At 37.6% G+C, this 72,089-nt stretch overlaps 3 protein-coding genes across 3 annotated transcripts; all 3 read left to right on the forward strand.

Annotated features, from left to right (window-relative positions):
- Positions 1 to 4,084: 4,084 nt before the first annotated feature.
- On the forward strand, positions 4,085 to 4,720 carry LOC113304975 (trichohyalin-like). Its single transcript, XM_026554094.1, has one exon. It carries the CDS (start codon positions 4,085 to 4,087, stop codon positions 4,718 to 4,720), a length of 636 nt encoding a protein of 211 aa, XP_026409879.1.
- Positions 4,721 to 14,241: 9,521 nt separating this feature from the next.
- Positions 14,242 to 16,091, forward strand: LOC113301414 (probable long-chain-alcohol O-fatty-acyltransferase 5). The gene has a single exon (XM_026550198.1). The coding sequence runs from the start codon at positions 14,330 to 14,332 to the stop codon at positions 15,335 to 15,337; it is 1,008 nt and encodes a 335-aa protein (XP_026405983.1). The 5' UTR covers positions 14,242 to 14,329; the 3' UTR covers positions 15,338 to 16,091.
- Positions 16,092 to 44,705: 28,614 nt separating this feature from the next.
- LOC113304977 lies at positions 44,706 to 45,491 on the forward strand. Its single transcript, XM_026554097.1, has one exon. The coding sequence runs from the start codon at positions 44,706 to 44,708 to the stop codon at positions 45,489 to 45,491; it is 786 nt and encodes a 261-aa protein (XP_026409882.1).
- The last annotated feature ends 26,598 nt before the right edge of the window (positions 45,492 to 72,089 follow it).

Raw genomic sequence — 72,089 nt, forward strand, 5'->3', positions numbered from 1 at the left:
ATCTGCCATATGCACCTAAGATTGAGTAGGGTCGAAGTTTGGATTTATAATCCATCTTCTGTGGATATGCTATATGAAGAGCCAATAGATCGATAGTGGTGAAGGTTGTCCTCCATTTACACAATACTTTTTTTTTTTGACAAATTTTGAGCATACACATCCTCCGCAAAATGCAGTACAATCTAGGATGCTATCATTCTTTTTTCTTTTTCTTTTTTTTTTTCAGAAAAGAGGATAGAATCCTCGTATAATAGATTGACGAGTATGGTTCTCATTAACACGAGAGCCCATAGCAATTACAAGGTTACGATAGTTTTCAATGTACAGATAATACAACATTGCACTAAGTCCTTCACCTGTTCAAATATTTTGAATGACAATTAAGTTACAGAAAGTTGCTATGTTTGCTGCCTTTCTAATACTGAATCTAGAAATTAAAATAAAAACAGTAGCCTTGAAGTTAATACAGAAATTTATGTTTGCTTCAAAGTCTTCACTAATCATATAACGTTGTTGTCTAGCTTTAGCATATCTTCCCATTAGCAGCTTTAGAGTAGATTCTGAATCACCTTGGAAAGTGATATTGTAGCCACTCCATTCAGTTGCCCACCGGAAGGCTGCTTCAGCATCTTTCTCTTCTAATTGTTCTCTATTTTTGAAGTCCTCAAAGTACCCTCTTGCCTCGATTGTGTTAGCTGAAAAATCCATCAAAGTTATGCCAATTCCAGATTGACTTATTGGGTTATGCATAGTTAGGGCTATGAACATTCTCATACTCAGATAGGTTACATGTTTTTCAGATTTTCTATCCAGAATTTTTAGATCTTCATCATGCATAGGATCATAGAAAAGAGTTTGCATTATATTATAGCCAGGCCTGTTAACATTCATTGTGTTATTGATAAACTGAACTATCTTTCTTGCCGTGTAAGCACTATTTTGAGTCTTTTTTTTGGAAAGTGATATCACACCGCGCTTTCCATATATGCCAGATTACTATACTACAGAATTCAGGCCATTTTATTACCCCTTCTCCTTTGTTTTTTCATGAAACCAATCATTTAACCATTCATGAAAGCAGTTTTTTCCATCTGTCACCAAATTTGTATCAAAGTTTAAATGCATCCATACCTGAATTGAAAAATTGCACTTGAGAAAGAGATGAGATAGGGATTCTTCATTCTCACCAAATAAATTTCATTTAGTATTAATGTTAGGCAGAATTGCAGCTACTCTCATACCTGTAGGTAATATTGCCTGAGCCACTTTCCAGATGAAAAGCTTTATAGATGGAGTCACTTTTAATCTCCATATTCTACCCTAATCACTTCCAGTATTATTACTACTTTCATTTATTGTATTATACAAGGATTTTACAGTGAAATTACCTTTTTTTTCTAAGTTCCAGCGGGCAACATCTTCAATATCAGTTGTAGGAATGGATATATTCAAAATTTTATTAACCGTATTTTCATCAAAACAGATTTTTAGTTTATGAACATCCCAATTTTTGTTAGCTGTGAATAGATGACATACCTTTTTGAAATTTGCAGTGCATGTAGATGGTTTTTGAAGTGAAGCAATAGTATTTGGAATCCACTGGTCCTCCCAAATGTCAATAAATTTTCCATGTCCTATTTTCCAAGCACAGTGTTTCTTAACTTGGTCAACTCCATTTAGAATCCCTTTCCACACTCAACTATCCCCATCTTTAGGATTGGTATGAAGAATATCACATTTCGTATAGCATTTTGCCTTTAGAATTTTTGCCCCTAAAGAGTTTGGTTTTTCTTTCAACCTCCACCCCATCTTAGAGATCATTGCTAAATTAAACTTTTCTATGTTTTGTATACCTAGACATCCATCTTCTACAGAATTGCTAAAAGACTCCAAGCTTTTAAATAAACACCATTTTTACCATTTTTATTCTTTCAATTTTCATCATTTCCCCACCAATAATCTTTTTGGAGATTTTTGAGTTTTTTACAGATTTTATTTGGGATTTTAAAACAATTCATTTGATACACAACAAGTGAAGATGTTACATTCTTAACCAAAACAGTTCTTCCAATACTGTTTACACTATTCCAACCTTTTAACCGTTTAGTCATGACTTTGATCAAAGGTTCAAAACTGTTAACTTTTGATCTGTTAGTGAAAAGTGGAGATCCTAAATATCTATCATGCTTGTTAATTATTGAGGGTAAGAGATTTTGTAAGACGAAATTTTCCTTACTCGCTGAGAATCTTCAATGGGAAATGAGAAGAGTGGTGTTAGTTTCTTATTAACGCTGAATTTGGGTGGTTTTGAAATCGGAAAATGGATCATTTGTCCAAATATTCTTAAAACATGGTTCTAATGGACGAGTAAAAGTTAGTATGGGTGAAAATGACACCAAAAAAATAGCAAGAATGATACTGGATTCATCCTATCTTAAACTTAAAAAATAGCGAGGATGAAACTGGATGCATCCTAATGTAAATTGAATATAAGAAAAAGTATTTGAAAATGGGTAAGATGAAACTGTTTACATCCTGGCTATTTTTACATTCTCGTCCATTTAAACAGTATCAAATTTTGCATGTCTTTTTCACCCAGGAATTGTCGTTATTGGATTAATTGTTCAATTTTGTGTTTTGAAAAGGAAGGAAGAGTTTTCTGTTTTACCCAGTTGGTTACAGAATAGAGGTAGGAATTCAATAATCCCATGCTTTCCGGTAACTTTTCATGAATTGAGAAGAAAATACGTCATTGATTAAGTGATGTAGGTTGTAAAAACGTGGTAGAAGAAAAAGATGACACCTCGAATCTCATGCATCAACTCTCTTTAAGCTCAAACATGAATATTTCAAGTCATTAATGGAGAGGTTATTAAAGTAAAACCTTTCAAGAAAACGAAAAACATAAAATTAGATATGTTCGTAATACATTTATAAGGTTTTTTTTTCTTCATTTTCACATGAGATTTAAAATAAGTTCAGTTAAGAAACGTAATAATGTACAAACTAGTGAAAAAGTGTATAGGGAACACAAAATTGTATTAGTAATGTAGGTACACGAAATAGGCTCGCCACGTGTCGGACATATAGGGATAGAAAATCTCACCTAAAGATCTCAGTCAGGAACTTGTAAATTCGAGTGAAAGTGTTGCTTCGTCGCTGATCAAATCTCGCGAAGTGCAAATAAGATGTGAACATGAATAAGGAGACTCGCGAGAAGGATCTAAGATACAAAAGACCAAAATGAAGTGTCAAACAAGATATCAAGGGCGAAGTAAGGTTACTTGGATGAAAACACAAAGCCGCGAAGTAAGTGAATTAGGGAGCAAGAAAATAGACAGGTGTCCCGACAAGCCCATGTGAAGTTAGCGAAAGAAGGGGAAAAACTTTATGGAAAACGTCTGGGCGAAGTGTAAAGCGCCACTGCGAGAACGTGACGAGATAAAATGAGTTGTGTTCCATTAGGGTTAGATGGCCTATAAATAGAGGTCCTTGGGAAATATATGGGGGATCGGATTTTGGGGAGAGTGGAGAGCTAAGCCTAGAGTGAGATTAGGGTTTCCTTGTATTCAAGAACTTGTATCTCTGTCACTTTGAGTGATTCATCAATAAAGATTTCTGAGTTTATATTACTTAGTATGTCTTAGATCTTGGTTATTATCAGTTTGGGTGTGCTAGTGGGTTTCCAGTAGTTAAATTTTGGCGTACAGAAACATGGAACTTAGATGGGGGATTCATCCTCATTTAAGGAGTGGAGAGAAGCTAAAGTTTTAGGAGTAATAGATCTTAGCGAGACATCTTAGCTAAAGTGGTAGGAGTAAGAGATTTTAGCGAAACATCCCTTTTAAGATTAGGTTTTAGAAAAAAACCAATATTGAAATTAGGATAAATCGATGACTAGAACACCATATCGGGCGGCACACATGGTAGCAACGAGGAGAAGCAAGCGACTGGAGGACAAAAGAGGAGGAAGAATGGAAAAAGGAGAAACATCAGCTGCAGGAAAGAGACAACGCGTGAACCAGCGGCAGACTGAGGAGGCCAACGAAGATCATTTTCGAGAGGTTCTGTACACACTTCTGACATGGACACCATCGTAGAAGAAGAAACGACTCGTGAGGAATTGGAGGATAATATCGGTGAAGAAGACATGACGTTGGATCAGCTGAGGGAAACGCTCCGTCTTGAAAGGGAACGATATAGGGATCTAACGGAGCAGCATGCCCGATTGACGAAGAAAAATGCCAGGTTAATGTTGCAGAATCGTCAATTGAACGAAGAAGCGGCAACTGACGCCACAGATTCGGAGATTAACGTGATATCATCAGGAGAAGAAAAGTTACGAAGAAGGAGATACACCCGCGAGGACGACGGAGGAGAGCGGAGAAGGAAGCGACGAAGAGAAAACAGTGAAGAGATAAGACTAAGAAGAGCATTGGAAATATCAAGTTGGGAAGATCAAAGGCGAAGATATGAAGAAGAGAAGAAGCATGCTGAAAATGGGAGGAGAAGAGAAGATGAAAGACAGCTCGAATTCAACCGGAAGGATGAGGAAGAAAGGATACATGGTGAAGGAAGGCTCAGTGTGATGAGAGGAAACCGTTGGGAGAGAAATGGAGGGAACCTGAACCAGGAAGTCTTGGATGAGCCGCGAGATATGAGAACACTGATAAAAAATTACCGAAGAGGCAGCAGAGTGCAGATGGCGGAGGAAATATAAGAGGACGATAAATCTCCATTTACATATGAGATAATGTACGCGGACATCCCAGAGAAATGCGTGCTACCAACGCTACCACGCATATTCAGCGGATCTGAAAGTGTTGTGCAACACTTGAAACAATACACCCTTTCGTTGATGAAACGGGGACGAAATGATGCAGTACTTTGTCGATACTTCCCCGCGAGCTTGGACGGGGAAGCGTTGGCCTGGTTTGACGGGCTACCAGAAAGATCGATTTCGTCATTCAGATACTTACAGAGGATATTCCTGACCACTTATATAACTAACAACATGTTGAGGCCAGGAATTGAGACTCTATTAAATTTGAGAAGGAGACCCACAGAAAGCCTACGAGGATTGGTGACGAGGTGGAGAACGGTATACAGCGAGCTTGCAGGGAGAGTTGATGAGAAAAATTTCATCTTAGCTTTCGTGAACGCTTTAATCCCAACTGACCTAATGTACACTCAAATATTCATTATTTGAAACTCTTTGACGATGAATGAATTGAGAGAGTACCAAGAGGAGTACATAGCCTTGGAAGAAAAGCAGAGGAAAGTTAGCGAAGTGGCACCGATTCCAGCGAAAGAAGGAAATTCAAGGCTATTACCAAGGACAGTGCATGTCGTGGAGAATGATTCGAAACATGAAAAGGGAGATCCTTCAACTTCAGTCCCAGTGAAGATTGTAGCTGTATCAAGTGGAGATCAAGAATGGATCGATCAACAAAGGTATGAGAAGTCAAGACGAAGGAATTACGAGCCGCGAAGTTACAATACAGGGTATCAACAAAGGAATAATCAAGAACCTAGATTTTGAGAGCGGAGACCAAATACACCAGATTTCGAAGATTTGAAGCTCCCAAGGCTTAACACGACTGTGGAAAGGGTATGGGAGGAAATAGTATTAACAGAGGAGATCCCACCACCCCCAAATCTGGGAAGAGAGCACACCAGGGACCAGGAGTCATGAGTTCTACAGATGCCGTCGTTTTCATGGGCACCACACAAAGGACTGTCGAAATATTCGACGAATTACACTTCGTCTGATAAGAAAAGGGAAAAATCGCACATTTTCTGGAAGGCTATGTGCCACCCCACCCCCACCATTTCGTGACAATCAGCAGATATACCGAATTGAAATATATCGGGGAGCAAAAAAGCCGAATTGTAATACGATAAATAAATGCAGCGAAGAGCATCCAAAATTTCCATGACAACATACTTAAAAGAGTACATAAGAGGGACTTCGAAGGCAACGAGATATTCATCGTTACAACAAGAGAACCATTAGAGGAATGGAAGAAAAGAGAAATAACGTTCTCAGCAAAGGATGCACCCAAAGGAGGAAATTCTCACACAGACACCTTGGTTGTAACCCTGAATTTTGGAAAATACTCAAAGTGGGAAGAAGATCAAGCTGAAAAGAAGAAAATCTGGGAAATTGACAGGATCTTGGTGGATACGGGGAGCTCGGTCGATATACTCTTTTATCATACCTTTAGAACCATGGGGTACAAGGACTCAGATCTCGTGCCATCTACGTACAACATATATGGGTTTAATGGAGTAGCATCTAAGCCGAAAGGAGAACTAGTTGTAAAATTTTCGCTGGCGAGGTGGAAACAAAAGTCACAGTCTACGTGATAGACATACACTCACCTTACAATGCTTTCATAGGGAGACCATGGATACACGGGATAAAAGGGATTGAATCTATATATCATCAGACAATACAATTTCCCATGCCAAGTGCGATTGACGAGATAAGAGGAGACCTCCGGGACACGCAAGATTGCATCGAGAAGTATGTCCATAACTATGAGGAGAAACAAAGAAAGAAAATCGAGCAAATAAAGAAGGCTTGCGAAGAAAGAAGAGCGGAGCAACTGATGTTATTAACAATCGGGACATGTGAAGAGTTGGACGCAACACAGAGGGACTTAGACGAGGAGGAAAAAATGATGAGTGATGGTGAGAAGGAACACGAGATGACTCCAGAAAAGGGAGGTCAAGCTGAGGTAGAGCAAAGCGGAAAGGCAAAGAAAGGAAAAACGGCTTAAGGAAGCGAGGCATCGATAAGTGATAAATAAACCCCTACCGTTAAAGAAAAACGAGCCCCGCGAGGAGGAGCAAAGATAAACACTTCTAAGCGTAAAAAAGCGTTGAAACAAGAGGCTGATGAAAGCGTTGAATTGCATTATCCTCTAGGTAAGGGGCAAAGGGCTTACGAGGAAGAAGAAATGAAGCGATTGAATGAGGAATTCTATCAAGAAAGACGAAAGAAAGAAGACTTAGTGAGGGAACGCATAAGGTTGGAAAGACAAAATGAGAAGCTTATAATTAAGAACAATCATTTAAAAAGGAAGCAAGAGGGGAGTAGTGCGCAAAAAGGAGAATGTGCTCCGAAAAGGATAACTGAAGGATGTTGCGTCTATCAGAGAGATAAAAAGGGGCGAGAGGAACAAAACGAACGAGAAGACTTCAAGAGAGACATAGAGAATAGTAGGAGGGAATTCAGAGAAAAAGAGTATCTAATGCAGCAATCGATGGTGGCCGTCAGGAGAGGAAACAATACTCAAATAATAAAAAAGGAAACCGGGATGCAACCCAAACTAATAAATAAATGTGCAAGAAGCGAACCATGCAAACCAGAAATAGCAGCACTATTTTCGTTAAGGCAAAGAGAAAATGAAAATCTGCAAAGTCTAGTGGCGAGATGGGAAGCGATCTGCAGAGAACTAAAAGGAAGGATTTCAGAGGAAGATTTAGTGCGCTCATTCATCTGTGCGTTGTCAACTAGGCAGCCATTATTCACGGCGTTGTTTAATGTCAGAAACGAAGTAAAGATGAAGGAATTGAAAAGATATCAGTCTGAGCACATTTGCATGGAAGAAGAATACTGATAATCGAGGAAGAGTGATAGAAACCAGATGAATGTACTTAATTCAATCTATCAATTGATAATGTATCAAATTTCAAAAGGATAGTAATGAAATTTTTATGAATTTTAATAAATCGTATCACGAATATGAATTTCACAAGAGCAAGGTAAGACCTCACATTAGGAGGCAAATAAGATTCATGAAATAAGCAGTTTCTAGGGAAACTTAAAACCTTCGCCTAGGAAGGCTGAGATCCACGGCATCCACCCTGGTTCGCATGAAAGTGCAATTTGCAAGACCTAACGCAGTCGTGAACAACTCTCATAGAGATAAGCTAAGGGAAATGATAAAAACTATTCGCTGAGGGTCCCTTTTATGATGGCCTTCAGTAAGGGGTGCAGAAATATGACCAAGGCGCCGACGTATTCGGTTGAGCTGCGGGTGCCTGGGATGTCTGGAGCGTTACCGGCCATGTCCGTATGGCAAGTCTTGGCTACGATGCACTCGATCCCAAAAAAACCTCACTTAGGGTGTGACTTTGTAACCCCAAGCCATATCGACGAAGGTGATAAGAACTCGTGAAAATAACCGTCTGTCGTAATAACTGGATGGGAGGAGACCAACATGCATGTTAGGGTTAACCTCCTTGAAGGGGAAATCAGGGGAAATATAAAGGGATGACACCCTCCAGATTAGGGAGCTGTGTGACCAAAAAAGACGAAAATGTCATGGGACTAACATTCATAGGAATGGCTAGACCTGTCGCATTGTCCCGAGATGGGGCCAAAACAAATGTTCAGACGAGGTTGATGGATTATTAGTTGAAAGAGTAATAAGCGCCTGAGACTTCGTCGAATAAAATCCTTCAAAAAGGATGAGGAAAAATAAGACCTTAACTAGGAGGCGCACTAAGACCTTCTATAAAGTAACACATAACAGTCAGAAAGTGAATAAGAACTAAATACGGCGAGATGCTTCATGGATTCCAAAAGAAAATAAGGTAAATGAAAAATTTGGCAAGATTCAAAGCTTGTGAGGTCACAATGAAGTGATAAAGAAAAATCTATAGTCCAACTTGTGTGACCTCATCTTGATCAGCTAATGCTCAACAAGAACAAGAGCGAAGGGAAGGACAAGAGGCAAAGGCAATAGCAAACGAAATAAGAAAGCTTATGATGAAGACAACATGAGAGATGCAGAAGAAATACAAGATAAGATGTGGCGAGATACTTCGTGAAGGATTTAGCAAGGTCGAGGCACCGCTATGGAGGTATCGATTAACTACACACCCTACCTCGGAAACACACAAAAGAATAAGAGACAAGTATATACTTTAAATTTCATTATTCTTTTGAGTATTCCCTCGGTAAGTATATACTTGAAAAAATAGAAAATCATGGTGATAACATAAAATTCAATCAAAGTGTTATCAGAAAAAGTTAAGATATTTTCCCACCAAGCTTGGGAGGGCCCAGAAAGATAAATTGTTTCCAAAGTAATCATGCATAAAACCAAAATATGAAAGAAGGAAACTAAGACTGTTGCTGAAGAAGGAAGTCGTCAATAACTGCTGTCTCAGGGATTTCATCACCCGTTCCAGCAAGACCAGCACCAGTACTAGCGGAGGAACCCTTGGAATCTTCCTCCCCAACCTTAGTATCATCGATCTTCTGCTCCTCGCCATCTTCAGTGAGCTTATCTTCTTCACTCGATATGACCCTGTCATCCTTTGCTTGCTCGTCATCAGAGAACACCTCCAGAGGAAAAGTAGGATGAGGAAGACCCTTCTCGTCGCAGAAGTTGCCGAAAAGAGAGACCAGATAGTTCTGAGTATTCTTGCGAGCAAACTTCGCTACCTTCGCAGAAGTCTCAATCATCTCGTCCATATCAACGTTCAAATAGTTGACCTCTTTCTTGAGAAGAGAAACCTCTGTGCGAAATTCATCCCTTTCATAAGAAAGGCGAAGGACTTGGTTCTTATGGTGCTCTTCGGATTCCGCAAAAATAAAAAACAAACAAAGCTTCATCAGAAACTGGAAGTTTGACATCATTAATAATATTTCGCACTGCACCTAAAGCTACCTTCCATCTGCAAAATAGTAGTATTCAAGGTTCATTGGACGTCGGTATACAAATGATCCAGCTTGGAGATCGCTAGATACGACTCTTGGAGTTGGACACACATCTCATAATATGCATTGTCCCAATCTTTACCATGTCCATATTTCGAAGTATTTTTATCAAATTGAATGATAAGAGCACCCTTGTTTTGGCGAGAATATGCGGACTTGGCTTGAGAGGAGGATTTGATGGAATTCGAGGAGAGGAGTTATCTAGTTGAGACTGAAGGAGTTCCACTTTCTTTTTCAGACAGTCAATCTCTTCGTTTAGACCAGCTACCTTATTACGAGACTTGCGAAGATCAATCACAACCTTATTTTTGTTAGTGATCACGCGCTCGTTATCTTCTTCCAATCTCTTGTAGGCAGTTAATGACGAAGAATGAAGATTCCGCGAAGTGAGGAGGGAATTGTTGACTCGTTGAAGTTACAGCTTGAGGCGCTCATTGTCATCATGAATATGGCGATTCATCTTCTCATTACAAGAACAGTCAATGGATAGACGATCTACTTGCAAAAAAAAGAGTTTCGACCTTCTCATTTAAAATTGTGTTCTCAGACATATAACAGTTATTCTGGGTCATGAGGATCATGTTCTCGGAAAGAAGATCTTCTAACGAGGCAGATGATTCGGAGGCACTTGTTTGGCGTTCCATGCACCGAGCTTGACGAAATAGGAAATAAGAAAATAACAGAAGTAAAGATAAAGGTAAAAAATGAATCTGCGAGGGGAGGGAACTTACTTAGAATCTTATCTATCTTCTTACTTTTCCTGTTGGAGTGCTCATTCTCCTCTTTGATCTCTTTTGCCAAAGTTTTGATTTGGGCTTCATCCTTCTTGGCTTTCTCGCGGACCAGTCTATTCTCCACGAGACTGGACATATGACGATTGACCTCCTGTAAATCAAAGAATCAAAAGTTAGAAGTAAGCCTCGGAGCGAGGGGGAGGTCGAACTTAGGAGATACAAAGGATTGACCTGTCAAATTAAGGTGGAATGTTGCTGGAGAGACAAGTTGATAGAGGAGTTCAGCATCACAGAAGAATCTTGGGAAAGAAAATCGTCAGAGCTAAAGGTCACCAAGGATTCTAAGGCACGAGACCTCAGAGCTGGATTTTCGCGAGCTTTGTCATAAACCTCCCGAAGAAACTTCATGTCAGGATCATAAATCAGGTTAGACATCGCTGACGATGCCGCTTGCTTCTTCTTCTCGCCGGCAGAAGGAACCTCAGTGGGCTTCTTGGGGCGCTTAACCTTGGGAAGAACAGGAGGATCAAATACTTTGTGAGATGCGGTCGCGCGAGACTGAGAAGGTTGAGGCTTGGGAGAAGTAGAGAGGCTTGTGAGTATGGAATATTTTGGAACTACAGTCAAAGAATCCAGATCCAGGATCTTCCATTGCCTCTTATACTAGCCTGAAGGAGAGGCACTAGCCTGCGGAATAACAAGATTAGCAAGAAGATGGCTAAGAGTTTGAAACAAAATACCTGAGAAGAAGGAGGAGGCGGAGTAGGGTGGTCACGCCTTTTTCGCCCCTTTGTCGACCCTGAGGTAGGATGCTTAACAAGAGGAATATCGTCCTACAAGGAAAAAGGATTAGAGTTTAAGGATATCACAGGAAGAAAATTATAGGCGAGATGGATACCTGTTTCGGAGTTGAGGACTTGGTAGTTACAACCATTTCCTTGCCTGTCCTAAGAAAGCCAGTGGCAGGCATTACGAACTGAAAGAAGGGAGAAACATGAGAACTAGTAGAATACCGAAACAAGGTAGATTGTAAGGAAGGAAGTCATACGTTGGCTGGCACAGACCACCGAAGTCTCCAGGGATTACAACCAGCGAGATAACAATGTTTAGGAAGACGGCCTTGGCGAGGAACCCCTTTCTCGTCAAAACCCCAAACAAAAAGGCCACCCACCACCATAGGAAACATCTCCCAATCATCATCATAAGAAAGGCGAAGTTGGGAATCCACATATAACAAGAGATCCTTGGTCGGAGCCACGACAGTATTTCGAACAAGCACAATGCCCCACTCCTGGTGCTCTACCATGTTCGTGAACTTCTCCGAATACTTGTCCACGGAGGAATCCACGTTGAAGTCGCGAGAATCAAATTCTTCATCCGCTAATGGAACCTGAGAAATACCATTACCATAACGAATTTTAAACTCATTGGAGATGCGGATTGCGTTACCAGAAAGTTGAAAAGCCCTGCACTGCATCTTTCCCAGAATCTCAAGGAAGATGGGGTTGGAAGGATCGTAAAGTGGGAAAGTTAATCCATCCCTCAACTGACCAACCGTGACGATCATCTTGTCAGCCTCCCAAGTATCCGACTGAATCCACCTGTAGTTAAGTTCCATATTTTGAGTAGAAATAACTGGATAACTCATAGAAGAGTCAACAACAGGGGTTAGGGTTAAACCCCTTTCTCGTCAAAACCCCAAACAAAAAGGCCACCCACCACCATAGGAAACATCTCCCAATCATCATCATAAGAAAGGCGAAGTTGGGAATCCACATATAACAAGAGATCCTTGGTCGGAGCCACGACAGTATTTCGAACAAGCACAATGCCCCACTCCTGGTGCTCTACCATGTTCGTGAACTTCGCCGAATACTTGTCCACGGAGGAATCCACGTTGAAGTCGCGAGAATCAAATTCTTCATCCGCTAATGGAACCTGAGAAATACCATTACCATAACGAATTTTAAACTCATTGGAGATGCGGATTGCGTTACCAGAAAGTTGAAAAGCCCTGCACTGCATCTTTCCCAGAATCTCAAGGAAGATGGGGTTGGAAGGATCGTAAAGTGGGAAAGTTAATCCAGCCCTCAACTGACCAACCGTGACGATCATCTTGTCAGCCTCCCAAGTATCCGACTGAATCCACCTGTAGTTAAGTTCCATATTTTGAGTAGAAATAACTGGATAACTCATAGAAGAGTCAACAACAGGGGTTAGGGTTAAACCCATCTTTTGAAAATCTGCTTGAAAATCCTCAAATGATTTAAGAGCGGTAGCTTGTGGATACACTCTTGGAAGCCATGATAATAAGAGGAGAATAGAGGGATAAAAAGCGGAGCGACAATGGCAGAAGAAAGAGAAAACGAAAAACCAGATAAACGCAGAAAGAAAGAAGAGGAAAGGAAACCCCAGAATTAGGTCGAGTGGGATATAAATAGCACATGAAGGACGACTGGCTTAGTGGGTTGACGACACATTCGAGGTATACTAACCGGCAATAAGCGATTACCCAAAGAACGTGGTCACGTGGAGGTAGGAAAGTGAAGAACGTGGTAGTTAGGGAATCTGAAGCGAGAATAAGAAAAGGCAAAATGTAGGTACACGGAATAGGCTCGCCACGTGTCGGACATATAGGAATAAAAAATCTCACCTAAAGATCTCAGTCAGGGACTTGTCAATTCGAGTGAAAGAGTTGCTTCGTCGCCGACCAAATCTCGCGAAGTGCAAAGAAGATGCGAACAGGAATAAGGAGACTCACAAGAAGGATCTAAGATACGAAAGACCGAAATGGAGTGTCAAACAAGATATCAAGGGCGAAGTCATAAAGGGAGAAGTAAGGTTACTTGGATGAAAAGACAAAGCATCGAAATAAGTGAATTAGGGAGAAAGAAAAGAGACAGGTTTCCCGACAAGCCCATGTGAAGTTAGCGAAAGAAGGAGAAAAACTTTATGGAAAACGGTCTGGACGAAGTGTAAAGCGCCACTGCGAGAACGTGACGAGATAAAATGAGCTGTGTTCCATTAGCGTTAGATGGCTTATAAATAGAGGTCCTTGGGCAATGTATGGGGGATCGGATTTTGGGGAGAGTGGAGATCTAAGCCTCGAGTGAGATTAGGGTTTCCTTGTATTCAAGAACTTGTATCTCTGTCACTTTGAATAATTCATCAATAAAGATTTCCGAGTTTATATTACTTAGTATATCTTAGATCTTGGTTACTATCATTTTGGATGTGCTAGTGGATTTCCGGTAGTTACAAGTAAAAAACTAGTGAAAAGGAGCATAAATTAAACTAGCTTTTCTTCATTTCATAACACGAGGTAGTTATGAAAGAATTTGTTTACGAAGTAATTTGAGTTCACATATATATTCTGCATGTTTGTGTCTTCAGATGACTTTAAAACCCTCGAGCCAAGATCTTTACTTGCTTTAGAAGAGTATGTGATTTGAGAAAGAGAACAAGTGTTTCAGTAACGTTAGTAATCTTCAACTTAGCATCAAATTATACTGTGCAGTAAATTTCACCTGGTTGGTTGATCTCCAATTTTGATGAGAACGAGCGGTCAAGATGGTCGAAGTAAACAACCAAAGTCAAGAGGTGGTAGCTGGCCGGTACCTATCAACAATATCCTATTTAATTGGGTGCAGTGACTGATTAAATGGTTGTAGACCCAACTCTTGTGTCTTCATTGGTTACGTTGTATTTATTTTTTTAAAAAGAAAACAGTAGATAGAAGAAAAAAAAGTCGTTAGGAGCCAAGCCAAGTATACTTCTGTTTGATCGAAATTTAACTAAAAGTCTAAAACTATGAAACTAGAGGAAGCAAGTCACCAAGATTGAAGATAGACTAACAATGGAGGAGATATGGAAGTTCATTAAGGTATGGTCTTTAGTTTTCATAGCCTTGAGTTATTGTTACTTCATTCCTTCAAGAATTCCAGAAGGAAAATTAAGATTGATTTGTGTCATCCCAATACTATACTTGTTCATAATTCTCCCTTGGAATCTCGACACCAACCTTCTTAGAGGTCCTACTACTCTGTATCTTGTTTGGTTAGGTAATTTCAATCTTCTTCTATTTTCATTTGGTAAAGGCCCTCTATCTCCTAAAGATCGACCAGTTTCGTTCTCAAATTTCTTGGCCCTTGCTTGTCTACCAATCAAGATCAAGCAAACAGGCAAGAATAGCAGTAATTCATCGCTCGAGTCATCCGAAAGACCTCCTTTACATTTGGCGATCAAAGTGTTGGTTTTGGCGATATTGACCATTGGTTGTGCACATAAAGAACACATCCATCCAAAACTTCTGTTGTTTTGTTACTGTGGTTATTTATATATTGGGTTAGAATTCACACTGCTTGCAGTTGGAGTCACAACTGCAAAAATTCTAAATTTAAAAACGGAACCAGTTTTCAACGAACCTTACTTTTCAGCATCACTGCAAGATTTTTGGGGTCGGAGATGGAATTTAATGATAACAAATATTCTGCGAGTAACTGTATATGAACCCATAAGGAAATGGGGTCAATTACCCGCTGTGACCGCGACATTCGTTGTTTCAGGAATTATGCACGAGATTATATTCTTTTACTTAATGGGGATGAATCCTACATGGGAAGTCACTTTGTTTTTTATTCTTCATGGGTTTTGTATTGGTTTAGAGATTAAGGTGAAAAAACGGGTTAAGGGAAGGTGGACACTGCCTCTAATGGTGTCAAGGCCATTGACAATTGGATTTGTGATGCCAACTAGTTTCTGGTTGTTCTTCCCACCACTCATAAAGGGTGGCTTTGATGAGAAGACAAGCAGAGAGATTGTCGCATGTCTTGATTACTTTTCCATGCAAACAACACACCAGTGATGCATGTAATTAACAACCTGAAATGATATTGATTAATATTGTTTTAAGATGACATTAATTTTCAGTAAAGATTAATGGAAGAAATATTTTAAATGAAACGATAGAAGTGTATGGAGGGTACTTATAAGTTATTCAATTCCGTAATCTACACTGCTGGCATAAAAACAGAACCTCTAGCTTCCTGGAGTTTCACTCGTTAACATGGTAGTCCAAGCTCAACAACGGCTTGCGACTTCGATCTACAGTCCATTGACTGACTAATCATTTTGTAGGTGCAAAATATCGCTCGATCAATAAAAACGCACGACAAACACTTAGCAATGTGGGAGAATCACAACAAGGGAGAAAGAATAACTGTACTACATCAATAGAGCGCTCCTATATTAGGAGAGCGCTCCAACATCAACAGAGCGCTCCAACATCGGCATTTATACATTTCAAGGGCGGCATTTATATATTTCAAGGGAGGCATTTATACATTTCAAGAGAGCGAGGCAACCTCCCTACCAGATCCGAAAATAAGTGTTTTATTAGCTGTACTCCAATGTCCATATTAGTTGTCATCTACTATGTAAACACATATATAAAGAAAAAGTCAGGAGAGAAAAAGGGGAGGTCAATTTTATCTTTAGTGTTCTCTTCTTTTTCCACCACCACCACTTAGATCTAGATCTCCAAGCTTCATTAACGGAGTCTTATGTAAACATCAAATAATTATAATGACGAAACGTAGATGTAGATCACATTGATCGAACCATGTAAAAAATCTCGAGTCTCCATTTACATTTTAATACTTTCATCTTAATTATTATGATAAACGTGTTTAGATCTATATAAATTATTAAAGGGGTGTTAGTTGTGTGATTTCCTCCTACTGCACATTTTTCCTATTTTCTCCTATTCATCAAAAAATCATAACACCTAGTGAAGAGTCTCTTTGTGAATGGGCATAGTTTAGTGGTCCTTAATAACTGCTGCATGCTATTATTTCCTTTTACGACCAATAATTCCACAAAAAAATCTTCTTCTCATTTGTTCATCCATGCCCACTTGCATAATTTGTAGGTTTCAAGTAAGTTCATCTCGGCTTTCCCTCTCTTGTCTTGGTTGTCCAGGATATCAATTGGTATGCAATTACACCCAAAGGCTAATGATGTCCCGCACGACAGTGCGTGGAGGAGTTATAAGCTAGCGGGTTTAAATCTCTTGGATGATAATATTATTTGCAAACCTAGCCATTGATGATGATTGTACAATTGTCAGAAGATATTATTGTAAATAAGCCCTTTACCTTAATTTAATAAATCTATTACGGTCTTGTAGATTTGTATTATTTTTCATTTATAAGGACGTCTTCCTCTTCCCCTTTTAACCCAATATAGTTCTGTGAGGAGGTTAAATCCAATCACAAATTAACGAAGATTGTGTTGGAAACTGCACAAAAATCAAATCTAAATCACAAACAGCTGAGTCGCGGACTAGGTCGCTGTCTTTAAGGTGTTTCGTGACTTTTCCTCTTAATTGTGCTAACAGTTAAAAATTTGTCGAAAACCCTATGGAATAAAACAGCTGATATTCTTTTGCTCGATTTTTCTGCACTTTGAAAAATCGAACCAACTATCACTCTTTCTAACACTTGCTCAAAATCACCCGAAAACAGATAATCTTCTCTTTTCAGAAAACCATCCTTTTTAATGGCTTAAGAGAATCAATTAAGTTTTAATGGAAATAAATTCTGATTAATTACCCAAAATTAATCTTCCGTAACAGTCAGAAAACGGTCAGAGTATAATACCAAAATTAATGAAAATTAATTAGAGAATAATTTTCTTAAAACGTTTTTGAAAACCAAAAGTCAAACTTGCAAAAAGTTATTTTTCAAATCACCAGACCCCCCAAGGCCCCGCTCTCCCGGACTTTTGATAAACAATATATATATAATATACCTACACAAATGTATGGGGTGAGACTTGAACCCAAGTCTATAGTGCAGGAGCCCAAAATAATACCACCACACTATTTTTCTAAGTTTGATATAATAATAAAAAACTATGTTTTTAAATATATATATATCTCCCAACAATCTCTCACTTATATTTTAAAAACATTGAGCAAGTATTGTATAGTTATGCATCTGCAAAGGTGCCTTTCGACTTGAACCTCTGCATAGTGTTAAACTTTCTAAGTACCAGGTGACTAGAGTGACTTGCGCCTTGAACTCTAACTGATATTAGATTATATAACACACACAACTATATCTAGAGTAAAGTCCTTAAGTTCGCACATTTAGGCCATGTGTTTATCCTCCTTTTCACAAATGATCTAGAGAAATGCCCAATTTCTCATAGAAGGCGGCCACACCTTCACATTCGTATAGGTGATTCTATCAAGAATACTCATGTGTATGCCACTCTAACTTAAGATCTATAGACATTATTAAGAGTTAAAAAACTCAACCTGTTTCCCATTTCAGGATATCATGCTATGGGAATGCATGACTCTATCATATCATTTATAACTTCGTCTAGTCCCTTTGAACCTATTTCTAGGTTAGGTATTCCATTAAAAATGACTCAACTTCTAACGGGCAATAGTCCCATGCTTTTAGAGGTATTCCATACCTTTTCTCTTGCTAGTCCTTTCGTCAAAGGATCAACTAAGTTTCCTTCAGATCTTACATGATATACTCTAACAACACCAGTTGTGAGAAATTCTCTAACTGTGTCGTGCTTTCGACGTATCTGTCGATTTTTATTATTATTATCTCTACTACTCCGATAGCCGCAGTACTATCGTAGTGGATCAAAGTGGCTGGTATCGGTTTTTCCCATACTGGAATGTCTGACAACAGACTCTTCAGCCATCCTGCATCTTCACTAGCTGCTGTTAGTGCCATCAATTCATCCTCCATCGTACATTAGGATATAATTATCTGTTTCTTTGATCTCCAAGATACAGCGCCCCCAGCAATAGTAAAAACATATCCACTGGTGGCATCGGAATCATCTGAAAGAGTGTTCCAATTAGCATCGCTAAATCCTTCAAGGACTGCTGGATACCTCTTATAGTGTAATCCTAGGTTTTTGGTTCTTTTCAGATACCGCATAACCCTCTCAATAGCATCACAGTGTTCCAAACTAGGATTACTGGTAAACCTGCACAGAACTCCCACTACATATGCAATGTCTGATCTAGTATAATCAGTTGCATAACACAGACTTCCAATTATACTAGCATATTCAGATTGTCTAACACTTTCTCCAGTATTCTTAACCAATTTCACCTTAGGATCAAACGGAGTACAACACAGGTTTAGAATCAAAATATTCATACTTCCTCAGAATTTTTTCAACGTAGTGAGATTGATCTAAACAAATACCACTACTAATTCTAGTTATTTTGATTCCCAAGATTACCTAGCCTCACCCAAATCTATCATGTCAAAATTCGGACTAAGCATGCTTTTAGTTTCATTGACAACAGATAAATTGGAACCAAATATCAGCAAATCATCCACATACAAGCAAAGAATCACACACACATCATTCTCAGATTTATAGTACATGCATTTGTCACCCTCATTTATTCTGAAGTTATTTGAAATCATTAAATTATCAAATTTCTTATGCCATTGTTTAGGAGATTGTTTCAAACCGTAAAGAGATTTTTCTAGCTTACATACTTTATGTTCTTGTCCAGGAATTACAAAACCTTCAGGTTGTTCCATGTAAATTTCCACTTCTAGTTCACCATTCAAAGAGGCAGTGTTAACATCCATTTGGTGAATAACAATATTATGAGCAGCAACAACAACAATCAAAACACGTATAGATATTAATCTAGTAACAGGAGAATAAGTATCAAAAAAGTCTACGTTCTCTGTTTCCTAAATCCTTTGGCAACCAGTATAGCCTTGTGCTTATCTACTGTCCCATCAGGTTTGAGTTTCCTTTTCAAAACCCATTTATAACCTATAGGATTACAACCAGGAGGTAAATCTACTATACGCCAAGTTCCATTAGACGTATGAAAATCCCATTCATTATCTACAGCTTCTTTCCAGAAGCTAGACTCTGCATAAATAAACGACTCTTGTAAATTAGAAGGTTCTTCTTCTACGGCATAAAATTCAAAATCAGGATCTCTTGTGTCAGTCCTAGCCCTTTTACTTCGTGTAGGTTCAACTTCAGTGATCCTAGTTTCTGCACTTCTAGGTTCTTCTAATCTAGGTTCAGAATCAGCACTAGGTAAAACACTAGGTAAATAATCCCCACTATTACCCCAACTATTTATAGATTCAAAAGGAAATATTTCTTCAAAGGAATCAACATCAATAGATTCAATAATAACCTTATTATTAATATCAAAGAACCTATAAGCTTTACTGTTTTGAGCATAACCAATAAAAACACATTCATAAGCTCTAGTTTCTAACTTATGTCTTTTAGGATCAGGTTTTCTAACAAAATATAAACAACCCCAAACTCTAAAATAAGAGACATTAGGTTTTCTATTTCTCCAAAGTTCATAAGGAGATATCATGGTTTATTATTGGAAATGCGGTTCAAAACATGACAAACAGTTAACAAACATTCACCCCGCCAATGAGAAGCAGTACCAAAGCTAAGAAAACAAGCAACAGTAAATATAGTAAGTGTAAGGTTGTTTCTTTCAACTTTCCCGTTCATTTGAGGATTATATGGAGCAGTTTTTCATGTATAATGCCATTAGTTTGATAAATCTCAGTAAAGGAGCAGAATCATATTCAGTGCCTCTATCACTACGAAACCTCTTAATTTTTTTTACCAAATTGATTTTCAGTTTCAGCAATAAAATCTTAAACTTTTCAATAGCTTCATTCTTATGGATCAACAAATAAACATAAGTATAATTAGAACAATCATCAATGAACTCATGATATACCTCTTGCCATTTCTAGTTAGGATACCTTCATATTCACACAAATTAGAATGTATTTACTCTAGTGGTTTGGATTTTCTTACAACAGATTTATGTGAACTCTTGGTTATTTTTGCTTGACTACAACATTCCCATTTCTCAAATTCATTTTCAAAAAATTCAGGGAGGACACCTAACTTGCTCATGTTATTTACTAACTTTTTACCCACATGACAAAGCCTAGCATGCCAAACATTAAAATTGCAAACCATATAAGCAGAAGAATCAATTTTACTCAAAGCATCAACATTAATCTTAAACATTCCATCAGTATCATAACCTTTTCCTACAAAACTCTTATTCTTAGTTATAGTGTAAATATCAGACCCAATAGTTTGGTACAAACCAGCCTTGTTGAGAAGATAGCCCGAAACAAGGTTCTTTATCATTTCTGGAGTGTGAAGGACATCTTTCAGCATGAGTGCCTTCCCATAAGTAAAATTGAACTCTACCGTACCAGAACCTTTCACCATAGTGTTGTGAGAGTCTCCCAACAACACTTAATTTCTCATCCTTGGTTTCAGCATAAGTCTTAAAATGTACCTATCAAAACAACAATGGCGCGAAGCACCACTGTCTATCCACCACCCATCAGTTCCACCAACCATGTAGAACTATGGATAAGAGACCATGTATAATGTCACCCACAACATTAGCTTATGCGTTATTCTTTTCCTTGTTAAACCTGCAATTCCTAGCCATGTGGTTTGGTTTACCACAGATATAACAAAGAAACACAGAATTGGAATTATTTCCATTTTCGATGGGTGTTGGTTCTTGTTTTGATCAGGCCTTCCTCCTTTTTTCTGGTTCGGGTTAGGTTTCATATCCTTTTTCTTAGGTTTCAAACTCGGATGAGTTTTATTGTTAAAAACAATGAGAATCTCTTCCTTCTTATCTTGTTTTCGAGCTTCTTCCTCAACCCTGAGCTTAACAATCAAACTTTCAAGAGAAAATTCTTTAGTCTTATGACGCAATGAATTACAAAAATCTATCCACCTAGGTGGTAACTTGTCAATCATTACAGAAACTTGAAATTGTTCATCAGTTTTCATACCTTCGGTCAGAATTTCATTGGCAATTTTTTTAAGTTCATGAGCATGTGCAACAACTGATCTATCATCCACCATTTGGTATCTCAAATACCGGCTCAGAGCATACTTCTTTGAACCAGCTTCCTCGGTGTCATATTTTTTTTGTAATGCACCCCATACATATTTCGCAGTTTCAAAAGTTGAATAATACTTATATAAATCATCAGATAATGCATTAAGAATGTAGTTTTTGCAATCAAAGTCATCATCGACCCATTTTTCAATGTCCTTCTATTTCTCCACAAGAGTTTGAGAAACAACATCTTTGGAACCACCGGTAGGAGGTGAATCAGAAGCACCATCATCAGTAGAAGCAGTCTTATCAGCAGCAGGTTCCAGGGTTTCAGGATGAACACTCGACACAATCATATGCAGCTCCATTAGTTTGAGATAAAAGAACATCTTCAGCTTCCATCTTCTGAAATGCAGCCCTTCAAATTTGAAAGGCTTGTTGGTATCGTCAACGCGCTTCTTTTCAAACTCCATGGCCAATCAGATCACCTTAAAATTGTTGGAAAGTGCAAAAAAATCAAAACGAATCACAAACAGCCGAGTCGCGGACTAGGTCGCTATCTTTTAGGTTTTTCGCGACTCTGCCTCTTGATTGTGCTACTAGTTAAAAATTTGTAAAAAACCCTATGGGATAAAACGGCTGATACTCTCTTGCTCGATTTCTCAGCACCTTGAGAAATCGAACCAACTATCACTCTTTCTAACACTTGCTCAGAACCACCCGAAAACAAATAATCTTCTCTTTTCAGAAAACCAGCCTTTTTAATGGCTTAAGAGAATCAATTAAGTTTTAATGGAAATAAATTCTGACTAATTACCCAAAATTAATCTTCCCTAACAGTCAGAAAACGGTTAGAATATAATACCAAGATTAATGAAAATTAATTAGAGAAATTTCCTTAAAACGTTTTTGAAAACTAAAAATCAAATTTGCAAAAAGTTATTTTTCAAATCACCAGACCTCCCAAGACCCCCAGGCCCCGCTCTCCTGGACTTTTGATAAAATATATATATAATATACCTACACAAATGTATGGGATGAGACTTGAACCGAAGTCTATAGTGTGGGAGCCCAAAATAATACCACCACACTATTTATCTAAGTTTGATATAATATTACAAAACAATGTTTTTAATTAAATATATATATTTCCCAACAGATTGGCATGTTAATGTGAAAATAAAGTGCATAAGAAAATTAAACCCATACATGTCGAAGTACATACGACTATTGTTGATGTTATATATATGAACACTTCAGATCAGTTATTTCAATTTTGCACTTAATTTTAATTTGTTTTGATTTTCCATTGATTGTAGTGAGTTTAATAGGATGTTGATACCTTTGATTAAGATTAACGTTGATGTTCAAATATAATAGTAAGTGAACAAATTTTAATTCTTTGTAATTGAACCTAATTAAACCTATATTTTTAGTGCTTTTCAATTTTTGGTCGGTAATAGTGGTGATATCGGAAGAGGGTAGTAATGCAGATGGTGGTGGTGGTGGAGGCAAAGAGAATACAGAGGATCTGGTTAACCCGAACTTAATTAGTGGGTTTGCAGGTGGTTAAGATCAAAACTAGTGTTGTAGTAAACTAAGGGTTTATTTGATCTAAATAAATGGTAATGTCTGAATCTCATTAACCAACACAGAAGAGATAAATCTCTTCTTATAGGCAAAAGTCAACAATACAGGCTGTCATAACAACACTCAACCTGTACGGACATATAAAGCTAAAGGCACACTCATACATGACTACAGGCAGACACAATTACAGATAAGCAATAAAACATAGCCAAAAGTATAACTGTTAACTGATTTTTACATTTACTAGCCCTCCTCAAGCTGATGGGGATTCATCACCTTCAGCTTGTGCTTGAGAAACTCAAATCTGGGAGTACTGAGACCCTTAGTGAAGATATCAACTGCCTACTGTAATGTTGAAACATAAACCACCTGCAAAGTTTTAGATTGCACCAACTCTCTGACAAAATCGAAATCCGGAGCTAAGTGTTTTATCCTACTGTAAAAAACTGGATTTGAGTTCAATGCAATAGAACTCTTGTTGTCACAAGCAATGGAAGGAGGAACTGGTATGAAGATTTAAAGGTCTTTGAGAATGTGAAAAATCCATAGAACTTCTGTAGAAGTAGAGTCTAGAGATCTATATTCTATTTCAGTACCACTTCTGGAGACTGTAGGCTGTTTCTTAGAATACCAAGAAACAGGATTGCCACCAAAAAAGATGCAATATCCACTAACTGATCTTTTATCATCAGGATTACCATCCCAATCAGCATCAGTAAACCCTTGTAAATCATTGAAGCCTTTTTAAAACACAAGACCATGTCCTAGAGTACCTTTGATAAATCTGAGAATTCTCTTAGCAACCTGTAGATGTGCAGTAGTTGGAGCATGCATGAACTGACAAACTTGATTGACTGCATAACTGATATCAGGTCTTCTCCATGTGAGATACTGCAAAGAGCCAATTAAAGATTTGTACTTTGTAGAAAGAGGTTCTCCATCTTAAGCAGAAAGCTTGAAATTGGCTGGACAAGGAGATGAGAAAGGATTAATACCAACAAGATTGTATTTCTGGAGAAGCTCAATAACATACTTGGTCTGACATATAAAAAGACCTTTAGGCTTCCTGGTTACTTGCAAGCCCAAGAAAAAATGTAGTTCACCAAGATCCTTTACTGGGAAAAGAGTGTTCAGATATGTGATAATCTTATTGCAATGAGATATATAATTTCCAGTGACAATAATATCATCCACATAGATCAACATAATAGTAAGTTTGGAACCCAGTTTCTGAAAAAATATTGAAGAATCATCTAATGATGGTTTGAAGTCAAGTGAGATCAAAGATTGAGAAAGTTTTTCATACCAAGCCCTTGGGGCTTGCTTCAACCTATATAAAGACTTGTTAAGCTTACACACATACTCAGGATGATGAGGATCTTCATAGCCTGGAGGTTGAACCATATACACATCTTCTTTAAGATCTCCATGAAGAAAAGCATTGCTAATATCAAACTGTTTAATGTGTCAATTAAAATTCACAGCAAGAGAAAGTACAATTCTGATGGTTGTTGGACTTACCACAGGGATGAAGGTATCAGTGTAATGAAGACCTTCAAGTTGATGATATCCCTTAGCCACAAGTCTGGCTTTGCATCTCTCAATAGATCCATCTGCATTGTGTTTCACTTTATATACCCATTTTCATCCCAACTAGATTTTATGATGGATGAGGTGGAACTTTTGTCCAAGTATCACCCTCTAGAAGAGCATTATGTTCTCTATCCATTGCAGTGCACCAAACATGTATTTTCTTTTCCTGAGAATAACAAGTTGGTATTGGGGGTTCAATTGTGGAAATGTAGGAAGCTGGTAGAACATGTTTAGTTCAGAAAAGAACCTTTGGCCTATAAATGTTATTCTTTGCTCTAGTAGTCATAGTGTGTGTATTAGTTGTCATGGTTCCAGCAGATGGCATGGAAGCAATGGATGGAGAAGATGGAACATCTGAAGAAAGTATAGAAGTGGAATTAAGAATATACAATGAGGAATATGGTAAAGTAGTTGGTATGTCATAAGAGACTAAAGGAGGAGAAGCATCATCTAATAGAGTAAGAGGCAGATCAAACTGAGAAAAAACATCACTAAGAGTAGTAGTGGAAGTAATAAATGAGTAAGGAAAGACATTTTCATGGAAAACAACATGCCTAGAAATGTAAACTTTGTGAGAAATTTGGTCCAAGCATATGTAACCCTTACTCTGAGAACTATAACCAAGAAAAATGCATTTGGTGCTTCTAGGCTGAAGTTTATTAGAAGTATAAGGTTTCAACGATGGGAAGCACAGACAGCTAAAACTCTTGAGAAAATGATAATCTGGAAATTTATTGTTTAATTTTTCAAATGGAGAAAGAGATTGTAAAGATTTAGCGCAGGTAATCTATTGTTAGTGTAATTAGAAGTAGCAAGAGCATCAAACCAATAAGAAAGAGGAAGAGAAGCTTGAATGAGGAATGTTCTTGTGATATCAATGAGATGTCTATGTTTAGACTCAGCTACACCATTTTGTTCCGGTGTATGAGGGCAGGTGAGTTCATAAATGATGCCATAATTGGACAGAAAAGAATCAAGTTCATGGTTTACAAACTCACCACCACCACCAGTTCTCACAATTTTGATAGTAGTAGATAGTTGGTTTTCAATAGTAGTTTTAAATGTAGAATTTTTTTAGTAAAGTCAGATTTGAGAGTAAGAGGAAATACCCAGCAGAACTTGGTGAAATCATCAATAATATTGACATAGAATCTGTATCAATTTACAGAAGAAACTGGGGAAGGACCCCAAACATCAAGATGAAGTAGTTGTAAAGGAGATAAGGACACAAAAGTTGACATTTGAAAAGGTTGCTTATGAAATCTCCCTAATTGACATTCACTACATAACAGTGGCTTTGACATAACATTGTCAAGCTTTATTGTTCTACAAACTTTACTAAAAGACACAAAAGATGGATGAGCTAATCTTCTGTGCCAAATTACAGAAGAAGCATCAACACAGGACAAGGCAGATTTGCACTGAATATTTTTGTGAAGAGGATATAGTCCATTTTCACTGGGCCCTATGAAGAGATTCCTCCCTGATCTCAGATCCTTTATGCAAAAATCATTTGGAGTGAAAGTTAGAGCACAAGAATTGTCTCTAGTAAATTTATGAACAGAAATAAGATTGTGAGAGGCTTGAGGAACATGAAGAATTTTGTTTAAATGGAAGTTCTTGGAAGGAAAAGAAAAAGTACTAGAACCATGACCTAGGATACAGATACCTGCACCATTTTCTGTAATAACCAGATCATTGCCATGATAATATGTTGAAGCAGAAGTATCAAGATTGCTTGCATCATCAGTCAAATGATCTGTTGCACCAGAATCCATGGATTTTCCCCAAAGATATTAGCATAAGCAAGCATTGCTTGAATGTTTCTTGGCGGACCATTCCCTTGATAAGCAAAGTTAAGATGGTTCCAACATTCTCTAGCATCATGACCATACTTGCGGCAGATTTGACAAGTAGGTCTTTCTCCAGAGGACAAATCAGAAATAAGAGATTTAGCCGATTGAGTAGTATGAGAAGGTAACAAACCTTGAGAAGAATTTTTTGCTGTAGAAAAAGAACTTCTACCACGACCTCTAAAGTTGGAATTTTGATAACCAGGACCAAAACTTCTACCACCACGACGAAATTTTTTGTGTTGAGTTGCAAAAGCACGATTGACTGATTCTTCATGTAAATCTTTGATCTTGTTGTAATAACAATTTCTTGACTGAGAAGTAAGTTGTGAAGTTAGATAATAGTAACCGGAGGATATCTAATCCGAATTCAAATAGCAAATGAGGCATAGTCATAACTGAGAGCTCCAAGAGTAACAATCACTAATTCATCATATGAGACATGAGATCCAGTAGATGCAAGTTGATCTGATAGAAGCTTGATATCATTGAGAAGATAAGGAATAGAACGATCCCATTGTTTGATAGAGATAAGTTTTGTCCTCAATTGAATTGAGTGTGTTGATGAAACTCGAGCAAATCTTTCATTAATTTATTTCCACAATTCATATGAAGTATAGATAGAAGAAAAGTAAGCAATTACCGAGTCAGATATTGTTGAATTCAACCATGGAATAATTGTAGCATCCTCATCCATCCAATCTGAGTACAGAGGATTTTCAATTCCATTCATTTCATTTCTTGGAGAAGTAAAATGAGGAGGACATGAAAATGAACCATCAAGAAATTTCATGATCTTGAACTTACTAATTACAGGAAGAACAAGAAATTTTCATGTTAGGAAAATATCATCTTTGAGTTTGAGATAAACAATACTTGTTAATTGGTGTAAAGGAACCCTAGAAATGGAGAATGAAGTTGGATTTTCCATTGAAGAAGAAGGGAATTGATGAATCATTCAATAAATACAAAGTAAATCTGAGAGAAGAATATTCAAGAACAAGAATGAAGAAGATGAGCGGATACAGTGACCAAGAATCTACCAGAGTGATACCATAGTTGATTGAAAGAAATGGTAATGGCTGAATCTCATTAACCAACACAGAAGAGATGAATCTCTTCTTATAGACAAAAGCCAACAATACAGGCTGTCATAACAACAGTCAACATGTACGGACATATAAAGCTAAAGGCACACTCATACAGGACTACGAGCAGACACAATTATAGACAAGCAATAAAACAGTTAGCCAAAAGTATAATTGTTAACTTATTTTTACATTTACTAGGGTTTAGGTGAGGTGAAGTACTAATAATAGATTAAGCAGGAGGATCTGTTAAAAATTATTCACACTTCCAAAGCAGGCCCCAATTATCACTTTTTAAAGCAAAGTAAAATAAATATATCTTCTCCATCCATTTCACAACCAATGGCTGGCTACCTGCTATCTTAAAACTCTTCCCGCACGACAGTGTTGAATAGCACGACCAGAAATACAAACATTCAAACCGACAGCAAACTTGAATGAGCAAACAATTAACAAACATCAACTATAAAGATCGTATGACCAGAAATCGAGACTTAAAATTACACAGTTCATGAATTGAAAAATGAAAAAAATACAAAGTTTTAGCTTAAATTTGTGCAACCCATAAATCCAGGGTGCACGTTCCCTTCCGTCTTTGATTGGACATCCATTTTCGCATATGCATCGGAAACACAGGAGATAATAATAAAAAATGCTAGATAACCCCACTCCCTACGACTACTCCCTTCCCCGCCTATGTGTCATGTAGTATTGGTCAAACCAAAAATAATGGACCCCCTGCTTTTTCGTTGGGATTAAATTTGATGAAATCAAAAATCTGGATGGAGCCACCTAATGATCGAAGGGAATGGGGAATGGGGTGGGGAAGTGTAGCATCTTCGGATAATAATAAGCAAAAACTCTTCACGGACCGCATGAAAAATCATCCGGAAACCATCTTCACATATATTTTCAATGATGGGCCCTAAAGTGGGCCCCTACTAATTTCCAAATGGGTTGGTACTCTTTTTCTGCATAATGAAGGGCTCACAGGCGGAGCCAGAAAACCAACTAAGGGAAAGCAAAAAATTTCTAAGGGGTGCAACCATAATAAATTGGGCTTACAAACCCAACATGTTAAGAATTTTGTGTTTTGGAGCCAGTTGGGTAGAGTGTGCAATTGTTTGGTATATGCTGGCTCTCGCCCATGACCGCCACCGGGCTCATGACTACTCATTTGAATTATTGATGGCTTAAATTCACATATTTTGCGTGTTGGCGTCTTCAAATTACATGCAAGTAAGCCAACTATTCCATGAAGCATAAATAAATTTCAGACATTAGAAAGAAAAGGAATTGTTTTGAGAAAAGCTAATCTTTTATTTCTGGAAATCATTGTCAAATTGTAAACTAATTTCTGACTTTTTTCTTCCAAAAATAAGAAAAGTGACTTTTTTATTTAGTGTTACCCAGACTAGCTATCAGTCAAATTATATGAGATTTTGGCTGCTATTTGATATATGATGTATTCCATACTGGTTTGGTTAATTGTTAATATGTTCTTTGTTTTACAAATCACAGGAAGACAAAACCATGGAAATTTTCAAAAATTCAGATGTAGGAGGAAACTGAATTGAAAATCAAATTGGTAAAAAGCCAGAACTATGAAATCACTCGAGCTTTTAACAGAGCCTACAAAATCGTACTGGATTTATCTCAATCTTTGAGTTGTTTGTCAAGAAGCTCCATTCTCAAACCGTATCGGGAGATAAATAAAATTAAGGGTTACTCTTCTAGCCTTAGCAGGTACATTGGATTTTAATAGATGTACTAGTAAATCCGAGTGGATCCTGTTTCTTGTGTTTTTTTTAATCATTAATATTCTTTAAAAGATCGATCTATAAACGAAGACTTTCCAACCTCTTCCTTTAACCGAATTCAGCACACTCGTTCTCTCTTCTTAGGCAAAATCAATGGTGATAAAGGTTTCTCAAACTCCTGTGGTTACAAATCCCTCAATGCCCTTGCAGAAATTCGGACAATGGGATTTTAGTTGTTATCTCCTGTACATACATTAGTCTTTTATCTAAAATTATCTTGTGACACAAAATTTTGCCTCATGGGCTCACTTTCCTAGTACAAAATATTCCATTGTAAATCATCTTCTGTCACTGAATAAAAATTATGCATTAATCAAGCATCAAAAAATGTTCATTGCGACTAAAGCTGGGTTACATGATCCAAAATCTACCTTCCTTGTTTGCAAGTTTAAGTTATTAATTCTTGGTACTCAATGATGATTATTCTCTTGTGTACTTTGAACTTCTACTTCTTTAGTTTTCAATTTCTACTCTGGTTTTTATTTCAGGGCTTTGTCGCTCTTTTGAAGTTGTATTCGGCCGCATATGGCTTGTATGCATTTTAATCTATTTCTTATCGATCGATCATAAAAAAAAAAAGATCTGAAATCTACTATTATAATCCAATGTCTGCGCACATAGTGTGCATTTTTAGTGGCCCAAAATCTATGTCATTGCCTTAAATCTGTCTCTATGAATTTGTACCCTGCTATGTTTTACAATCGCAATCTTCCAAAACAACCCAAAATTTGACATATGATAAAACAAGAAACTTGAATACTCCAACCAGTTATTTCAAAGAAAAAAACTCCAATCAGTGGAACTCGAGCACATAAATGAACAAGTTCGACATAACCCCAAATTAACCATAAAATATTGGTGGCATTATTGGACAAATATTGTCTTTCACGTTCATTTATGTGAACAAAGAAGATTAGCGAAGAATGGTTAAGATTTCTCACCATTATCATGCACGGATATTCTTCTTAGGGACATAGATTCTAGCCCACAGGTGACGGCCATGCACTACGAATTTCACCCTCTTCTGGCCTTTTAGAATGTGGGCGATCACTGCTGGATCTCTAAACACAACCCTCCCGTACTGAGGATTTTCGTTCTTGTTTTCTGGTTGATCAATCACCACTTCCTCGACCACGGGTCCCCAATTCCTTTGTACCCAAAGTAATGACAGCGGAGTATTAATATCAGAATCATATAATCAGCGCATAATAAATTCATTAGTTTTGATACCACATTTAGTTAGCTAAACATTAGTGTTACTCATTTAAGTCTTTTGATACGATAGATTGGTTAACGTCTCGTCTAAGTAAAATCGAATGTGTCTTTAAATTTCTCTACTGACAATTTTAACGAAATCGTTATACATATGTAGAAACTAGAATCAATTGTATGAAGTACTTACTGTGTGAAGAAAGTGATGATTTGCCGCTCAGTGAGAGGAAAACCATTGGAGAACGTTATGAACATTGATCTTCTATCTCTAGGCGTTTCATCAACATTCTCCACCTCAAAGGGTCTAGCATATGGATTTAGAGGAATAATAACGCTACAATTTCTTGGCGCATTTCTACTCTGAGAACGAAACACTTCTGCTCTTTGACGAGAACTTTCACCAACTTCTTGTCTAGAATATGGATTTAGAGGTGTTGCAGGCGGAGGGATAGTGGCGTTAAAATTCCTTGGGGCATTATTATTACTCTGAGAACCAAGCGCTGCTGCTCCTTGGAGAGAAATTTCACCATTTCTTGCTTCAGAATATGCAATTGTTAGAGGTGCCGCAGGTGGAGGAATAGGGATGTTAAAATTCCTTGGGGCATTACTATTCTGAGAACCAAATGCTGCTGCTCCTTGACGAGAAGTTTCACCAATCGTTGGTTGAGGATATGCATCTAGAGGTGCCGCAGGTGGAGGAACAAAATTCCTCGGGGCATTACTAATACTCTGAGAACCAAACCTTGTTGCTCCTTGACGAGATCTTTCACCAACTCTTTGCCTAGAATATAGATTTAGAGGTTCTACGAGTGGAGGGGCATTATTAATCCGAGAACCAAGCGCTCCTGCTCCTTGACGAGAGTTGGAACTTTCACCAACTATTTCAACTATCTCAGGCCGACCACCTTCAGATTCTCTTGCAGCGAATATATTAGCAATATCAAGTACAATAGTGCACACGGTGTTGAGGAAATGACCCAGACGATCGAACATGTAATCACGGTGATAATAAAAGAACCTTAGGCTCATTGGTTCATCAATGAGGGATGCAAGAAAAGGTATATCATTAGAACTTGGTGGTTCCTTACCAATGTAATTAGGGTTAACGATTTCTAAACATAAGATTGTTTCATCATAGATTGCTTGGACATCTGAATCATTATTGTTACATATATTTTTAACGAGTTCGTAAAATCCCATTTCTTCAAGTAATAGCCAAATGGCCAACACCATTTTTGTTGTTGCTACATTTCTATGTTTCATAAGAGTTACTAACCTTAAGAAGAACCCTCTTTCAAGAGAATAAAATAGCTTGAGACTTTCCATATCTGCCATGTTATTTGCCATCGTCGCGATTGTTTTGGAACAAAAGTATGTTATTGGCTAGGATTTGTTAGCATTTTTTTCATCACTGATTTTTCATGACTAAGGTTGATACAGGGAATAGAACATTTCAGGTACATTGAATGATTTGTTGTGGAGCAATTTTGGCAAGTTAATTAAACCCCAAAATCTAACAAGTTTGAACGGTGTAATCTGAAATTTAATTCGATTCAAATGTGGAAGATTTTCTCCCTCCAAAATGCGTTTTGTATTAATTATTCATTTAATTTAGATGAGTCAACAGTTTACATCGGTAATATCTCCCACGAAGAAATTTCTTATCCCCTTATCTTTTCTTAATTTGCATAGAGGTCCTTTCAAGATTCCTTGAAAAAGCAACTACAGAAAATAAAATCTCTCGGCTTCAGATAAATACACACTTTTCTACCGTATCCCATCTCTTCTTCGCCGATGATTATTTTCTTTTCTCCAAAGAGGATTAGGGAGCAGCAAAAAACCTATTGGATATATTATCTGAATTCGGGGGAGTTACAGGACAGATGGTTAATCTTCAAAAATCGGGAATCTATTTTAGCCCCAATATTCATCCCAAACATGGAAAAATAATAGCTAAAATCCTTAAAGTCCAGCTGATGACTAAAACAGACAGGTGTCTAGGAACTCCTCTATTCTTTGATAACATGAAGGAGAATTTCGAACCGCTACTTCAAAAATACTATAACACCTTACAAGGATGGAAACCAAAGTTTCTTTCTAAAGCGGGCAGAACAGTCTTAATTCAATCCATTCTTCAAGCGTACCCAACATACCAGATGCAGATGCTAGGTTTTCCCAAAGAAACCTAAGATAATTAGATAAAATCCAGAGAGATTTTTGGTAGAAGAAAGATCAAAAGGTAAAGGTGGTTATATAAAGGCGTGGAAAGGCATGTGCAAGCCAAAATCACAAGGAGGATTGGGAATAAAAAATCCTCATAATTTCAATATAATGATAGACGCATTTATGTGTCTAATATAGCTCATTTGTATATATTGTTAGTACTCGATATTGTACTTATTTGGTTATTTTATGTATTTGTAGGTGTTTTTGGAAAATAATCTCTTGCGGCGAATTTGGCTAAAAATGTGGCATTTGGACCTCCGTTGATAACGTACCGGAAGCGCCTCAGAAGTGTACCGGAAGTATTCCAGAAATACCCCGGAGGAACCCCGAAAAAAAATGCGGAAAATGCCCCAGAGGACACTTGCTATACGGACCCTTGATTTTGGATAAGTGGTAACCTAATTACTAAGAGGTGACCCATTTCCAGGCATCTGCTAAAGGGAGACCAGCCACAGATAAGGGGAGGTCAACTTCTCAAATTCAAAAGAAAATTTTGGCGGGAAAAAAGGCAGCAGCGTCAACAGTTTTGGATCAAGGATTTGAGCGACCTAGCAGGCGATTCAATGGGCAAATTTGATACCCATGGATTCTACAAGACATAAGGGACCTGTTAGAAGCGATTAGACCCATCTAATTGGGCTGGATAAGTCACAAAATCCACACAAAGTCAAGACAGTGCACACGGTCCCTGTTTAGGGTTTTGAATTGGTTTGAAAGATTTGGGAGAGATTCTTGCGTGGGATATACTTCAAAACAGTTGAGTTCAAGTCAGAGAAGATTTTTGGAGCAATAGAATAGCTCACAAACGCATACAAAGATCGACAGATGGAATTATTGTTCAAACTGCACGTGAAGAATAAGAGATTTATTCTCGAATTTGATCGAGTTTCTAGGGAATCTGAAGGCTATATAAGTGTTGGTTTACATTAAAGAAAGGTTATAAACCTTTATGAGAGAGTTTAGAGTCGATGAGAGCCTAGGAGAAGCAATTATAGAGGAGACAACGCTGCTGCTGCCATTAAAGCTTCTGAAGAACACGAAGAACAGACTCGCAGAGTCAGTCGTTCTTCAGCAGACTTATTTTCATACCACTGTCGTTGTTTCACAGCAGTAGATAGTTATCGTTTACAGCAGTCTTAAATTACCATACTCTTTTGTAACAGTGGCGCTGTAACACCACTACAGCGTTGCTAATTCCTATTTCATCATATAATCATCAATAAAAACATCTATTTTAGCCATGAATTTATCTTGTGAGTGTGTTTTTGGGATGAGGAGCTAAACCCATTAGCCGAGACGACGGAGGAAGCCATTGGTAATTTATTGGTATAATTCTAATTTTTATATTTATTTGCAATATTATTATTTGATTATTTGCACGAATTAAAATTGAATTAATAGTTTTTATTGAGTAGTGAATTGACTTGATGAAGCATGCTGGGTTTTAGTAACTTTTGATGTTTTATACTTTTTATTACAATTATTACTTCAAAAACTTATTTGAGGCAAATATTAGAATTGATTTTAAAGATAAAATTGCATAAGAACTATTTAGAGTTTACTATTAAAATGGTCATTGGTGGAATCCTAGTCTTGGTGTTTTTCTCAAAACTTTGAATTATTTTATTTAGTTGCCTGTTTAATTTAAATCTAAAAATTGTTTTCTTCACAAGTCTGAAAAGACCCTTTTTACCACTACTACAATCACTTTTGATAAACCATCAAATTTTTGGCGCCGCCGACGCGGATTGTGTTTAGGTAGCATTTTTTTAGATTTTTTTTTATTATTATTCTTGTTCTTCTTTACGTTTTTTTTTTTTTTGTTTCCTTGCAGATTTTTGAAGTTGGAGCGAGAATAATTTGCCAAAGCTTGTGGTGATTTACTTAAAGTTTGGGAGCGAAAAGCAAAGCTAAAGGAGCGAAAAGAAGATTTTCTTTATTTTGTAAAAAGAGAAAAAAAAAAGAGAGACATTTTTATTTTTGTAATTTTTTTTTTTAGACTTTCTTTTCTTTTGTATTTTTTTTTTTATGGACTTTGGACATTAATTTTGGGACATTTTTATTTTATTTTTAAACCCTACGGAAGGGTACCCTTAAATATAAACTGTTTGCAGGGAAGGACGGATTACATATCACCGGCCCCTCGGGTTCGCACACGACATAGGAGTCGTGGCCCGAGTCGACTTCAGCGGTTCTTCGCCCGTCTGGTACGGGAGGTAAAATTCTAAACACCCGCGAATCTCCTGCAAGCGGGTTACTGGACTCCTTAAGGTGAATATATGCTGAGGACTTGAATATGGACTGTTTTTAAATTCCTAGTAAAGGGCAAGGACTGGACCATATAAGATAAGGGTTCGGATTTCATCACCGCTCCCTTCTTGCCCGCCTTAGGAAAACGAAACCTAAAGCGAACCTAAGCCTAAAATTTGGACTAGAAAGAGACCTATAGGGTATCGAGCTTAACAGGACAATCATTCGAAAAATATTGGTTACTCTTTTAAGCACACCTCGAAGTTCTTGACGGTTTCTGCGAGTTGAATGCGTGACTGCGCCGCATTGGATCGGTGAGGTTTTGGGTATCAAAGCTCCACTGAGCTTCCCTCGCCTCGATTCAACTTGCTTAACTCGGATTGATTCCAGAGGGGTTTGCTCAAATTGTAACGAATTCCCTTTCGAAGGATTAGAAGCTGGTCTAGAAACAATCTAAGTGGAGCCATCATGCTTGTTGTTTGCTAGAAATCTTTAGGTTTGCTGTGGTAAAGTCGAGTCAGCCTGCTGTGTGATTGCTAGAACCTTCCTGTTAGGATTTTTTTTATTTCTTTTTGAATTTTTTTAGTGTATGCCCGATTTTGTTAGGGCTTGGAAAAGAGATACTCTAGGTCGATTGATTAGCGAAAACCTAGTAGTTCTTCTGATTTAAGCAGGGAGCTCGAAGACTCTTCTTTGGAGCCCTGTTTTTGGAAACTTCAGTTTTGAGAATCTGTCTCTTTGTGAGGAAAGTACCCCTAGTACTTCTGTTGTGCCAGCGATGGCAACTTTGAAAGATTACATGTTCCCAACTAGGACCAACCGAGCTTCATGCATTAAATTGCCAGCCACTACGGCTAATTTTGAGATAAAACCTAGTATTCTTCAGATGATCCCTATATTCTTAGGAAAAGATGATGAGAACCCTTATTTCATATTAGGGACTTTGAGGAAATCTGTGGGACAATTAGAATAAAAGACCTTACTGATGAAGTCTTGAAACTTAAAATGTTTCCCTTTTCCTTGAGAGATAAAGCCAAGACCTGGCTTAACAACCTACCGTCTGAATCCATAGAAACATGGCAGGAACTTATCGCTGCCTTCTATATGAAATTCTACCCTAAGCATAAAACTGCAGCTGTTAGGCAGAAAATTAGTGCTAGTGTGCAACAAGAGGGAGAGTCTCTTTATAGGTTTTTAGAGCGATTCAATGATCTCCTATCTCAGTGTCCTCACCATGGATTTGATAATATGAAACTTGTACAGATTATTTATGATGGTTTAGACTATTCGACCAAAGCCATGGTTGAGTCTATGTGCGCTGGTGAGTTCACTAGTAAAAATGCTGATGATGCTTTTACCTTCTTAGGAGCTATCGCTGAAAAATCCCAACAGTGGGAATCTTGTGTTGAACCCCCTAAAAGACTCTTAGTTAATAGAAGTAGCACCAATATGGTAGATACGAGTTTTGCGTCAGATGCTAAGTTTGCTGCTTTGTCCAGAAGGTTAGAAGCTTTAGAAATGGGTCAGTCTAAAAATAGGCCCCTTGTTGAACCTAATAGAGCCTCTCAAGTCTCTAGTTGTGGAATAGAGCCCGATAATTCATTTTGGGAAGGTCAGGTTAGTGAAGAACAAGCCCATGCTGTCTATAACAATGCTAGGTTTGAGAACCGTCAGAAGTTTGACCCATACTCAGAAACCTACAACCCTGGTTGGAGAAACCATCCTAATTTCTCTTGGTCTAAGGGCCAGAGTCAAGGCCAGTCTAGCAATTCTCAGCCTCCCCCAGGTTTTGGTTTTAAGAACTCTTCAGGTCAAACCCAGTTTCAGAACACTTCCGAGAAAAAGATCTCTACCTTAGAGGATACTCTCACTATGTTAGCAAATAACCATGAAATGCTAACAAAGAACCACATGAGCTTTCAACAAGAAACTAGGCAAGAATTGAAGAATAATTCCCAGAGTCTTGCCAAATTAGAACTTCAAGTAGGACAAATAGCTAAGTTCATAAGTGAGAGAGAAGATGGAAGGTTCCCTAGTACTGATCCTAACCCAAGGAGAGAAATCGTACAATCATGTGAATGCTGTCACAACCCTAAGAAGTGGAAAGAAAGTTGACAACAAGGTCGCCATGCCTGATAGTGAACATGCTGTAGTTCACCCTGCTGAGCCAGAAAATGAGGAGACTGATAGAGTCTCCAAAGAGACCAATGAGGGTCCTGTTGAGCCCACTTTGTTCCCAGAGCCCCTTTCCCCAGCTGCTAGTTCCGACTAAGAGGGAGTCCAACTTTAATGATATATTGGAGGTTTTTAAGCAGGTTAATATCAACCTTCCATTATTAGATGCAATTAGGCAGATTCCCTCTTATGCCAAGTTCCTTAAGGACTTGTGTACGCGAAAGCGTAAGCTCAGTGTCCAGAAGAAAGCCTTCATAGCTAGTCATGTGAGTTCTATTATTCAGAATACCACTACTCCTAAGTATAAAGACCCAGGGTCCCCTACCATTTCTTGTACAATAGGTAAGTACCGTGTTGAGAAAGCGTTGCTTGACTTAGGAGCCAGTGTGAACTTACTGCCATACCATGTGTACCTTAAGCTAGGACTTGGTGAGATGAAACCTACCCAGATAACACTCCAGTTAGCTGATAGGTCCGTTAAAATCCCTCGTGGTGTGATCGAGGATGTTCTTATTGAGGTCGACAAGTTTATTTATCCAGTGGATTTCGTGGTCCTAGATACCCAACCTGTCCCCGACCCAGAGAACCAAATACCTGTGATTTTAGGTCGCCCATTCTTAGCTACGTCTAATGCGATCATAAACTGTCGAAATGGTATTATGAATCTATCTTTTGGTAATATGACTATTGAGCTGAATATTTTTAATGTAAACAAGCTACATTCTGAGCTAGATAGCACATGTATTGAAGAGGTGAACATGATAGGAACCTTAGTTCAGGAGTCATTACCAAACATCGTACCGGAAAATACATTGGAGAGTTGTTTATCCCATTTTAGCCTGGATTTCGACGATGATAGTAACATTGAACAAGTAAATGCTCTGTTGGATTCTGTTCCTATGTTAGATATTGATATATGGAAAGATAGGTTCGAACCATTACTAGCTTCTGAGTCTATCTTAATACCTTATTTAAAAGAGCCTCCTGAGTTGGAGTCTAATTATACATTTTTAGGCCCACCCGAGTCTTTCCCTGTGATTATAGCCTCCGATTTGGATAGTGATCAGGAAAGTAGTCCAGAGACCGTGCTTCAAGAAAATAAGGAAGCCTTAGAGTGGACCATAGAAGATATGAAGCAAGCTGAGGATGAACCACCTGATTATGACTTAGAGAAAGCAATTGACCTTTTTCAAGAACCCGATGGTCTAGAAATTAGGAACATTGTGACTAGTCATTGTAGAGGCACCCAAAATTCTAAGTTTGGGGGTAGAGATTGTCAATTATCCCCAATAGAAGTCCCTAACTTGGGACTCAAGCCTAGTGCATCTGAGGTATCGCTTGAGTGTATTCAGACTCCACAACCTGATCCGCCTGATAATGTCCAGGAGAAAATCCAAATGTTAGAGACCCGTTTTTCGGATGAATCTGTTTGCCGAGACACTCATATGAAGCCCAAGTGGGCACCTCAGATAAATCCAGTTGTCTTGCGAGAAACTTTAGATCAGGTTGCTCTATCTGCTCATTTTTCTGATCTTGAGCATTTGTCTCCTATTTGTGGCAGTTCTATTTGGTCTTATGGACCCACAATTATTTCGACTATTGGTATACGACTTTGGAAGGTGAAAATTCTTTTTGAGGTATTTGATGTCTAGCTAATGACTATAAATTTAGCATTTACTGGGAGGCTCCCGCGTTCATGTGATACGGTAATATCCTTCCTTATTTCTTTTCCCTCCAGTGGTAATAGTTTCTCCTTGTTGTTCATGCTTATTTTCATCCTTAGAACATTGAGGACAATGTAAGATTTAAGTTTGGGGGTGGGGAAGAAACACTTTTTGTTAGCTTTTAGTTGCAATAAATAAACTCCAGAGCCTAGAAATTTATGCCTATTGAGGATTGCACTAACTAATCTAAGTGGATGGAAGCATTTTGATTGTAGGAGTTTGAGGAACCAATCTGATTAGATGGAAACATCTAAAGAGTCTATTCATAAAAGCACAGAGCTCAGATGTTAGAAATAACATGATAGTTTCACCATATCTCGTTGAGTCCTTTTCACTTCTATTTTTATTTTATTTTGTTTTTAAACTATGTTTCTCTAAGTGATAGGTGGGGCCCACGATTCAAGTTGTTACCAATGCTAGGGTGAATTAGAGTGATTGAGATACCATGAAAAAATGAAAAAAAAAAAAAGTTGAAAAAGAAAAAGAGATGAAACAAAAAGATGAAAAAGAAAAAAGAGATGAAAAAAAAAAAGAAAGAAAGAAATTGAGACCAGACCATTTGATCAAAAGGAATAAATTCAATAAAGTCGACCACTGGTACCCTTGTATATGCCAGTGTATTGATATTAGTCAGACTAGTATCTCAATCCATTAGGATAGGTTCATTTTGGCGGAGGCCTTCAGACAGATATGGGAAACGCCGTTCACTTAGTAAACATCAAAACCATCTATGTTTTTCTATATCCATCTCTTAATCTTTCCATGTGATTAGTTTGACTCCGAATATGATGTCCATAGTGCAACTATCTGAGTAGAGCTCTGTCACTTTATATGAATTTTAGTATGCTTGAGTGCAAACTCGTGTACAGCAATTGGAATTTCGCATCAGGGTACTTCTTCCTGTAGTCAATAAGTATGCCAACCAAGGAGATTCTTTAGTGCCTTCCAAGGTTCTGCGTAGATAGCTAAGGTCTGGAGTACAGGTTTTGTGGGTATATCTCTTGTAAGCCCTCCCGAGACTATAACTCGGCCACTAGGGCCACCTAGGGGTTTAAAGGCTTATTGCATACGCTAAATGCAATCGACGATGCCTGCGACAGTGAGTCAGGATTTTATTTTGTAGTTTTGATTTTCTCGGGACTAGTAAATAATAAGTTTGGGGGTATTTGATAGACGCATTTATGTGTCTAATATAGCTCATTTGTATATATTGTTAGTACTCGATATTGTACTTATTTGGTTATTTTATGTATTTGTAGGTGTTTTTGGAAAATAATCTCTTGCGGCGAATTTGGCTAAAAATGTGGCATTTGGACCTCCGTTGATAACGTACCGGAAGCGCCTCAGACGTGTACCGGAAGTATCCCAGAAATACCCCGGAGGAACCCCGAAAAAAAATGCGGAAAATGCCCCAGAGGACACTTGCTATACGGACCCTTGATTTTGGATAATGGGTAACCTAATTACTAAGAGGTGACCCATTTCCAGGCATCTTCTAAAGGGAGACCAGCCACAGATAAGGGGAGGTCAACTTCTCAAATTCAAAAGAAAATTTTGGCGGGAAAAAAGGCAGCAGCGTCAACAGTTTTGGATCAAGGATTTGAGCGACCTAGCAGGCGATTAAATGGGCAAATTTGATACCCACGGACTCTACAAGACATAAGGGACCTGTTAGAAGCGATTAGACCCATCTAATTGGGCTGGATAAGTCACAAAATCCACACAAAGTCAAGACAGTGCACACGGTCCCTGTTTAGGGTTTTGAATTGGTTTGAAAGATTTGGGAGAGATTCTTGCGTGGGATATACTTCAAAACAGTTGAGTTCAAGTCAGAGAAGATTTTTGGAGCAATAGAATAGCTCATAGACGCATACAAAGATCGACAGATGGAATTATTGTTCAAACTGCACGTGAAGAATAAGAGATTTATTCTCGAATTTGATCGAGTTTCTAGGGAATCTGAAGGCTATATAAGTGTTGGTTTACATTAAAGAAAGGTTATAAACCTTTATGAGAGAGTTTAGAGTCGATGAGAGCCTAGGAGAAGCAATTATAGAGGAGACAACGCTGCTGCTGCCATTAAAGCTTCTGAAGAACACGAAGAACAGACTCGCAGAGTCAGTCGTTCTTCAGCAGACTTATTTTCATACCACTGTCGTTGTTTCACAGCAGTAGATAGTTATCGTTTACAGCAGTCTTAAATTACCATACTCTTTTGTAACAGTGGCGCTGTAACACCACTACAACGTTGCTAATTCCTATTTCATCATATAATCATCAATAAAAACATCTATTTTAGCCATGAATTTATCTTGTGAGTGTGTTTTTGGGATGAGGATCTAAACCCATTAGCCGAGACGATGGAGGAAGCCATTGGTAATTTATTGGTATAATTCTAATTTTTATATTTATTTGCAATATTATTATTTGATTATTTGCACGAATTAAAATTGAATTAATAGTTTTTATTGAGTAATTGTGAATTGACTTGATGAAGCATGCTGGGTTTTAGTAACTTTTGATGTTTTATACTTTTTAATTACAATTATTACTTCAAAAACTTATTTGAGGCAAATATTAGAATTGATTTTAAAGATAAAATTGCATAAGAACTATTTAGAGTTTACTATTAAAATGGTCATTGGTGGAATCCTAGTCTTGGTGTTTTTCTCCAAAACTTTGAATTATTTTATTTAGTTGCCTGTTTAATTTAAATCTATAAAAATTGTTTTCTTCACAAGTCTGAAAAGAACCCCTTTTACCACTACAACTACAATCACTTTTGATAAACCATCATATAACCCTTTTAACAAAAATAGATAGCAGATTAATGATGGAAAAAAGATCAACTATGGGTTAAACTTCTAGAAGCGAAATACTTCTATAATTCCAATCCTTTCGATCCTATAAGAAACTATGAGCTATCTTGGATTTGGACAACCATTCAGAAAGGTCTAAACATCATTAAAGGCAATTATATTTGGCAAGTGAAAAATGGAGCTACCACGAAGATTCGGGAGGACAATTGGATTCCCAACACGGATGATTAAATAAAAGAAGGGAAGGAGATGATAATTTGCCGCAAAAATTTCAAGACTAATAAATAATGAAGGATATTGGGACACGGAAAAGCTAGATGATTTGTTCTCTTCAGACATAAAAGAAAAAATTCTAGCTATTACCCCAAATAAAGAAGATAGTGACAAGATAAAATGCGCTCACCACCAGTCAGGAGACTCGGCAAAAAATATATATAACTTTCTCATTAATCGTAATTATGATAATGAGAATGATATTGATTTCCCATGGAACAAACTCTGGAAGTTGCAGACTCTACCTCGGATTAGGATGTTTATTTGGAAATTAATTCAGAAAGATTTACGACCTCGAGTAGACTAGCAGCTCATAACCCAGAGGTTTCCCCAGAGTGTCAAATGTGCAATAGCCAAGCTATCGAAACAAAAATTCATCTGTCTAGAACATGCCCTTTTGCCAGAGCAGTTTGGTTTGGGTGCTCCTTGGAAGTGGTCAATTTGCAAGTTAACACAGATGTGATTAGCGAGTGGGTTGAAATTTGGATCCCCGATCAAAACTTCGCGCAATCAGTGAACAAATTGCAATCATTCTTTGGTTCATATGGAAATATAGATGCGAGGTTGTTTTCAGGAAAACCTTTACGGATCCCTCCTATTTAATTCAACAGATAAAAATCTTTATCCAGTCTTTAATAATCAAGGAAGAGACCAAATCTCAAGGCCTTCGGAAAACGAAGATTATCAATCACGTGTAAAACAACACCAGGTCGGATTGGATAATTTTCATTGATGCGTCCTTTAAAAAACAAAATCTGTCCATGGGATATGCCTTCTTTCTATACTCGGCAGACCAAGAAGCTTTCCTGCATATTTCAGCTGGCTCCGATTGAGTTTTCTCGGCGTTACATGCGGAAGCAAAAGCCCTGGTAAATGCTTTAAATGGCTAAAAAATAATATTCTTTCTAGCGTCTGTATAGTCACAGACTATAAACCCCTTATGGTTTCCATCACCAAACAAGATTCAGAAACTTCATGGGTTGCGGAGAATACTATTAAAGAATCAATTTACTTGTTGGATAAACTTCCTCAAGCTCAGGCTAAATTTATAAACTGGGACTACAATGCTATTGCGGACTCAGTTGCAAAAGAAATAAGGATTAGAAGACTTCATCACATGTCAATACACATGTGTCAACGTGTGCGAAAAGAGAGTATTACTTCTAATATTTTTGATGAAAATGAAACTGTAGATCTTTTGTATTACATTGCTTAAGTTTTTATATTAACCTTTTCCATCGTAAAAAAAAAGATTCTAGTGTGTACTTTCAAATGTGTCTCAAATGTCTCAAAATCGGTATGGATTTTTTTTGGGATAAATTTTATTGGATTACCCTCAGTATCTTTTTTTATCGATAAAAAAGATAGTGCGTGGTGTTCACGAGTCTCGGACTCAAATCACCAGCATCATTGCCTAGTAGCTTTATCATTGTGCCATCGTGACACCCGGTCTCGATCATACATATATTTTTATTGTAAATAGATGGGTCAGTGTTATACAGCCTCGTTCTGGTAAAATTGAGCCTTTATATTGTTGTTTTATAACTTTATTCTAATAAAAAGTGAGTCTTATTCAATTTTTCTATACGCATAACAAAAAAAATTCAACGATTCCATATGACAGGTAAAAAACAAACACAATAAAGGAACTATTCAACCTTTTTAGTGGAGTGGTGAGTCCCAAACTCAATATTGTGGGACCCAGTAGAATACGTTGTGCGAGTATTTGTCTTAGTGTTTTCTATATCCACGATTAATTAAGCATTCTTATTGTTTGTTTCGCCTAAATATAAGTCAATTGAAAGAAAATATATACACATTATCTTTTTACGAAACGAAAATAGTGTATATCACAGATAGCAAATGATGTTCTTATTGAAAGAAAATATATACACATTATCTTCTTATTGTTTGTTTCGCCTAAATATAAGTCAATTGAAAGAAAATCCAACCGTGTGCGGTCCAATAATTCGCGGAGTTCACATCCGCGGATTAGCGAATGATGCGGACCGGATGCGGATTAGCCGCGCATTTAGTTAGGAAAAAAAGAAAGTAAATTAAGCCCACGTTACTAACAGACCTAACAGACCCACCTCCATTAAAAAGCGACAAATAAACCAGAGTGCACCTCATTTGAATAAAGTTCAGTTGAACTACACTATCTTATCAAACAATTCCAATAAATTTGAATTGCCTACAAACCAGTTCAACAAAGATTCTAAATTTGATGATACAAATTATAAATTATAAACCCATAAGATTCACTTGGTAAAATAACGTGACTAGCAGCCCACAAATGCTAGTATGCTACTAATTAACGGCAGAGTGATACCTTTTCTCACTCTATTCTTTTGATATGTTTGACTAGCAATGGTAAATTTGTACTCTGCTTACGGCAATGCACATCCTACGGGTACAAGGAACAATGATACATGATCATAGTAATAGACAATATTGTCAGAATATTTAGTTACCTTTCTGTTATTTAGTTACCTTTCTATTTTGGGAGAATATTGGATTTGCATTGACTTCTCCCAGATTTCCTGTAATATACAAAACTCTACTTATATGAGTTTATGGAATAAGAAACAAGAGGATTGATTACCAAAAATCTGACATGGTATCACGAGCTCAGACTCGATCCATCATCTTCTTTCCCTAAATCAACAATAATCATCCATGGTAAGCGATAAAAAATTCTTACATCCGGCTTTCGCCGTTTCTAACATCAAAGTTTTGATCCCTATTAATCTAGATATCAAACAGGACGAATATTCTTCATGGATTTTCCTGTTTCAACTTCATCTTCAAGCACACATCCTACTTTTTCTTATTGATGATTCCACTCCACCACCAGACCTTGACGCTGCCACCATACTACAACTTGATCCCCTCTGTCGTCAATGGATGTTCTCCACCATGGCCAAAGATTTGATGCTTACCGTTCTCAAAACTGGAAAAACTGCTAAAGAGTTATGGAATCATCTTAAACGCCTCTTCCAAGACAACAAAGGAAGCCGTGCCGCCAATCTCGAAAGTAAGTTCGTAAATCTAAAGTTTGTTGATTGTAACAATGTTGATGATTATTGTGATAAACTACATGCACTTTCAAATCGGTTAAGTGACCTCGATTTTCCAATGGATGAAAAACGATTGGTTATTCAACTTGTTAATGGACTTCCGGAGGAATACAACACTGTTGCCTCCTTCATTCAACAATCGATGCCCTCTTTTGACACTGCTCGATCTCAACTACGTACTGAGGAGATCCGACGTGAAAATCTATACAGTTCCGACTCCCACACTTCCCTTGCAGCCGCCAACAGCCGCCGTCCTCCGCCTCCTTCATCTGTTTCTTCACGATCGTCAGCTCCTGAACATCACAGAATTTCGATGGGTCCTGAATACAACAGAATTTCGCTGGGCCGGGAAGAGCCTCTCCTTCCAACTCCATCAGGCCCATGAAATCACTACCCAACAACTACTGCTCGGGCTTCTCACTGGCAAGAGCCTCTCCTGTCAACTCCCCCAAGCCCATATCCTACCACTACAGGATACCACTCAACAGATCCGTACTGGGCTTCTCCACACTACTTCACTGGACGTGGACGGGGACGACATTTCCGTCGGCGTGGGCGTGGCCGTGGTCGAAGCACTTTCCCAGGCCGTTCACCACAAGCGTACCTCACTCCCACCACGGAATACCTTCTCCCATCGGACATTGCCGAAGCATACAGCTCCATGAGCATTCGAACACCTGATGATGACTTTTATATGGACACTGGCGCAACCTCACACATCACCTCGGATCCAGGTACCCTTCATAATGTTTTTCATTCGAGCAACGTACGGTCTGTCTTGGTGGGAAATGGAAATAGCATTCCGGTAACTGCTAGTGGCTCTAGGTTCATAAATCTCCCATCTCACACTCTTCACCTCAAAAATACTCTAGTCGTTCCTTGCATCATCAAAAACTTAATCTCTGTTCGTAAATTTACCACTGATAATCATGTGTCTGTTGAGTTTGATCCTTATGGTTTTTCTGTGAAGGACTTGAGCTCGAGGAAGACTATTCTACGATGTGATAGTTCCGGGGAGCTCTATCCCATCACTACATCTGTCGTGCCATCCTCCTTCCCGTCACCACCTCACCAATTTTCTCTTGCCGTCTGTTCACCTGACGTTTGGCACAGACGTCTTGGCCACCCTGGAAAGGTTGTCTTAGATGTTTTACGTACAAAGTCTTTTATTAAATGTAATAAGGATCATTCCCCCAATCTTTGTCATTCTTGTCAAATTAGCAAACATGTTCGTCTTCCCTTTTATGACTCTCATTCTACCAGTGTTGCTCCTTTTGATATAATTCATAGTGATTTGTGGACATCTCCGTTGAATATAGATACGTGGTTTCGTTATTATCTTCTCCTATTGGATGATTTCACTAATTATTTATGGGTTTTTCCACTAAAATTAAAATCCCAAGTCTTCACCAAATTTTTGGAGTTTCAATCCTTTGTTCAAACTCAATTTGAACGCCGAATTAAATCTTTCCAATGTGACATGGGTCACAAATTTGACAATTCCTCTTTTCATAATTTTTCTAGTCAACACGGTTTAGTATTTCGCTTCTCTTGTCCTCATACATCTTCTCAAAATGGTAGGGCCGAACGTATGATTCGCCGAATTAATGATATCACCCGTACTCTCATGTCCCATGCCTCCATTCCTCCCAAGTATTGGGTCTATTCTCTTCTTATGGACGTATACCTCCACAATATCATCCCCACTAAAACTCTCCATTTCAAATCACCGATGTCCATCTTGTATAGACGCCAACCCACATATGATCATCTTCGCATTTTTGGTTGTCTTTGCTACCCTAATCTTTCTTCCACAACACCACACAAACTTTCCCCGCGCTCCACTAGGTGTGTCTTTCTTGGCTTCCCACCTAATCATCGTGGTTATCGTTGTCTTGACATTTCCACAAACAAATTCATCATTTCAAGACATGTCACGTTTGATGAAAACGTCATCCCATTTTCAACCCCATCTCTTTCCGGTCATTCCCCTTCGCAAGACTCACCAATCCATCCAACACATCTCCCACGACTTCTTCCATTCCTGCGTCCTCACCTTCTGACCCAGGCCCAACCAACCCATCTCCATACACGCCTCCTCACCATAGGCCCATCTCATCTTCTCCTTGCTCCACTACCCAGTCTATTCATACCCAACTACCATCTCTCCCTTCTACACAGCCCACCAATTCTCAGCCCACTTCACTTCACTCCCCGCTCCCGAACACCAACCCTGAACAGCAACATTCTGTTGCTGCCTCCCCCACACGTCCGGCCACGCGGGCTTCCCGTGGTATATTCCGACCAATCCAAAAACTCAACCTAAATGTTCAAACTCCAACTCCCATTTCCCCTCTTCCCCGTTCCTATCTATATTCCCTTAGGGACCCAAACTGGAATCCTTCCATGCATGACGAATACAATGCTTTGATGGAGACGGGTACCTGGGATCTTGTTCCTCGTCCACCTGATGCTCACATCATCCGGTACATGTGGCTGTTCCGTCACAAATTTCATGTTGATGGTACCTTGCAGCGGTACAAGGCTCGTCTCGTAGCGAATGGGAAATCCCAACAGGTGGGTGTTGACTGTTTTGAGACGTTTAGTCCGGTTGTCAAACCGGCAACTATACGCACCGTGCTCAGTATTGCTACCTCACGATCATGGCGTATTCATCAACTAGACGTCAAAAACGCATTTCTTCATGGTGATTTGGCTGAGACTGTATATATGCATCAACCACCGGGTTTTGTTGATTCTACTCATCCCGATTACGTCTGTCGCCTCCGCAGATCCCTTTATGGACTCAAGCAGGCTCCTCGGGCATGGTTTCAGCGATTTGAGCGGTTTATTACTGGTTGTGGTTTTCGTGGCAGTATTTGTGATCCATCCCTATTTGTTTATCACTCCGATTCGGAAACTGCATACCTACTATTATATGTTGATGATATAATCTTAACCGCTTCTATTGATGCTCTTCTAGGTCGTTTTATTGCCTTGATGAAACGTGAATTTTCTATGACTGATCTTGGCACGTTACATCAATTTCTGGGTATTACTGTGACTCACACGGATTCGGGCCTCTTTCTGTCACAATCTTCATATGCGCAGGATATCATCGCTCGTGCTTCGATGAAAAACTGCAATCCAGTCGCTACTCCGGTAGATACTCAATCGAAGCTCGGTACTACATCAGGACCTCCACTTCAGGATCCAACTTTATACAGAAGTCTAGCCGGAGCTCTTTAATACCTGACTTTCACTCGTCCCGATATTTCATATGCCGTGCAGCAGGTTTGTCTATTTATGCATGACCCTCGGGAATCACATATGCAGGCTATGAAACGCATTCTCAGGTATCTTCAGGGTACCCTTGATCACGGACTATCACTATCGGCTTCTACTATTACTGGTTTGACTGCTTACTCTGATGCTGACTGGGAGGGTTGTCCGGATTCTCGACGATCGACCTCAGGCTATTGCATTTTTCTTGGAGACAACCTGATATCTTGGTCGTCCAAACGACAAGCTACCGTCTCTCGTTCCAGTGCAGAGGCCGAATACAGAGGGGTTGCTAATGTTGTTGCTGAAACTACTTGGTTACGCAATTTACTTCTCGAGCTTCACATCCCTCTACGACGTGCCACTATTGTCTACTGTGATAACGTTAGTGCAGTCTACATGTCAGGAGATCCTGTTCAGCACCAACGCACAAAACATGTGGAGATTGACATTCATTTTGTACGAGAGCGGGTACGTATCGGTCATATCCGTGTTTTGCACATCCCCTCTGACAGTCAATACGCCGATATCTTCACCAAGGGTCTCCCTCGAGTATTGTTTGTTCGTTTCCGTTCTAGTGTCAACGTCTGCTCCTCCCCCGTTTCGACTAAGGGGGTGTAATAGACAATATATTGTCAGAATATTTAGTTACCTTTCTGTTATTTAGTTACCTTTCTGTTATGGGAGAATATTGGATTTGCATTGACTTATCCCAGATTTCCTGTAATATACAAAACTCTACTTATATGAGTTTATGGAATAAGAAACAAGAGGATTGATTACCAAAACTCTGACACATAGACGTTCTTCCTCCCCATTGGATAGATGAGTACTTTCCTGTAAGGTAAAGGGACTAAATTCCCTCCAATATTAACCTTAGTAATTTTATTAAATTTTCCTATTATCCTACGGTGCGGGTGAATCCGCAGATTTGCAAAATCAACCGCAACCAAACCGCTAAACCTTGCGGATTTTGAGAACTCATCCGTGTCCGGCCCATAGGCTCTTGCGGATAGGTTTTCACCCGCAATTTTGCAGACAGTTGCGGATGAAATTCGCGGTTCCGGATTTTATGCACACCCCTATTCGTAAGTAATAAGGGAAATTTGAAAGCCCATTAACATGTTTTTTTTATTACAAGCCCAATGAAAATTATTGAACCGTTTTTTAGAACGATTTTTTGGGACCATGGTTTTTTTGTGGAGGACCATTGTTTTATTTTGGGTAAGACATGAGAAGTAAATCTAGGTCACCCCTAATCTAGATATTTATATTAATACCTAAATTACCCTCCTAATTAATTTTGGGTAATGATTAGTTAGTTTTAATAATAGTTAGTGTAATGATTAAATTAAAGATAATTAGTGACATTAAAAAATCAGATGTTTTTTTTTAAAAAGAAGTAGAATTATTGAGAGAGTAAATTTAAAGAAGATGAAGAAGGAAAACATGAAAAACGATGGATTTTACCAACCACAATCGGAGGAAGAATATTTGGGTACTCAAGTATGCTTCAAAATTAGATAATGTTGGTTGAATTGCTCCAAATTTTTAAAAAAATGTAAAATTTTAGAGTAGATTTGGGCTTGTTCGGTTACCTTATGTGAAGAACAGGTTACCGAACTCATCTGAAAGTGTAGTTCGGTTACTTTTTCCAAACACGCAGGTTATCGAACTCGCTCTTTAATAGAGGTTTTTAGTTGTTCGGTTAACAAACATGTTACCGAACTTTGTTTATAGGATTTACAGAGTCATGTTCGGTTGGTTCGCAAACTCTAACATAACAACATATCTAACCGAACTCCACATGTATGCAATTAGTGAAGAGTTCGGTTTGTCAAAAAAATTTGCGAAAAAATCGAACATAGTGGGACAAGTTCGGTTAAATCATAACTCAACATAGTGGAAAAAATAACACAGTTCGGTTACATTGGTTTTTTTGTTTTTTGTATTGTGGGTAGAGTTCGGGTACTAACTCGTTTTAGAATTTTTTGCGAACCAACCGAATAGAGTGGGAAAAGTTCGGTTGAATGAGAACTCAACATAGTGGGAAAAATAGCACAGTTTGGTTACATTGGATTTTTTTTTCTTTTTGTAATATGGGTAAAGTTCGGTTATTAGATAGTTTTAGAAATTTTTGCGAACCAACCAAACTCGCAGTTCGGAAACCTAATTTTAAATCCTATTGAACCGCAGTGTTTTTCGTATTCTTCCTTTCAGGAAGTTCGGTTAAGAAACTAGGATTTTTGTGAAACGCGTCCTAATCGAACAAAGCATTGTAACTTGCATATGAACCCTATTTTGATGATAGCTATTTAATTAAAAGTAATGGAGAAGAAAAGAAGAACACGAGAAAAGAATAATTTTCAATCGAACGAGGAACGTCAAGGAAAGAGAGAAGACGAAGAGAATAATTTGTTTTTTTTCAAAACTAAAAAATTTCGATCCCCCTCCTATTTTTGTTTTTGATTTTGATTTTGATTTTGATAATAGATTCATTTAGATTAGATTTATATAGTTATTAGGTTAATTTTAATTTAAATTAAAGTAAAAGGTAATTGTCTATTTACCTAATTTTAGGACACCCCTTATAAGTATATGGAGGTTGGTCTAATAAGACCATGGTCCCTCAGAAAAATCATGATCCCTAGAAAATCATTCTTCTTTTGAAAAAGATTGCTTGGGAAAAAGATTGCTCTACCGCTGCTCGAGTGCTTGGGAATTTTGAATTAGCACCATGGAAACCAGCTAGTGAAAATATGAACGACACATAATCAATTTAGTTAATTTGAAAGATTTATTTATCAAGTGCTTTTCAAGTATTGTTGGTTGTGTTGTTGCTAGCTTGAGCAAATAAAAATTTCCTTATTTTTTGGTTTGTGTTACACATAAACTTCTAATTTTGGTACGACTCCACGTTAAGCTTTAGGTTCCATGTATTCGAATGAATTGAGGTTTGAATATATTCGTGGCCCTGTTGTAAGCAATATTCAGCCTACGAAGGTAAGTCAAAAAGAATGGGACGTGATCCAATGCCGATCGAAAACCCGAAGGTACCTGACAACATGTACCCATTGTTTTAGGCATTTGGCCGATCAAAAAAAATTTGTTGTAGGCATGTCGATGTATGGGTCCAAGAGCATAACTCAGTGGTATTCCATCAATTCCGGTAAAGAGGAAATTAGGAGTTCAATCTCCGTCGCTGTAAATGTAAAGGCTTGTGGTAGATTAGTTGTATAACAGGTTGAGCGATGTTGGGTCTGACAGTGGGGTCAGTCCAACTGGCTGGGTTTGAATAGGGGACCTGAGTCCGGCTTTCGCGTATAAAAAAGAAAAAACGGAAAAAAAGAATATGGCGATGTATCAATGACTAGGTGCAAACTTTTGTCTACACTGTGATTTGTTACCCAATCAGTGCTTAGTTCATGTCTCCACAGAAAGAAAATGTCACCACAATATGAGTGCATATCAACTGACAAGGCACACTTCGTGTGCAATTTCTCGCAATCAAGATGTGTAACTAGCAATCAAGTTGAGTGGATAAGAATTATTGTTTATCTTTTCTCCGATTGGAAATGATTCCAATCTTCCTTGCCTTGAGCTTTTTATACTCACCCGCGGGAAAGCGTTTTTTAGTAAGACCGCATAAACAAAATCTCTTACTTCAAACTTAACCACATATCGTCTTTGATCAACCTTGTTCTTGTATTTCCTTGATGAAGCTTCTAAATGCTTTTGGGTGCTTTCATGTATAAGGTAGAGTTGAGAAACAAAGTCTTCCTCCTTAGCATTTGGTCTTTTCAAATCCGGTACTAAAGACAAGTCAAGTGGTCCTCTTGGATTGAACCCGTACACCACCATGAATGGTGAATAACTACTACTCCGGTTCACCGCATGGTTATAAGCAAATTCATCCTTGCATAAAACTTGGTCCCATGTCTTCAAATTATCCTCAACCAAACAAACGAAGAAGATTACCTAGGGAACGGTTTACTACTTCGATTTGTCCATCCGTTTGAGGGTGATAACCGGTGCTAAAACTTAAATTGGTCTTGACCAGCTTCCATAAAGTATGCCAAAAATTCCCCACAAAACGACTATCTCTATCCGAGACGATGGAAGAAGGAATACCATGTAAACGGTAAATCTCTTTAAAAAATATTTGAGCTACCATGACCGCATCCGTTGTCTTTTTACAAGCAATGAAATGAGACATTTTGGAAAAACGATCTACCACTACAAATATTGAATCCATACCTCTTTGAGTACGCGGAAATCGCAAGATGAAATCCATGCTCAAATCTTCCCATGGACGAGAAGGAATAGGAAGTGGCATATATAATCCCGCATTAGTGGATGTTCCTTTAGATACTTGACATATATGACATCTCTTCAGATATCGATGAATCTCCTTTCACATTCCCGACCAAAAGTATGAGCTTCAAACCAAGTTTGAAGTGCGAGTAGTCCCCATATGCCCTCATCTTGAAACTCCTTAATAACTTTCAATCGCAAGCTTGATTTCGGAATACAAAGACAATTTTTCCGGTAAAGGTAACCATCGAAAAGAACATAATCACCAATTTGGAGTGACCTTTCATCAACCATAAGAGGACCAAAATAAGTATATTTTTTTAAGAGCACCCGTATATCATCGAATCTCAAAATAAGAGCCCTCATTTGTGTAAGAAGAGAAGTACGTCGACTCAAGGCATCCGCTACCTTGTTTTGTACACCTGACTTGTGCTTGATGCAAAAAGTAAAGTGTTTCAAATAAGAATCCCATTTACCATGCCTAGTAGAAATCTTTTCTTGAGAATTGATGTGGTTCAATGCCATGTGGTCCGAAAATAAGATGAACTCATTATGAATAAGATAGTGCCTCCAATGCTTGAGTGCTTGAAAAATAACATAAAACTCAACATCATAAGTGCTATATGAAAGTCTATCCCCATTCAACTTTTCACTATAAAAGGACACTGGTTTCCCTTCTTGACTAAGAACCGCCGCAATGCATAACTTAGAAGCATCACAATGAAGTTCAAATGGTTTATCAAAATTTGGTAACATTAAAATTGGAGACGTACTTAACTTTATTTTCATCAATTCAAAGGTGTCATCCGCTTCTTGATTCCATGAATACTTTCCACCCTTCATGCATTCGGTTATTGGAGCCATTATTCCACTAAAATTTGCAAGTAAATGACGATAGAAAGAAGCTAACCCATGAAAACTTCGAATATCAAACAAAGTTTTTGGCTTGGTCCAATTCCTTATTCATTCCACTTTATCTTCATCTACTGAATCCCATCCTTGCTAACCACATAACCAAGGAACAAAAAAAAAATCGGTCATGAATGCACACTTCTTCAAGGTAGCATAAAATTGTTTCTCCCACAAAATCATGAGAACCTCACGAAGGTGACGTATAAACAACCACACACTTCCCAATCAACAGTCGAAGTGCTTGATTCATTACTCGCATAAATATACTTGGAGCATTTGAGATCCCAAATGAAATAACCATCCATTCATACAAACCATCTCGAGTCTTGAAAGCGGCCTTTCATTCATCTCCTACCTTGATACGAATTTGATGATACCCACTTTTACAATCAAGTTTGCTAGAAACACATGCTCCACTTAATTGATCAAGTAAGTCATCCAAACGAGGAATTGGAAATCGGTACTTCAATGTGATTTTATTGATTTCCTTATTATCCACACACATACGCCATGAACCATATTTCTTTGGTACTAACAAGGCCGGTACCGCACAAGGGCTAAGACTCGGTCTTATAAAACCTTGGCTAAGAGCTCTTCAACTTGTCGACGTGATTCTTTGGGACTCATCCGAAAATGGTCTTTGCTGGGAAGACTTGAACCGGGTACTAGATCAATTTGGTGTTGCACTTCTCTTAATGGTAGTAATGCATCCGATAAGTCGGTAGCAAAAAAATCTTGAAATTCTTCGATAATTGGCTTGACTTGTGGTGGCACGAAATCATATGATGGAGACTCTTTGACAAGAAGTATATAGAACATCTCTGAATCGTCCAACTCTTCTATGAACTTGTGATAAGTAAGTAGATTTTTTTCATCACCATTTTGTGGCTTAGGCATAAGTTCACGATTGGGTACAAGAGTCAACTTCTTATTGTTCCACATGAAAGAATAGTTGTTAGATCTCCCATCATGATTCACAAACCGATCATATTGCCAAGGCCGCCTAAGAAGTAAATGGCACGCATCCATCAAAACAACATCATACCAAACTTTGTCTACATATTTGTTACCAATAGAAAATTAATAAGACAATTTTTGGTGACTTTTACCTCGCTTCCTTGGTTAAGCCATGATAAAAAATATGGAGAAGGGTGTTCTTTTGTCTCTAACTTCAACTTGCGAACCACTTATTCGGAAATGATATTTTCACAACTCCCCGAATCAATCACAAGCTTGCAAACTTTCCCTCAAATTGTGCAAGTAGTTTAAAAAATATTTTGGCGTAGCCATCGATCACCTTCATCGAGTTTATGAGTAAAATAGTTATGCAACACAACCAAACATTGTCCTTGGTCACCGGTGAGAAAATCCTCTTCCACGTCTTCGTCGGGTTTTTTATCAAATATTGGTTCCTCCATAAGATCCAAATATACATAACCTTCATCATCACCATGAACAAGTAAGTTCTTCCTCGGATGATCACTCTTCCTACAATCATATACTTTATGTCCTTCGTCTCCACACTTGTTACATTTACCTTGAAAAACTTGTTGAGAAGTATTGTGTTTTTGCTGGAATGTTAGTAGTTGGAGCTCGAGTAGTTGGAATTGGAGAAATAGTAGTTTTAACACCTCCTTGAGTGTGAGTACTCCAATTGATATGTGAAAATCTCCTTGCATATTGCTTCTCCAAAGATAAGCCCGTTGATATGCTTCCGACACCGAATAAATATCAAATAAATTTAAAGTGTCTTAATATTGCATTCTCAAACTTACTATATACCTTGCTACAAGTTGTTTTTCTGTTTCGTTAATATCGTTTCTTGCAATCAATTGATAGAACTCTTTGGTGTAGTCATTAATCGACTTGGACCCTTGCCTAAGATTTTGGAGTTGTTGATAGATAAGTCTTTTATAATTATGGGGTAGAAATGCAAGTCTCATATGTTTATTAATCTTCTCCCAAGATTCAATTTTATCTTGACCTCTTATCAACCTCATTTGTTTAAGTTGTTACCACTAAGCGTCTGCTCATCCCCGAAGTCTTGTTGCAACCAACCCAACTTTCTTATTTTCGAGAACTTCCTTGAAATCCAAGATTCGTGCAACTGTTGATAACCAATAAACAAATTCTTCCGGATCTAAACCCCCATGGAATTCCAGAATATCAACTTTAAGTCCACCTTCCCAACGATTTGAGGTAGGAACATTATTGTATCTCTATCTTTCTTCAAACATTTGTTGTCTCCCTCGTGGATGTACATGACTACCAAAAGAAATGGTCTCCTCATTCGTCACATCTTCTTCATAATTATGATGATGAGTTCTAGATTGATCTTGATGGATATTTAAGTCACCAAGTCTTAAAAAAAAATTCTTCAAACTGTGCATTCATTATTTGTTGCATTTCATCAAACACTTCATGCTTAAAAACTTCCAATTCTTCTTTCAAAGAAGTTTCACCTTGATTACCTTTTTCTTGGAGCCATAATGAAATCACAAGGAAAATGAACCCAATTTGACAATATTACACAAAAAAGATTCAAACCCCCAAGCTAATAATTAAAATCTTCTCCACAACTTCCCCAAAAAAAGAAACCAAAGCTCTTGATACCAACCAACGTAAATTAATAGTTATAATTCAAATTGGAATGTTAAATTATAACAAAACACTATGAAATAAAAGTAACCAACCTTCAAATGATGCTTCTTCTACCCTTGGAACAAGGAAGATACAAAGATTTGAGGTTTTTATATAATAATCTTCAAATTTCTACCCAATTTTAAGATTGGAAACTAGAAGATAATAGATGCATCTCTTACAAATTGAAACTTCTACGCAATTACAAATTGGAAATAACAAAGTGTTGGAGGCTCTTCTCTTAGAAAGGATTTAGGGTTCTTGCACCATTTTTCTAAACAAGCAAAACTTGGAAACTATAAGAGCTAGGGTTTAACCAATAAGTAGTAAACAAAAAGGATAAAAATGGGAAATAAGGGAAAGTAGGGGGTAATGAGTAATTACGATAAAAATGGCATAAATGGTATGTGTGAAATACCATTATGCATCACTATGTCATACTTGAAGCTAGCTTAATCAGTCGGATGTTTCTTAATTGTATTCAGGCTGTCAATTTCTCCCTAATAAGAAAATTAAATTGTGTAAACAATTTGTCATTAAGAGCATAAAACCTTTACCACATTACCACCTTATTGTGATAGCAATTATTGTAATAATTGTGATAGCAATTATCATAGGATATACCCTTCCCCAGCCTACGTAAACCATAAAGATGTCCAAGGAGTATCCATCATAAAAAAGTGTGTGCCTCGTGGATGTTCAGACCAATTTCAGCAAGCAACGAAGTCAACTGAAAATAACAATATAGAGAACTCCATCACAAAATTATTATTACAGAAACAAAATTTTGAGTAATATATCAAACTTAATGATACCTGGTCGAGAAGATTGGGCTTGTTAGTCATCTCCAAAGTGATTTCATGCATTGGCCTGCATGAAAATAGATCTGTCATGAGCTTGGTAAACATAAATTTCATATTCAACCACAACATGGAATAAAAATAGTGATCATAATTCCACTGAGATTCAGATTGACACAACAAACACATGTTTATTATCAATTTCTGCAGGTATAACATAAACCAAGTAAACAGCATGTCAATAAGCAAAATAAGAAGACAATTCAGAACTTACATGGGAAAATGTAAGATGCAGACGTCGAATGCAGGAATTGTGAAGGGGAATTTGCATAAATGCAAGAGCCTCCGGTGGTTGAGTATCTCTCCAAGGTCTGGCAGAGTTGTGTAAAATAACTATAACTCATCATCTGATAAGCTATCATATGTAGGAGGAAGAAGAGGAGGAGAAGAGAGTAGTGATAAGAGGTTTTCGTTAAATTCCATTGGACGGAGAGATATGTTTCAGTAATGGAAGAAGAGCAGTGTGTGTTTTTTTTAAGAAGAATAGTGTTAGAGTAGTTTGAGGTCTTCCAAGCTCCACTTAAATAAAGGTCTCGTGTTAAGCGGCAGATGAAATTTTGAAACATAATGACACCTGTGGGCCGGTGAAACCACTGAATTCCCCGAAAATCTTTTTATTTTAAGTGAAAGATTTTCGTGGGCCTAGGTTTTGAATGTTGCCGTGAAGTGCATGGTGGTTCAGGTTTCAGAAATGCCATGCAGAGAATTAAATAGTTTGCCAAAAACTCTTCGGGAAATCTCTCTAAATTCGCCATGAAAATATTCAAAATGTAATCCTCCTCCATCTCGACTGTCTATTCTTTATTTTTATTTTTTTTTAATTTTATTGGTAAAGAAAGATAAAGATCTAGATGTTGGAGAAAATCAGTATTAAATCCAATTAGATAATAATTGAATCCAAATTCTCAATTCTCATTCATTCTGATCCACAAAAATTTGATGCGGACAATTGTGGTGAGAGTATTACAAAATAAATCTCTCTCATTAATTCTAGCCCCACAGGATTAAAAGAAAAGATTAATTTACGCCACACTTACACAAACAACTACCCAGTTGCTAGAGTTTTCCTTTATATAATCTCCAAATTAGGGTTTGCAATCAATGCTACCTTGGTAACAAAGCATTCAATATTCACCGTTAGATGAAATCCTGATTAGACTCAAGCTAATATCTTTTCAACTGTTAGATCGAACTTACCTTGTTACACACAAATGAAATTTACCTTCATTTAGGTTTGAGTAACCGTACCTAAACGTGTACACTTTGTTGGCTCAACAATAGTTAACTTAGCCATTATTAGGATTAACGACTTGAAGACTTCATTTGGGATTCGTGAAGCCAGATCCAACAATTTTCTCTCTAGTTGCGTATCCTGATCTTACTTTTTCTATCGTATTGAGTTTAATCTTCTCTACGGTTTTCTCGAGATTCACTACACGAAATCAGGGAATTTGTAACGTCGAAATAACGTTAGTATCTATATATTGTAACGTTAAAAAAACGTTGGAAAAATGCCGTTATTATTAGTGTTACAATATTTTATCAACGATTCATTTCGTTACAGTAAATTTTTATTAAATAACGGTTTCATTCGTTGGAATAAATACACCAACGGTTATCTAGTCAGCACAATATTTATCTGATGTCATTTTGTTGTAACAGATAGCCGTTATTGTGCAGATCGTAACGGTTAGCCTGTAACAGTTCGGTATAACATATACTTTAACGGCGACTTTGTGTGTAACAGTTGACTTATTTCCACATGTCCTTCCTTGTAACAGCTACAACAACGATTTTAATCGTTGTTTAGTTGATTGTAACAGATTGGATTTAACAGTTATTGTAACGATTTAAAACCGTGATAGCTCAGTGTAACGGATATCGTACGACACGTGTCAATCGTTTCTAATGTTTAAAGTAACGACTTCAAACATTGATGTTCGATTGTAACATTTTGGATATAACAGCTTGTTGTAACGATTCGATTCATAACAACTGACTGTAACGTTTACCGTCTGCCATGTGTCTATCACTTGTAACATATAGACTAACGGATTTAGACGTTGACGATTGATTGTAATAGTAACGAATTTTCCAGGTGTGCTAATTACTAACATATTTTATAACGTTGATTCGACGTTGGTAAAAAAAATAGTTTTCAAAATAAAAAAATATTTTTTTTTCTGTTATAAATAAGCTCTCATAATTGGACCTTGCAATGCAATCCATTTCTGAAGCTGCAATACAATTACTTTCTGAAGATGCATTGCAATTCATTTCTGAACCTACAATACTGAATCTAAAACCCATAACTCAATCTCATTCCACAGTACATACATTCTTTTTCTAGCAGCACAAGGAATTCATTTCATTCAATTATTTTGGAATTCAATCTCATTCCACAATAGATACATTCTCATTCTAGCAGCACAAGGAATTCATTTATTCAATTATTCTGGAATACATACTCCTCAATCATTCACATACGTAAGTATATACGAGTATCATCTTTACATTGAAAGAACTGCTTAAGCTTAAAAAAATACATGGTTCCCTATATGGTTATAATCAAACTAGAAGGTTTGTGTTTTTCAGCAGTTTCTAAATATAATCAAGTGTTGTTCAACATTATATATACCTTGGCTGAAAAAAGTTGTTCATCCGCCAAAAGAAGTCGTCCATTCACATCATGGTATCCTTAACCATCTCTTTCCATCAATTCCAGTATCCTGACAAAACAATAAATGAAACAAAAACCAAAATTAGAAACAAATCTCATAGGAGAAAAAGATTCATTCAGTAATTTGGGAATTTCGTTTTACATGATCATTATTGATGTGATACTTCTGCAAACAATAAAATTAGTGACAATCAAATTTGGAACAATGTTCACAGGAGAGACAAATAATCATTCAATTACATGTGCACTGTCATTATGGATTTCATACATTTTCATTGTTGAATACCATTCAGTCATAATAATTTGAACATTGACAACCGAAGTATCAAAAGTTTATATTTATTTGACAGAATTATAACTGGAAATTCACATACACGGTTCATATGAAAAAGTATGAAAAATTGTAGTAAGAGTTTACTCACCGTAAGAATTAGAGACGAGAATTTGTTACTTCTCAATTGTCCTACTTTCACAGCTTCGCAGGACCAACACTGTCTCATATCTTCTAACTTTTCCACAAGTCAAGATATTCTTGCACATCAACTGTTCTAATTATATTTCTCTATTAATGTCCTGCAACGCAATACAAGGGAAAGGATAAACTTAATTCAAGAATCTTTATCTTGGCTACAAGTTCATCCCTCGCTTGTACAACTTTGCAAGGCAAACACGGTCTTCAGGTGTTTGTATTAATGAATCCTAAAAAATCAAAGAGAATGGTAGTATGAATCAACCAAAATTTTCATTTAGAGGAGACCATAATAATGATAAGTAATGCACATAACTTTAGTGTGTTAAGAGTTTACTCACCAACTGGAATTATGTAGGTTACTTGTCAGGCTTGCTGCATCATCAATCTCCATAAGCTAAGCGTTATTTGTGCAAAGAGAAACAACGCATATGTATCGAGTATTCGGAAAAGTAATATGTATCTACAAATACTCGATGTGGTGAGTTGTTTCTTCTGCCATAAAAATGAACATCTTGATCTTTTGTTGTTGTATACCTAACATGCAACCAAATTTTCATCAAGTGAAAGAGACCATAATAATGATAAGTAATTAAAGAAACCCTAATGTTTTAAGAGTTTACTCAGCAACTGGAATTAAGGGGGGTTACTTGTCTGGTATTAAGCATCGATTTCCATAAGGTGAGCTTGATTTGTGCCAAAATAAACAACTCACCTACATCGGGTTTACGGAAAAAATTAAGATATACAGTAATATATTTTTTCTCTACGAAAAATCGATGTGGTGAGTTGTTTGTTCTGGCATAAAAATGAATATCTTGTTCTTTCGTTGTTGTATATCTCTCCTACAAGACCTGTTCAAGAGCTCGGAATAAAATCATTTGAAGCAACTTCATTTATTCCATCTCTTGAATATCCTTGCAGGAACATACAACAGTCTCTTATCTTGTTCTTCACTTCAGATGGTACTACTGCACTAACACGTCTCCAACTTCAAGTCTCCCAGTCAATGAGTCCTCAGAAAAAAATAAGAGAATGGTAGTAAGTGAGTATTTCAGTCAGGATAAAATAATAACAAAGGAAACTAATTATCAATTTAGTCATCAATGTAAATAGAGAGAAAAACGTATTAGTTGGAAGGCACAAAGAAAACACCTTGAGATTGAATGAGATACAGTGAAAGATGCGAGTAAAGAGGTATCAGAGTTCTTCATGTAGAGTTGAATGAAGATGGGAAAATGGTCTGAGTTCTTCGTCTCACTCTTTTAATAAAACAGGAGGAGAGTTGAAATTATTGAGTCAGAGGAGGGAAATGAAATTTGAGAGGGAAATCATATAGGTTTTCGAAATTGTGAGGGAATAGATATCAAAAGAGTTATTAGATTGGGAAAGTGAGGGGGAAATGAAATTTGAGAGCCAAAGTTTCAGACAAGAGAGACGAGTAAAATAATTAAGGAGAGATTTGCTTTTTCTCTCAAAATATCTAGGTCCAAGGCATCCGGTTCGAGGTAAAGTTGGTCAATTTGGTCAAATTTTTGGTCAAGGGGGTCAAATTTGTGGTCAAACACATAATCCGAAACAAAACGACGCATATACAGACCCAATGTTCTCTTTCAGGTTAGGTTTGGGAAGTCAAATATCAGATTGGATGGATCCTGAGTGGATTCTGCAACCTATTATGGAAATCAGCTTGCAAGATTACCATATACAGACCCAATGTTCTTGTCCAGGTGAGGTTTTTGATGTCAAATAGAAGATTGGATGGATCCTCAGTGGAATTTGCAACCAATTATTGAACTCAGGTTGCAAGATTACCATATAAAAACCCAGTGTTCTCGTTCAGGTGAGGTTTTTGATGTCAAATAACAGATTTGATGGATCCTAAGTGAATTCTGCAACCTATTATGGAACTCAACTTGCAAGATTACCATATAAAGATCCAATATTCTCGTCCAGGTGTGGTTTTGGATGTCAAATAACAGATTGAATGGATCCTGAGTGGATTCCGAAACCTATTATTGAACTCAGGTTGCTAGATTACCATATACAGTGTTCTCGTTCAGGTGAGGTTTGAGAAGCCAAATATCAGATTCAATGGATCCTGAGTGGATTCTGTAACCTATTATGGAAGCCATCTTGCAAGATTACCATATACAGACTCAATATATTTTCGTCCAGGTGAGGTTTGAGAAGTCATATTTCAGATTCGATGAAACTGCAACCTATTATTGAACTCAGGTTGCAAGATTACCCTATACAGACCCAGTGTTCTCGTTTAGGTGAGGTTAGAGTTGTCAAATATTAGATTCAAAGGATACTGAGTGGATTCTGCAACCTATTATGGAACTCAGCTTGCAAGATTACCATATATAGACCCAATGTTCTCTTCCAGGTGAGGTTTTTGAAGTCAAATAACAGAGATGAATCCTGCATGGATTCTGCAACCTATTATTAAACTCAGGTTGCAATATTTTAATACACAGACCCATTTTTCTCGTCCAGGTGAGGTTTGAGAAGTCAAATATCAGATTCAATGTATCCTGAGTGAATTCTGCAACCTATTATGGAACTCATCTTGCAAGATTACCATATACAGACCCAATGTTCTCGTCCAGGTGAGGTTTTTGATGTTAAATAACAGATTGGATGGATCCTGAGTGGATTCTACAACCTATTATTGAACTCAAGTTGCATGATTACCATATACAGACCCAATGTTCTCGTCCAGGTGAGGTTTGAGAAGTCAAATATCAGGTTCAATGGATCCGAAGTGGATTGTGCAACCTATTATTGACTCAGCTTGTAAGATTACCATATACAATGTTCCTGGCGGAAAAAGATTACCGGCGACGATGGAAGCAAATTTCCCAGCGACGGTGAAAGTAAATTTTTCGGTAAAAGAAAATGTCCGGCTACGCTGAAAATGACCAAAGCGAAAGCATATTTACCGGGGATGGTGATTATGACCAAATTACCCTCGCTGGCAGAAAATTTTCTGGCGACTGTGAAAATGAGCAAATTACATTTTATAGGCGTGTTTTACTCTTCATAGCAGGGGTACCGTTATAAATTGGCCATTCAAGTTTTTCAACCAAAACTGGCGGTTATTATTGTCATGTGATATTACCGATTAAATCTTTATCTAGGTAATAGGCGTGACCATGCAAGAATTTAGAGTTTATTTCTATTACCAATAATTGTGTCTTTTAGGTTAGACTAGTTTATAAGGGGGAAACCAAAGGGTCAGGGAGAAAATTTGTAGAGGGACATAACTGTTCTATGAATTTTTTTTCTAAATCAAATTGTTTGTACCCAAAATTATCTAGGCACTAAACACGATGTAATTGATGATTTGATGTGAATTTAGCGTTAAAAAGCGATTGAAAATAAATAAGTAGACAGGAATTTAACGTGGTTCGGCAAGTGATGCCTTCATCCACGGAGGAACAGAGAAATATTTTATTGATTGTAGGATACAAGAGATTTCTCCGGGTTAGCTAACCTAAAATTCCATATCCTTTTAGGGTTTAGGAACATGTATTTATGTAGTTTATGTAACCCTAATTCTGATACAAACTTGATGTACAAGCAACTTGGGCAACAAGACTTCTGGAAAGTTCTGGAATATTTTGTCACGGGTCGGCTAGACGGGCTTGATTACGGGCTCTCCGTGTATTTTATACACGGTACAAACACCGCACCCTCTTAACCTCCAACTTGTTGGGGGTTAAGAAGTTTGGTTTTCCTTCTACGTTGATCGTTGATGATGAAACTCGCCCCCAAGCGTTTGCCGAGACATTACAAAGACGTCCCCAATTGTGGTAACCTGTAATAAAATTTGCTCACGTGCTAGGCGAGACTTTTTTTCCACATAGTGGACTCGATAATTCTCGAGATCTAGTCGAGTCTTGAGTGTGATGTAGTGTGCTTGCATCTGGGGAAAGGCTTTTTGCTCGCAACGTAACAAGGCTGTAGAGCTCGCTGCTCGGGCAGGCTGGCTGTATTGCTTGTGTTGAGTACGAGTCTTTGAACTAATATCGGGCACTGGGCTCGTGGTCGAGACGAGACTTTATGTGGACCAACGTCGGGCGTTGGGCCGTGGTCGAGACGATACTTTATGCTTGCAAAGGTGCAAGTCTTTCATACTCACGTGCAAGACGAGATTTTATGCTTGCGATAAGAGAAAGACTTATGTGCTCATGTGCAAGGTGAGGCTTTAGGTGCTTGTGATGTGATGCAAGGATAATATTGAAGGGTCTAAGCAATCCTCATCTCGAAATCGGTCATGTCGTTATCCAAGAACCTCGAACTCGATCATGTTGCTTCTTCAAGTGCACATCAAAGTTTCTCGAACAAAGAAAATTTTGCTTCCATGTTATAGGGAATCTAAATAAGATTCTAACGAGCCAAAAATCACTCAATTCGGACTTAAAATGAAGAAGTTATTGACGAAACAAGATAGCAATGATGCGACATGTTGTTGCATACGTGGCCATGCTGACTGGATAAGAGGATGACGCGACACTTCAGTCAGGGACGTCGTTGTTGACATGGTACTAAACGTGGAGCGCATCACAGATCCGGAACTTTCCTTCTCAGCATGGATAATGACGTGGCATAATGCTGAGGTGGCGGAGAGCTGACTGGGCTCAACGCTGATGTGGCAGTTGCTAATTGGCCTGAACCGCTGACGGGTGTTCACTTACTGGACCGAGTTTTTGAGGTGGACACACGTGGTGCTGATTGTACACTGCTTAGTCAGCGCCTGAGAACCACTGGATCGCTGGTGTACGGGAGGCTGGAAAGATTCTATGGACCGTATCCAATTGATCTGACGGATCCCGTTGGCTGAATCTGGTGTTGTATATGACGTTGGACCTATGCGTCTGCACAAGATAGATGCTTTTGTCACCCTTTCTGCAACACTGATGTCTGTTACGCTTTCGTAACGCCTTCTTTAACTGGATTTGCAACAGTTTATGCTTCGATTTCCAACAGTTGCTTCAACAGTTTATTTATGTTCGCAACGGTTTTGTGATGAAGCCTGACTTTTGTTTTTCTTTTCTTCTCCGCTGATTTCTGCATGGAAATTAGTGCAGATTTCTTCCGCACCTCTCTCAATGATAAAACAAGATTCTTTCACTCGAATCCCCTTAATCGGCGCCAATGTCTGTAAGAAAAATTAATTCTTGGCACTAAACACGATGTAATTGATGATTTGATGTGAAATTAGGGTTTAAAAGCGATTGAAAATAAACAAGTAGACAGGAATTTAACGTGGTTCGGCAAGTTATGCCTACATCCACGGAGTAACAGAGAAATATTTTATTGTTTGTAGGATAGAAGAGATTTCTCCGGGTTAGCTAACCAATTCTATATCTTTTTAGGGTTTAGGGACATGTATTTATATAGTTTATGTAACCCTAATTCTGATACAAACTTGATGTGCAAGCAACTTGGGCAACAAGACCTCTGGAAACTTATGGAATCTTTTGTCACGGGCCGGGTAGACGGGTTGATTACGGTCTCTTCGTTTATTTTATACACGGTACAAACACAAATCAATCCAAATGGCTGGTGATGATGATCGACGCAGATGAAAGGGTAAAGCCCCCATGACTGAAGAGCAACAATTGAAATAGTGGGAAGAGAGGCAAAGACAAGAAATGTTGTCCACCACTATGCAGATGATTGGGCAGATGACCAATGGATGATCTCCAGAAAGTACAAAAGAGAGTAAGTGACTTGTTGAGTGATATCGAACTCGATCCTCTCTGGAAGGAAGTGCATGCTGCGGAAAATAAAGTACAAGTGAAACCAGTAGAGATTTTTCCAAAGAAACGTCTCCGTGATCCCTTCATAGATAAAGAAGAAAAGGAAAAGTATTATGCGGTGCAGGACAAAAGATGAAGGTTAGCGCAAACTGCGGAGATCAGGGCGGCAAAGACAAGAATATGGAAAGCGCAATAGTGATGCAAGTACTACCGAAGATGAAGATACAGTTTTTGTTGTTCATAATGTCATTGATATCTCCATTACAGATTCAGACGAAGCTGTATCCGACCTAGAAGAGTCCCTTGAGGATTTTTGCGAAGATGAGATTCTTGGGACTAATGATGAAATTTTGGCTCAAAAGAACGATTCTGAAGCGGAGTCAGATGAAGATTAAGAGGAAAAGGGGTCTAATGAAGAGGAAGAGTCTGATGAGGAGGGAGAGTGTGATGAGGAGGAAGAGCGTTCTGAGAAATCTAAATCCGATGATTCCAATTCCGAGTGATCAGGTATAACGAGTAAGTCTCATCGAAGGGAAAATAGTAAGTCACTGAAGTAAGTTTTCTTTTTTGGTTGTGGCAATGGAGACGGTTGTGTTTATTTTGCTTTTTTCTTTTAGTTTTTGGTACTTGGATTTTTTGTATGTAACTGGAAATGAACATGATAGTGTTGCTGATAAATGTTGCTCAATACTGAATGAACAAAAAGCTTGTAACTTTATGAAATGCAATATGATGAAGTCAGTTTATTTATATTGTCCGATGATTGTGTGTCAATAATGTTGGATACGCAAATCATAATCTAGAAACTAAAACTACAATGCAAATAACTGGAAAATGTAAAAGATTAAAATGTAATGAAAACAAATGCATACTGAAAACAATTCACTTTAGTGTTTCTTAATATTTTCGCGACATCTTTGAAATTGCAGCATGTTTGAAATTGCATGTTTGATTCTCTATCCAGTCTAATTCACTTGATGGAGAGGCATAAACACACATAGTCTTAATCTACAATCTGGCAAAGGGACAAATTACCAACATCTATATATGTTTGATCTTTATATCTTTTTATCTTCTGTCAATAGATGACTAACAAAAATTGTTTTGTGTTGGTTGCGTCATATTTGACTTGCACATAATTGACACAAACCCTACTTAACATACACAACCCACACACCTAATTCTACAATCTGACAATGAATACAAATCACAAAGATTCCTGAGATTCTGATTATCAAAACAGAATACAAGCATTATTCATCCAATGCTGACATCCTACAACCAAATACTATGTCTGAGTCTAAGATCATCTGTCAACTAACATATAAAACCACTTGGTGGAGGCATAAAGCATGCAATTGAGATGTTCATAATCACCAAAAGATTCTCAAAACAGGATACAATTCACAACAATATAAAAATAAACCTACAATCTGAAACATAGAGATGTTCATACTTCATAATCACCATCAAAAATTGTACCATTCAAAATCAAGAATGTGTAACCTCCAATTTGTAAAATCATTAAACCCCCAAATGAATGAATGAGAAATACCTTAGATGAAGATAACCAAGATTTGCATTTCCAAAATTATGAATCACTATCAATACTTCTATGAGATATCGATTAAACTAAAATCTAGGCTTGAATCGATGTCTCATCGAAGAATCAATTGATTCATTGTTGTTGATGAAGTTTTCTGCAACTGAATATCCAAGAAACCCCCAAATGAATGAATGAGAAATACCTTGGATGAACAAAACCCAAATTTGCAATTCCAAGATTATGAATCAGTGTCAATACTTTTATGAAAGATCGATTAAACTTAAATCTAGGGTTACATCGAAGTTTCACAGGAGAGTTGATTGATTCATTCATTGTTGTTGCTGAAGCGGGGGTACAACAACCACACCCAATATTTTCGATTAGCAATCTGTATGGACTAACTCCAATATAATTTCAAGAGAATCAACTAGACCCAATCTTAATAAAGTATATCAAAGAGTTCAAATATCTCTATTTCACAATGTAATCAGCAAATCGAACAGATAGAAATCCGTGAGCATGATTATAATGTGAAATAACTTGAACGGTACCAAAGACCAATGTTCAAGTGTGAATCAATGTAAATCAACAACCAAAGGTTGGATATTCTAATTGATTGATCTTAACGCACAACCTGTGATATTTCAATTATATAACAAAATATAATGCGAAAAAGAAATAACACAGACACCAGAATTTTGTTAACGAGGAAACGGCAAATGCAGAAAAACCCTGGGACCTAGTCCAGATTGAACACACACTGTATTAATCCGCTACAGACACTAGCCTACTACAAACTAACTTCGGCTGGACTGTACTTGAACCCCAATCAATCTCACACTGATCCAAGGTACAGTTGCGCTCCTTACGTCTCTGATCCCAGAAGGATACTACGTACTTGATTCCCTTAGATGATCTCACCCACAACTATGAGTTGCTACGACCCAAAGTCGAAGACTTTAATAAACAAATCTGTATCACACAGAAAAGTCTACAATAATAGATAAATCTGTCTCCCACAGAAATACCTACAAGTTTTGTTCCGTATTTTGATAAATCAAGGTGAACAGGAACCAGTTGATAACCCGGACTTATATTCCAGAAGAACAACCTAGTATTATCAGTCACCTCACAATAATCTTAATCGACGCGGCGAAAGAAGATATTGTGGAATCACAAACGATGAGACGAAGATGTTTGTGACTACTTTTATATCTTGCCTATCGGAGATATTAATCTCAATCCAATCATTAAGATTGTACTCAACACGACAGAATCAGCAAGATCAGATCACTCAACTACAAGAAAGTAATATCGGTCTGGCTTCACAATACCAATGAGGTCTTCAAGTCGTTAACCTACATGGTCTTGATAAGAAACCTAAGGTTAAAGGAGAATCGACTCTAGCTTATACAACTAGTATCACACGGGAGGTGTGGGGATTAAGTTTCCCAGTTGCTCGAGTTCTCCCTTATATAGTCTTTCAAATTAGGGTTTGCAATCAATGTTAGCTTAGTAACAATGAATTCAATATTCACCGTTAGATGAAAACATGATTAGATTCAAGCTAATATCTTTCAACCGTTGGATCGAAAACTTAGCTTGATACACACAAATAAAATGCACGATTTTAGGTTTATGTAATCGTACCCAAACATGTACATTTGTTGGTTCAATAGTAGTTAACCAAATGGTTAGCCATATGAGCACTTTCATATCAACCATATTCTTCTTCACCATAACTAGTTCAAATGACTCAAATAAACTAGTTAGAGAGTTGTTCAATTGTATAAATATTATAGAAGTATACAAGACACAATTGAAGCAAAAACGATTTGATTCACTCGAATCGATTCATGAACTTTATAGCCACGGTTTGCAAATTGCATTCTTTAGTTAATATAAATATATGTTCACAAATAATCTTCTTTAGATATAACCAACTCAAGTACGCGGACTTAAGTTCCCGGAAGGAGTTCTCAAACTCCAGCAGATTTTCTCGAGATGAGAACCTCCGCCAGTACGCGGACTGGGTTCGTGGACTGAGTTCACAGCTCTTGTTCCGGTTTTCCTGATCAACAAAGTACGCATACTTTGGTTCAAGGAATTAGGACTTATACATAAAGAGACACGTCCTATGATAAATCTCTTACAAATAAAGAGACACGTCCTATGATTCTGAATAATGTTGTTGTTGTGATTTCTTCTGATGAGGAAACTAAAAGTCCTTGCTCGACTTTTACAGACTGTGATAAAACCGGTTTAATCACATCTGAAACAGATCAAGATGGTGGTAGTTTGCTTAACTACAGCAAGTCATAAGAGGATGAGAAACCATCTTCTAGATCTACTGATGATCAAACGAAATATTGTCCAAAGGCAACTTTGAACCGATTCCGTGGTGATTGTAAGGAATATAATTTTCAGTCACTTGATAGGAAACTTATACTTCTTCAACATACGGTAGTAAAAATCTTGAAGGAAGTTTCTTGTCTTAAAAAACTGAAAGATCATTCCTCAATAGAAAAACAGATTATACCACATCCCGATAAGATCAACTCAAAAGAGTCAGAGAAAAGAGTTGATGATGGCTTCTGAAAAAGGTTCCTACGCACCTATATCGAAATAATTCTGGTTTTAATGAGGAAAGACTTCATAAGGAAGGGAAGGAACGAATCTCTGCCAAAAGAAACAATCAGGAATTTTCGAATGTTGTTTCAGATGATCACATTAATGTGAAAAATAAGGAAATCCTTAGAATGAGAAAATCTTATGAAAATCTCATTGAAAGAATTAAGAGAGATTTATCCATCTCTGAGAATGCTCACATCACATGATCATATCTCTAGAGTTAGAAAAGATCATCGTCTTGGGAGAAAATATTTTAGGTAGAAATTCCCGAAGAGAAACATGAACTATGTTTCTGATATTCACTGTAAGATGGAAAAATCTTACTTCGATGCAACTTAGTTGTATCAAATGTTGTGCATTCTCATCCTTTCGTTCTCATAATCTTGGATGGGAAAGGAACAATAAAACAGGAGCACATTTGCTTTGTGTAGTTGTTTATCAGAAAAATTTTGTGACACTATATGGATAGCTGCGAATCCATGGTTGTCTAAAAAAATGTTCATGTTTAACATGATTTTCCAAAAATAGGTATTATTTGGAAATTTCGGATTTTAATAATCCTTCCAAATTGAGAATTTCGGACTACAGAAAAAAAAAATATATTCGTTTATATTTTCAGATTCTCCAGAGGTCTTTTGGTCCGAAAGTTGTCTTTTTTAAAAGGAGGAACTTTCTCTCACCTGTATTCTGATTCCCTGATCAATCCTTTATATATATATATATGAGAAAGCTGATAGACATATTTTTGTGTCTGAATTGTCTCCAGTGTCAGTATTTCTAGTTCTTGATTTTGTACTTATTATGGTGTTTTTATGTTTGTGTAGGTGTTTTTGGAGAAAATGCACTTGTGTGGAAAAAGTTGCTCAAAAAGTGCTATTTGGACCTCTGGAGGACATTTGCTATACGGACCCCAGATTTGGCTAAGGGACACCCAAGGTTATGCGTAGCCCAAATTCATCCTAAGCACCCAAATTTGTCGTCAACACCCATATGCTATTCGCACCGCAGAAAAGGATAAGGGCACTTCATCTTCAACATTTCAAAAATAAAAAATGGCGGGAAAAACACTTCACTTCACTGCAGATTTTTCGATCCGATTTTGGAGGAGTTTTTGTGCGATTCAATCGCTGAAACTTGATGGGTAGTGTGATATGTCCTAACAGAGCTGGTATGGGTGTTTTTTTCGATCAAATTTGGCTGGATAACTTGGTTTAATCCAAACAGGGAGTTGGAGGAAAAACATGAGATTGCAGATGTAGATTTTAAACGTGTTCTGCTCATGTTTGACGACTCGAGCAACACTTTGGACCTTGACAAAGATAAATAAGGAGATTTTGCAGATGTAGAAACGCGTGAGAAGCTAAATCAGGGAAGAAAATATTCCCAGAATATTTTTCATCAAGGCCGAGTTAAGAGAGAATTATCTTGAGTTATAGCGAGATTTCTTGGTGCTACTGGGTATTAATAGGTTCCTAGGATCACATAGAAGCATGCTGGAGAGTTTGGGAGAGTTTAGAGTAACAACATAGGAGTTTGATCGTGTTGCAGAGAAAACTTTTCTGCTGCTGCTAGGAAGAACACGAAGAAAAAAAGACCACCAGAGGCAGTCGTTTATCAACTGTGACAACGACAGACACACGAGGGTTGCAGAGATACAACAACAATAGTTCTTTTCTATCGTTCTTTGTAACAGTGTTTTGCAACAATTATAAACATTGCAAACACCCGATTTTTCATTATTTTCTCTCTATTTCATCTTTGTAAACAAATTTTGAGCATGAATCAATACTTTGAGCAAGTTTATACAATGATGAGCTAAACCCATCCTCTGGGGCGACGGAAGAAGCTATTTCGCCAATAAAATGTGGTAATCTC

The sequence above is a fragment of the Papaver somniferum genome, chromosome 8 (genome assembly GCF_003573695.1).
Source record: "Papaver somniferum cultivar HN1 chromosome 8, ASM357369v1, whole genome shotgun sequence".
In the NCBI taxonomy this organism is placed as follows: Eukaryota; Viridiplantae; Streptophyta; class Magnoliopsida; order Ranunculales; family Papaveraceae; genus Papaver; species Papaver somniferum.

Excerpts from the sequence above, each read along its gene's own strand:
- LOC113304977 (XM_026554097.1), top strand. The coding sequence starts at position 44,706 with ATGGTAAGCGATAAAAAATTCTTACATCCGGCTTTCGCCGTTTCTAAC.
- LOC113304975 (XM_026554094.1), top strand. The coding sequence starts at position 4,085 with ATGGACACCATCGTAGAAGAAGAAACGACTCGTGAGGAATTGGAGGAT.
- LOC113301414 (XM_026550198.1), top strand. The coding sequence starts at position 14,330 with ATGGAGGAGATATGGAAGTTCATTAAGGTATGGTCTTTAGTTTTCATA.